At 45.2% G+C, this 71,664-nt stretch overlaps 1 protein-coding gene across 4 annotated transcripts; it reads left to right on the forward strand.

The window, feature by feature from the left end:
* The first annotated feature begins 7,109 nt into the window (after positions 1-7,109).
* On the forward strand, positions 7,110-46,494 carry GPAT3 (glycerol-3-phosphate acyltransferase 3). Of its 4 annotated transcripts, none has more exons than XM_006110882.4 (13): positions 7,110-7,245; positions 8,402-8,609; positions 25,631-25,703; positions 29,285-29,555; positions 31,117-31,191; positions 33,249-33,338; positions 35,581-35,674; positions 37,356-37,471; positions 38,173-38,228; positions 39,065-39,150; positions 40,241-40,369; positions 40,960-41,039; positions 45,395-46,494. In XM_006110882.4, the coding sequence occupies exons 2-13, from the start codon at positions 8,466-8,468 to the stop codon at positions 45,519-45,521; spliced, it is 1,341 nt and encodes a 446-aa protein (XP_006110944.2). In that variant the 5' UTR covers positions 7,110-7,245; positions 8,402-8,465; the 3' UTR covers positions 45,522-46,494. The 4 variants fall into 4 exon arrangements, with proteins under 4 accessions (XP_006110944.2, XP_006110946.2, XP_025037761.2 ...); XM_006110884.4 differs by lacking the exon at positions 7,110-7,245 and adding an exon at positions 8,085-8,231; XM_025181976.2 differs by lacking the exon at positions 7,110-7,245 and adding an exon at positions 8,110-8,330.
* The last annotated feature ends 25,170 nt before the right edge of the window (positions 46,495-71,664 follow it).

Below are 71,664 nucleotides of genomic sequence, written 5' to 3' on the forward strand. Positions count from 1 at the left end.
TTCGCCTCCTGCTTTATGAAAATTGGCTTATGAATATATATATGCATAATTTGGAGATGCCTTGGACAAAATACCTCATGTAACCTATCAATGTTACTGTTACAATCTGCTGGATTTGCATATGCTATTTTGGTGCAGGTATCATTCTTGTATGTAAAGTTAGAAATATGAAGTATTAGAGTGTTTATAGTTTTAAATGTGCTAATGAGTGTCATTACTGGTGCTCTGGAAGCTTTAACGACTTGTAAACAGCCTTGTTTGTCCTGTAAGTCCAAAGATGATTGAACAAGTAAGAAACGTGACCATACCATCAGGTACTAAGATTCCAGGTAGTTTTCCATAGAAGGGGAAATGTAGAACAAAAGATTCCCAACACAGGGGAGAAGACTACTTAATCAAGGGAAAACTATCATTTGTTTTCAGCTGGCATGACACACTTCAAAAAGGACTGGAGACCCTGGTCAAGATAAAGGAGGTTGATAATTATTGTTTCTTATCTAACAAATTATGCCTGCAATTTGGGCCACCTTCTAGAGAGCCGGGATCTGATCCAACCAGGTGCTGAACACCTACTGCAAACTCAATGCAAGCTGGCAGCACTCAGCATGGCATAGGAACAAGCCCTCTGTAATTATCAAGAAAAAAATGCATTTGTCTCAGAAAGAGCTAGGGAGCTATGAGAAGACCATGGTAAATGGTAACCTTTGGAGATAACCAAACTCTGGGAAGAAGCTTAGTCTGATGTTTCAACCGTGTTGTTGTTTATGAGTTAGCAATGAAGGCAAATCTTATTTGGGGATGAGTTTGGACAACAAGGACCTGATGCTAGACCCAATCATGGCATTGGCAAGACTCCCCTTGACTTCAAAGAGTGTAGGCCATAACTGAGTTTTTATCTACACCAGGAGTTATTCCAGAATAGCTAGTCTTGAGTAACAACATGTCTGGACGCTGTTATTGCAGAAGAAGAGTGTCTTATTCTGAGGCTATATCTACATGATAGCCAGGATCAATGCTCAACAGCGTGGTGAGAAGCGCCTCACCATGGCCACTGCAGGTCCAGCAGGCACAGCTGGGGGAAGGGTGCATGCCCCCCAGGTGAGGCAGATACAGGTTTGTCTACCTCCTGTACTCCCCAGCCAGTGTGAGTAATTCAGCAAGCTGTGCACTTGTCCCTTGCTCTACAATGAAGGGGAACAGCCAGCCATGTCCCCGTATGAATCGAGGGATGGTGGTGGAGAGTCAGCCCCCCCCTCGCCCTGCCCTAATGGTCACCTGGGAGATGGGGGCTCAGGGTTGGGGCTGTCCCAGAACGGGGAGGGAAATATGTCCCCAGCAAGCCCCTTTCACCTGCCTGGTGATTCTGTCTCCTTTCTGTGTGGTTTTATGAGAAGCAGTCCCATTCCAGGCACATCTCATTATCCTGGCTCAACTAAACCCTTAACTTGCTTTAAGTTGTGATAAGGGGAAGCTGCATACCAAATTTGGTGGTCCTAGCTCTTACCATTTAGGAGGAGTTCTTGAACAAAGAGACAGACAGATTGACAGACTTTCAAATATAGTAGATTAGTTCTGAAATGCAGGGGTGTGAGAGAGGGAGAGAGAGAGAGAGAGAGAGGGAGGGAGGGAGAGAAGGAGAATGGAAGATTGCTGTAATGCGAAAGTCTTACTATAGAAAGTGTCAAATAATAACACTTTTAAAAAGAAAATGCTACTTTGACTCTTTTAATACCTTTACAAACGTTTTATCCTTATTTTTGAAGAGGGGCAAGTAAATAGATAAATCAGGTGGGTGTTTTCTTGCAATTCTGAATCAAACAATAATGGGAAAATATTGAAACACTTGGTTTTTTTTTCATTTTGAAATGTTTTGTTCATTAATTTTTGTGAGAATCAGATACTCTGGTGATAGGGGCCACACACATACATCATGGGTAGCTTAGAAAAGGAACATGGTTCTCTGTATAAGACACTAGACTAGGAAACAGGGGCTGACAGACTTGCCCGGCATCTGAGCAAGGTGAGTGTGTGTGTATGGGGGGGCGAGTAGAGAGGGGGCATTGGGCAGAAGAGGAGAGACTGGGGTAGTTAGTCTTCAGTGCAGTAATGGTGGCAGTGGCCAGAAACCCTGGGCTCTTTTGAATTACTGGGCCCTGGAGCAACTGCCCCCTTTGTCCGGCCCCCAGTGGCAGGCCTGCTAGGAACCAAGGCATCTGGGTCCTATTCCTGTCTCTGCCATTGTGTGACCATGGGCAAGTAATTTTGTCTCTCTGCCCCTCCCACCTTTTATCTGTTGGGACAGTAAGTTTTTGGGGGCAGGAACTAACTCACTATGTGTTTGTACAGTGCCTAGCACAATAGGGTCCTGATCTTGGTTGGGTCCTGCAGGCATTATTGTAACACAAAGTAAATAATAGCAGCTAAAAAGGAATTTTAAAACTAAGGCTAACATTAATACTAATGAATGTTCATATTGTTTAGAGGTTAGAAATGGCAGAGCAGTAGAATGTAAAATTCCATTTACAGCTCAAAGATACAAAGTGAAGCTGAAAACAGATGACTCTCTCTATAAAGCATATCTATTTTTACAATGAATTATAGTCAATAGAATGGCAGAGGAAAAGTGTGGCCCACAGGTAATCAAAAGATGAATGAATGGAGAATTTCACTGAGTGGTTTAATGGCTACTTGCCATTTTTGAATGACAGCAGATAAAAAAAATACTGTGATAAATATGATAGACCAGACCTTATTTATTTGCAATAAAAAGATATTTACATGCAATTAAACTGATTAATATTCTGAGCCTGTGTGGCCTAACTGACAGGGGACAAATGACATGGTACTTTTTATTAGATCTGACCTACTGGAACCTGATAACATAAAAAACTTACCATAAAATACAAACATGGGGCTGTTGCATGAAATCTTTTTTGTGAGTCAGTTGAAGAAGATTTCCTTTAATTCTGGAAACAAAGATTGCATTTTCTTTCCCCCAGTTCATCATCTCTAGAACTATTTTGATACTTTAAAAAACAAGAGTCTAAATAATCTGAAGAAGTGGGTTGTGCCCATGAAAGCTCATAATATCATCTACATATTTTGTTAGTCTTCAAGGTGCTAGTAGACTATTTGTTTTTTTTTAAATATATAGATTTATCAGAATCAAAACATGAGAGGTAGAGTTTTATAGGAGTTGTACATCCTGGCTACGTCTAGACTACATCCCTTTTTCGTAAAAGGGATGTAAATTAGACGTATCACAATTGCTAATGAAGCGGGGATTTAAATCTCCCCCGCTTCATTAGCATAAAAATGGCTGCTGCTTTTTTTACGCACGGAGCTTTGTCAGAAAAAAGCACCAGTCTAGATGCGGATCTTGCGGAAAATAAAGCCTTTTCCGAAAGATCCCTTATCCCTCTATGAAATAAGATGTTTAAGTTGTTTAAACAAATGTGTTGCAATGGTGGAAAAAAAATGTTGCGTCTGAAAGCTGTAGGTAATTTTTTTTAAAGGGGTACTTTATAAAAAAAAGGTTGAGAAACACTGTGCTAAGCTTGTCCACATTTGAGATTGAGTCAGCAAACATTAATAAACGTAAGCCTTACAAAATCCATGTAAGATGGGTAAGGGTTGTTATCCCCAGTTTACGTGTGGAGAAATTGAGGCATAGAGACTTTCTTGGGATTTACTCAAGATCATACAACAGATCAAAGACAGAGCTAAAACAGAAGGCAGGAGTCCTCTCCACCAATTATTTTGCTTAAACTACTGTACTACAGCAGATGCAGTTCTGGGGGCAGCAGAAGGGGACAATGTCTTGCTATCCAAGGGCAAAGGCTAAGAGCATATGAGACAGTTTGGCAGCTGGGAAGGAACATGTGCACTAGGGATCTCTTGCTTATGCTTAGTAAACCTTCCCCTCTGCAAGTCTCAGCAGTGTAGAGATCCATTTCCTTCTTCAGAGGGGTTTTTATTGCCCTTTTCTTTTGTTGTCTGAGCAGCAAACTCAGTTAGCAAGGGGAATCGATTTGCATCATTCATCTTCACCGAGGAGGGTAAAACAACCAGTGTCTTTTGTCCTATTTAATGTCTGCAATAGTTTGGAGTCAATAGTCAGGACATGACACCTTCTGTGGGAGATTAGCACTTCACAGCCGTTAATGTTTCTCTTCAGTCTGGTGATTTATACAGTCCCAGAGGTTCACAATGCAACCACTTAGATATGACCTTATGTTATGGGATACAGATTAATGCATCTAGCTACTCACAAGCATTCCATAAAATCTAAACATTAAATATTATTCCAACCCTAATATCTGTTGTAACAATACTGACACATAAGTATGCCAGACTGATTCCCTACATATCTGTTAATGTTCAGTTTAGACATGAGGTCCTTGGCATGAGGTGGTACCTAGTCTCTTAGGTTATGTCTACACTACAGAGTTTTTGCGGAAAAACAGCCATTTTTCTGCAAAAACTCACAGAGCATCTACACTGCAAGCATGTTCTTTTGACAGTAAATTGACAGTACATCGAAAGAACAGAGAAGTTTTTGTGCAATTGGTATTCCTCTTTCTACGAGGAAGAAGCCTTTTTGCTTTTTCGATGCGCTTTTGCAGTGTGGATGTGCTCTTGCGCAATAAATTTTTGTGGAAGATATCTTCTGACAAAAGGTTCTTGTGCAAAAAGCTTGCAGTCTAGACATAGCCTTAGTGTCACAGGTTTTATGGAGAATTCCAGCTTCATTTAATTTAGGGGCCAGATCTCCATCTTGCAAAAATTAGTATAGTCCCATTAACTACAATAGAGCAATGCAGATTTACTCAAGATAAGGTTCTAGTCACAGGGTTTCAGACAGAAAGTCCTTGTTTGCAAAATAGTTTTGCTAATTCAAGCTAGGCTAGGCTTAGCCTAAATGACAATTAGTTCAGAACAGTGTGACATAAATATGCCTTATTCCCACACAGACTACAGATAAAATGTAAGGTTGGAACAAGTTTGAAAATGATTTATCACCGCAAGTGCAGGTTTATAACCGCTAGCGTTTTTTTTTTTTTAGAGAAAGGCCATAGTGCAAGGAGAGCAGTTTCTTTACAAGTCAGCAATTTTTTGTAGTTAACAACCAGTTATTCTTTGATCAGAATGCAAGCTATTCACTGAGAGTGAACTTTAACATCATTTATTACAGGGCTTTGCCAGCACCTCTGTAATTATCAGGACACTCTCAAATGACTGGGCATATTTTTCTGTACTGTACCTAGAGAAAAAGAAGAATCCAAGAACAAATCAAAAGCAGAATTGATTTTTTTCTGCTTCAGTATTGATGCTCTGCTCATTTAAAAGAAATATCCAAGGTGTGTGTGTGGTGAGGGGCAGGGAGACCCCTCCAAATTATAAAATAGCAGCTTGAGTTTGCATTTTCACCACCTTACTTAGGGCAGGTCTACAGCACAAGATAAGGGAGAAGATCTTACCATCCGATTTTGTGAAGTCAGAGGTCTGTGTCCTCACTGTGGGGAAGAATCAAATGTTGTCTGAAACATTACTGTCGATGCAGAGAGCTGAGGACCATGGGCAGCTTTGCATTCTGGGCCATATGCACAGTGCCCACTGGGTACAAAACTCGGTAGCAGGTAGCTAGGGGTTCATGTTGGCAACGTCCCAGAATGCATTCCTTTACACCCTCCCCTCTTGTGAGAGATAGCGGGGAGGCAGTGTGCTTGCACCTTTTAGTGCCCTGGTTGCCTGTGCAGATGCTATAGCAACGCGACCATGAAGCCTGTTGTGCAGGAAAGCATTGACATGCTCATGTGTCAAGTTCCTGGTGTGTGTTTAGAGACCATTGTGAAGTCCTCGGTGTCCATGGATAGAGCCTTGCAAATCTGTGGAGATGTGCTTAATATCTGCAAGTATCCGCATCAGCAGATGTGGATATACATGGCTCATTTTTGTGGATACGGATCAGGAAGTAAATTTTGTACCTAGAACCCTGCAAATGTGCAGATATCCACTTTATATCCACAGGTATCCATCCGCATGTAGATATGTATGAGTGTATGAGATATCTGAGGATCATTTTTGCAGATGCAGATGTGGATACAAATGTTGCATTCACACAGAGCTCTATCCCTGATTAGTCAATTATTGATATGTCCTTTAAATTTTTACTTTTAAAAATGATACAGCACAAATTATTAGCACAATTTTATATATATAAATACATACATTGCTAACTACAGTTTGTGTACATATCTCATAACAATAATCAGGTTCAGAATAGTACTAGCTTTCATAAGGAATTTAACTTCACAGTAATATTATATAAATACAACCAGTTGATTGAATTGTGTATTTTTTTGGGTTTCTCTTTAGGAGTTTCTGGATCCTGATTGTCAGAGAAATATAGTAATAGAAAAAAAAATTCCCAGACGCCGGCAGCTTCTCTTTTCTTTGCTGCAGTCTAGTTAGCCATCTATTCAAGTAGATTAGGCTCTTTTCATGTCTGTATAAACCATTGCCTTGAGAAATTGTATTTTTCCAATTGCAAAATCCAGATTTGGTAAAAAATCACAGCAACTCCCATTCCACCAGGATTACCAGGGTGTGGATACAAATCAACAAGGAAAACAAATGGTCTTATCATGCCCCTCCTTAATTACAGGGTCTGAGTCAGAACATCTGTCACCGACTCAGACATAAATTCACTATGTGTCATTGAGCATGTCACTTAATATTTTTTCTGGTCTCAGTTTCTCCAGTTTACTGCAAACTGGAAAAATGTTACTTTCCTCCATAATGGAGTGGTTTGATGTGTACAGATAAAAAGCTATCCCTATAAACTCATTGTGTTGATGATTCATTCATTCATTTAGTATGATTAATAATTACTTGTATTATTATCCCAAGAACTGTAATTATCCTTAAGCTATTCCTTCTCTGTTCTCTCTCCGATTGATTTTCTCTTTCCTACAAGGCAGAATGCTTTTTTTTTTTTAAACAAAAACCAAACGAAAGTCCAAGCAAGCAAGCAAGCAAGCAAGCAAACAAAAAAACCCAGACTAGGCTGGGGTTGGAGTAATACAAAGTTTATGGTAAAACTGTCTCTCTGCTAAGTGAATTACGGTACACAAAGGCTGATAACTTTTCCTGTCTGTTGATTGCAGCAGAAGATATACATGAGCCAGCCCTCGCCTGGTATATTTTTCCTTAATACTCTTTGTGTAGAAAATCCTGAGACAGGTAAGAATTATGTAGTTATTGTATTATAATTCAGGGTAATGACCATTCAAATTATTTACAGCTGATTTCTTAAAAGGTTGATTTCTTAGGAGTTAAATGCATAGCTAAAGTGTTTTGCTTAGTGCTGTATGTTTTCATTTATCTTTTAAAAAATGGTAAAATAGCCTAAGGCCATTTTTTAAAAATTAAAGTTGCTGTTCGAGCTAAAGGCTGAATTGTTGGCAGTTATTTTTTTCCAAGAAGGAGAAGCCCCTTCTAGACATTTAGCAAGGAATGTATCACTCATGTTCTCTTTATAAACCCGGTCTTGTGTTTGTGCTCGCTTCCTTTCCAGAAGTCTTAGCATGCTGTGGCTGTTGAAACTTTTCTGGCCCGCATACCTGTTTAGAGAAGGGATCTCAGAGGCGCTAATTTAGCTGCAAGGCAACCATATGCTGTCTGAATGATCCTATGAGATGAGGGGAATTATCTTGAAAAACGCGTATCTCGAGGCCTTATGTGGACCTGGGGGAGACGGAGGAAAAACCAGCGAAGAGAGGGGAATCTCATTAAAGTTACTAGGTTGGAAGTAGGTTGAGGACTTTGAAAGTGCTGGGGATTTCTTCGAAACGGGCTTGATAGATTTAACGCGATTTTTTGAAGTGTCCTCTTACTCTCCCCCTTTTCTGCTACTGAAGGTAAAAAACACCTCCCCCTGGAAAAAGGACAGGAAACTTTCTGGGGACAATCCACCAGGGTCTCTTCGCTGTGTCCCCAGCCCAGAGGTGCATACGTGTGTGCCCGAGCATTGTTGTGCTGCAGGATGCGATTGAAACTGCTGTTACCTCACCCACCTTAGCTCTGCACTCAAGCCTAGTCAGTTACACCTGGGAGAGGGCGTGAGCCACAGGCAATTTGGGTTCCCTCTTCAGTGCCCCCCGGTAGCCGCTCCAAGCGTATGGGACCCGAGGGGGGCACAGACCCCGACCCCACCTCCTCTCATCTGGGTAGACCCGCTGGATTTCCCCCACGTGCTGCAGTCGTGACCCGCTTTTGTTCCTTCCCTGCAGCTGTTGGCTGGCTCCGGAGCAGAATTAGTGAACGAGGTGGAGCAGGAGGGTGGCGGAGGCAAGGGCCGCTCTCGGGCTCTGACCATGTTTTTCCTCTTGCCCCTCAGCTGCCAGAGGGGATCCAGGAAGCCGCGGGAGAGACTCGCATCTGGAGCGGAGCTTCCAGCCACCATGGAGGGCCTTCTCCTGATTGCAGCCCAAGTCATGTCCGTCTGGTTCACTCTGGCGTTTACACTGATAGTGCTGCCTTCCGTGTTCGGACTGTCGCTGGGCATTTCTGAGTTCTACATGAGAATTTTAGTGAAGACCCTGGAGGTAAGTTGGTGGCCCTTAAAAGTGTTTACTTAATAAAAGGGGGCGAGAGGCTGGGGCGCTGCGTATTTCAGCGTCCTTAATATGTTTCCAGTAAAATCTTCTGGTTTGTGGCAGTAAATCTGCTGTGACTTTGGCATAAACACTTATTCCGTGTGAATCGGTTTCTCTAACCGTGTGAATCCGTGTGAATCGGTTTCTCTAACTCAGGAGGGTGTGTTCTCCCTCTGCAAAACGTGTCCCTCTGCCAAAGGCTGGCTAGTCAAGACTAGAACACTAGTTCCTGGGAATGCTTTGTGTTTTACAATCGTAAATCCGAGCTAATGTTGCGCCTGGGGTCTCATGAAATGTCTCCCTTGCCACTGCTCCAATAAAGGACCTGACAGGCCCGCTATGCATACAGGAGATATCCAGGTGAAGTACAGGGCATCCCCACTATAAGTCACCCCAGTATACATCCGTTCCACACTACAAGTCATTGCTTATAGGAATGGATGCATTTTAGGTCCTCCTATTTCCCCGCTCTTGAGTCATGCAACCCCCCCACCCCAAACCCAATCAGTACAAATAGAAGTCAGCTGTGGGGAAAAAATTCACCCCCTTTAAGTTGTTTTACTATCAGTCCAAGTTTTTTGGAATATACCTTGGACTTATAGCAAGAACGGCCTGCATAGTCAGTGAAGGAGGTCAGCTCCTGCTTAAAAAGAAACTATTGTGAAACTCCACAAATTCAGAGTCACTTCATGCCAGTTTGAACCAACAAAATCAGTTTCCTTGCTAAAATGTTCTGCTGTGTGTTCATCCACACTTGCAATAGCATAATAGTCAACGGTGACTGTAAAAGCTCCAACAGCCAGTGACTATTTTAAAATCGCATGTACTCACCCCTGGGAACCCTTGTCAGGCATCAACATTCTAGGCCAGGGCTACTCAACGCACTGCTCATGGGCTGCATGCGGCCCGCGGCCTGTTTGTTTGCAGCCTGCAGTGCAGTTTGGATTTACGGTGTGGTTTGGGTTGATAACTTTTAGTAGTTAAATTCAGAGTTGTTGACTCGAGTCTCATGACTTAAACTTGAGTCTGACTTAAGTCGCCTAGGTGACTCCACTTGAGCCTCAACTCGGGTTCATTGTTTGTGACTTGAGACTCGACTTGAGACTTGCTAATTTTGTTAAATCAACTTGGTGAAAAAATTGTCCTAAAATGCCGATATTGATGACTTGTACAAAAGCGACTTGACATTTTTTAAATTAAGACTTGAGACTCGACTTGGACTTGACAATGGCAACTTGAAGACAACACTGGTTAAATGCCTGGACCGTTGTGAAGCCAAAACAAAAAAGTAGTCCATATAATGGTCTTCTGTTGATATACATTTTAATAGTTAAATTCCTGGAACTACTCATTAATTAATTCCTGGAATTCCATTGCTCATTAAAAGTGCTGTCATATGGGTGGAAATTGGGTAAATATTGCATTTTATTAATATCAGAAGAACTGATTTAAATGTGGCCTGCATGTTGTGTAGTCTTGCCTTAATATTTGTATTCATGCCTGTCAGTGTGAAAGAAGCTATTTGCATGTATATGCAATCACACTTAATTTGTGGCCCATAGCATGTGTTGTGAGTATCGTTGTGGCCCCCTGTAGCTTTCAAAGTTGAGTAGCCCTGTTGTAGGCTGATATCCAGTCCCTGGATGGGGAAGGGTAAGAACATCATGTACCTTGCTTGCAGTATTCTGCCTTCCTCTTCTTTTTAACCTCTGACAACAGTCTTCTGTGCCAAGCTACTTATGAGTTATAATTAGGTGATCAGCTCTGAATCTCAGTCTTGCTGTCTATTGAATTCTTATATTTCCTAAATTTCTATGCTATCCAACAGGGGAAGGTTAACTTACTTTTAAATTAGTTTGATGAAAGAATGGGTGCATGTGTTTGCCACCTCCCAAGTAGGTTGTCCAACCAGTCCTGCACTATGATAGATACCCAAGCAGCTACTGAGAGAAAAATCTAGTTCTGATGTTCTATGGGGCACTTTCTTAAGGCTAAACTTTAAAAAATGCTCTTCTTGCCTCACTTTTCCCAGATGAAGCAAGAATCTCTGTTGGGATAGGAGCTTACTTTATATTGCCTTGACGTGTCCCTGGCACTTCAGTAGGATGTCCTGGATCAGACTCCTTGTGATGTAAATCACCACCCTGCCTCCTGTTGTGCTGTATTTCAGTCACTTGGCACCTAAATCCTCACAGTATTGGCACGGATGGTCACACACACAGCTTCTTGAAGTGATGAATTTGCACAGCAGTTCAGCTTCCTGTCTTCTAAATGGGGTATTTGTGAGGGCTGAACTCCTTCTTTTCCCCTGCCATTTTCCTCCTCTATGGAAATCGACCTCTCCAGGAGAGTGCTGGCTAGGGGTGGGCTGAAGGTGGAATGTGTGTGAAGTTCTAGAAGAGCAAAGGGGAAGGAGGAGCTAATGTTGTACCAGCCTCTTGAAAATGTAACTAGGGTGACCTGGGTAATCAGAAGCTGTGAAGCTCAACACTAGTCCAAGGCAAAATTGTGGAAGGACATCTTGGGAATCAATCCAGTAACTCATGCTGCCTCGCTTCATGCCACTCAACAAGGGTTTTATAGAAAATGGATCTAGTTACACTCGGCGCTGTTCTGTGAGGTTACCAGTTTTGCTGAGATAATGTGTTCTGATGCCTTACGGAAGCTGGCGTGGGACCACACAACATTCTGAATTTTGTGCTATGCCAAAAAGTAGCACCTATTAAATGGGTTTTTTAATACTGGCAGCTAGATCTCAGAATAACTTTAAATACATGATGAGTTATTTCTAGTGGGGGTCCCACAACCCAGCACTAGTTATTGAGGTGACTCAGAGGTATCTGTCACTTGCCACTTCACCAGTTGTAGAGAAGAATGAGGCCATCTTGGTAAACTGGCCTGACTTGAGTACTGCACATCTCTTAAGCTGGAAGGTGATACTTTCTAGGAGCAAAGAATGTGTTTCCTGCTGCTAGGATGAGGGACGGTTGCTTGGAAAGCAGTGATGCAAAAGTCATTGTGTGCTAAGAGGAGGGCATGAGGGAGAGTCAGCTGAACATGGGCTGGTGATGTGGTGCCAGGACTGACTCTCAAAGGCTGTCCTCATGTGTGTAAACAGGAGACCACTGAATAAAACCAGGGAGGCGTTACTCTGTATATGGAACTAGTGAATTGATTACTGCAGTACTGTGTCCAGTTCTGGTGTCGTCCTAAAAAGGCTGTTGACAACTTAGATGGATTCAGAAAAAGAGCTGTAAAAATGATCTAGCATTTGGAAAGCCTGACCTGGCGTGAGAGACTAATCAGCTCAAGCTATTTATGTATCCATTAGAAGATTTGCCCGGCATTGCTTGGGTCCTTAACTCAATTTAAAAATAAAATAAAATGAAAATGTACATGCTTTCAACCATTGCTCTTAGGTAGGGTTGGGGACGAGGGGCTCAGTGTGCAGGCTGGCCTGAGGAGAGAAGGACTATCCCTGCCCTCTCAGCAGCTTGGGGCCAGGTGAGTCGTGTCTCTCCATGGCCACTGCAGCTCCAGCAGGCACAGCCGGGGGAGGGGTGCATGTCCCCTGGCTGGGGCAGGTCCCGGTTCTTCTGCCCCCTGCACTCCTCAGCCAGAGTGAGGAATGCAGCAAATTGTGCACTTCCCCTCGCTTCCTGGTGAAGGGGAACAGCCAGCAATGTTTTTGTAATATGGGGGAAGCTTCAGCTCCCCACCACCCTTCCTAAAGTGCACCTGGGGGTGCACGGCTCAGGGCTGGAGTGGTCCTGAATATGGTAGAGGGATGCACCACTAGTCAGCCCCTTTCATTTGTTGTGTGATTGTCTCTTTTCTGTATGAGAAGCAAGCCCATTCCAGTCACATCCCATTTTCTGGCACAACCAAACCCCTGACCTTGCTAGGATAAGAGGATGCTGTATATCCAATTTGGTGGTCCTGGCTCTTACCAATTAGGAGTTCTTATACAGACGGACAAACTCTTTCAAATATATAGGAGAAGAGACTGTCTGGAGTGACGTGACTATGGACAGCTTAGAATGGTGTTTACTTGTCTAGCAGATGAAGGTATAATGTTATCCAGTGGCTAGAAGCTGAAGTTAGAGGAACTTTGACTAGCAATAACCTCAAACCTTTAACAGTGAGGCTACGTCTACACTGGCAGCTTCTTGTGGAAGAACAGCCGTTCTTCTGCAAAAACTTGCTGGCTGTCTACACTGCACGAGCATTCTTCCAGAAGTAAATTTACAGTATAGCATTGTAAAACAGGGCTTCTTCCAGCAGAGTTATTCCTCTCCCCACAAGGAATAAGCCCTGTTGTGCAAGAGTTCTTCCAGAAGAGGTCAGCGTAGACAAGCAACATGAATTTCTTGCGCAAGAAGCCCCTATGGTTAAAGTAGCCGTCAGAGCTTTCTTGCGGAAGAGAGCGTCTACACTGCCAGGGATGCTCTTCCGCAAAAGCACATCTCTTGTGCAAAAGCACATGGCAGTGTAGACACTCTCTCTTGTGGAAGAGTTTGTGCACAAGAACTCTTCCACAAAAGAGTTCTTGCACAAGAAGCTGCCAGTGTAGACATAGCCTGAGTGTAATAATCATTAGAACAACTTGTGATGGGTTGGATCACAGAAATTCCTTCGGGGTTGTCCCACTAATGAAGCCACTGATGTCTGCCATCCTACCCTCTGGGGCTCCTCCCCTGAGCTTAGTAGGTGGGAGGCTCAAATTTCTTCTAGCCCAGGCACAGATTTGGGGGTTACCACCTTCCTGCAGAGCAATGTAGACCCTGAACCAGCTCAGCTCAGCTCTAGGAGGCCTTGGCTATAAGGCCTGTTGATAGTACCCAGGAACCCAAACCCCCAGATAAATCATCTTTTCCTGTGTAAAAGTTTTACTCAGAGAAAGCTCCTAGAGATGCCTGACCACTTTAGCAATGAAAGAGAGATGCACAGTGGTTGCTCCCTCCAAGGTAGCAATTATTTGCACTGGGCTTGATAATAAACAAAAGTATTTTTGAGTATAAAAGGTAGGATTTAAGTAACTGCATGTGAAAACAGCCAGATCAAAGTAAGTTACTAATGCAAAATAAAAAAAGCCAGCTAATCCTAATGAAATAAAACTTATTATGCAAATTCTTAAATAAACAGTAGTTCTAAACATTTTTCACAAGCTAAGCAGTCTCCTATCTCGAGCGCAATTCTTCCCCCTGATCAGTCTTAGATGTTTCTAGCAGGCAACATGGCAGGAAAAAGGGGGGGGGGTGTCTCCTGATGTCTGACAACTCCCCTTATTATTTGCCCCTCCCCATCTCATTTTTGACAAGTTGGGAATTCATTGTGCTCAGTTCAAACTTGTCTCACCTTGAGTGGAAAAGTATCAGATCCAAAATGGGGGTTCAACATCTTGTGGCCTGTCCACATGTCTTTGTAAGATCAAACTCAGTTTGGATTTACAAGAAAAACAAAACTATTCACAGGTCATTGACTTGATTTAGGCATTAAGTTCCTAAAGTACCACTACTGGCCCTCATTAGCACGTTTAGGATTAAAAATAGATTTACACTTAATTTTTAACTTCATTATACAAGAATGATACACAGAGCCGTCCTTAGGAGGCATGGGGCCTGTGGCACCTCCCCCCTTTCTTCATGCTTCTTTTCCTCCCCCCCACCCGCCCCGGTGCTGCAGGCTCCACCCCATTCCCCAAAGCTCATCCCTGCTCCACCCCAAATATCATGAAAGATAACATACAGAAACCAGTGGGAGAACACTTTAACCTCCCTGAACACTCAGTAATGGATTTAAAAGTAGCCATCCTTCTACACACACTCCCAAACCAGACTACAAAGAGAAACAGCAAAGCTGCAATTCATTTGCAAGTTTAATATGCTCAAATTGGGACTGAATAAGGACTTAGAATGGTTTTTCTCACTACAGAGGCAGTTTTCCCTCTTGGTATTCACACTCCCCATCAACTACTGGGAGTGAACCACATCCACCCTACTGGTCCTACACTTAATAAGCAACTCTTCTTTTGATATGCTGGTATATACGTCCCTACCTCTGATTTCCACTCCATGCATCTGACAAAGTGGCTTTTATCCATGAAAGCTTCTGCCCAAAAAATCTATTAATCTTTAGGGTTCCACAGGACTGTTTTTGGTTTTAACATGTCAATTGTCATATGGCTAATGAAACTGGTGAATGTTACTTGCTTTCCTAATTATAGTTTTAGTGAATAATACCACTGTGTGAATTTGTTGGCTAAAATATCCGTTTTAAAAAATAAAACAACTGCTGTTTCTTCAGTACTAAAACATTTTGTGCGTGCCTGTCAGTTTTGCCAAGTGACTTCAGTAGAAACAATTCCTGCTCAGCAAAATATTCCATTTTGGTTTTTTATTTTCAAAATGCCACACTTTGAATGTTTGTTTAAAACCATTTATTAGTTTAAAATTTCATTTAGTGTTGAAAATGTTTAAAGAGTAAAAATCTAAAAGTTCCATTTTGCCAAAACCAAAAATGTATCATTTGACCAGAAGCGTATGAGCATTTCCAGCAAACCAAAAATCCATTATTCAGGCAGCTCTACTGGACAGTATCAGCAAATACCCTTTAACATTTTGGTTTTTGACATGCCTAGCTCTCTAGAGCTACGTAGGGTTATTTGTTAAACAATTTGTTTGAAGTATCTTTTATTTGGATTTTCTTTGAAATTTCAAAACCTTTAAACTTCTTAAATGTAGAAAATACTCTTTAAGTTCTCCTACAACTCCCACGTATGAGGGTTTCTAACATAGTTGTTTTAATTCCTAAAGTGCCTGTGCTTCAGGTACAAGTAAAAGGACATGGGCTAATGGTGGCTTTTCTGCCCCTCCACAAGACTATTGAAAAATTGCTTCACTTTCAGATTAAGTGCCATTTCTATTGGTACTGAAGTCTTCCTCTCCTACTTCCTCCTCCCTCCCCCAAAAAGCTTACAAAACGAGCATCCAAACTTCTGATCCAAATAAAACCTGCTTGCATCCATCTAAGATGGCACCTCTGAACAAATAGCTGAAACAAGGCCCGATGTTTCTAATGCTGTACTTCTGATAACCTGACTGATCTTTGCTTCTAATTGCTGTAGTTGTCCCTTAACTGCAGATTTTTCTTTGCTCCATTTTAACAATGCAACAAGACCCAATTTTCTTATGTTTGTTCTAATAGATGTTTAAATAGCACTGTGTGGAAAGCCCCTACTATGTTTCTAATTTGTGGTCTAGCTTTGCAGCATCTCTCAATGCATAAGGAAAGCCAAAATCAAATTGAGCTCAAACTAGAATTATTTTATTTATTTTTTGAGCAAGGATCAGTGCTAAACTAGGAGGGAAAGGGGTTTCTCTTTTGAGTTCTGAAGTCAGGTTTTTAGAGATGCTTCCCAGCAATTATGAGAACTCGTGTTCAGTATTGTGCTAATTCATAAGGATGCAGAAGTGAAATTGGTTCACTCTAAGAAATGTAAAACAGGAGTGTCTAAGGCATTTATTACAAAGGTCATGAAGGAAACTTTGTTTACGAAAGACTTGATAATGCCTTTCTCAACTAGGACTGACTTTGTCTTGTGACATTCATCAGAGAAGGTCCTATTTTAGGTATCTGTGACTTTGTTTAGCATGAAAGATAGTTTGATATGCACTAAAGGAAGAATAGCTTTCTGAAACAGACTGCTCTGGTTTGGCTAAAGCTTTAGGCACAGCTCAAAGTATATAGCTGCTTAGCTATGGAAAGGCAGGAATAGATGGATGGTCAAAGGCTCTTTAGGCTGGGACCAGTGTGCTCAGCACTCAGGTGGCAGTTTGCACTTGATACAAAATTACTCTGAGCCATTAAGTCAAAATAAAATAAAAACCCTGCAGGGAGTTACAAATGGGGTTACCAGATAGTTTAACCAAAAATACCCAAGTCCCCTCCCTCCCCCCCCCCCCAAAAAAAAAACACTGGGGCAAAAAATCTTAGAGGAGGGGGAGACCAAAGTTGTTGAGCAAAAAAACCAAAAAACAAAAGACCCCAACAGCATTTATTAAGCACCAAAAAAAAAAAAGAAAGAAAAGAAAAGGTTTTTGGCCAGTGGGCTATCTTGTTTTTCTCCTCTAGCCACAGACAGTTTCCCTGTGGAACCAGGTAAGCGGGGGGGAGGGAGGGGGGGGGAGTCTGGCAGGATGTCTGGGGGGACCCGGTGGGGGGTCCAGGGTCTGGGTCCGGTTGTTGAGTGTGTCATAGGGTTTCCAGGTGTCTGGTATTTTCACCTCCTGGCAGGGGAAAAAAATCAGAAAATACCTGCCATTTTAGGTGTCTGGTATTTTCTGAATTTTTTTTACTAGACAGGAGGCGAAAATACCGGACTGTCTGGGTCAATACTGGACACCTAGTAACCCTAGTGATGAAGGAATCTCATAAAACTGCATGACTGGTCAGTAAAATGGCACATAAAATTCAAACTTGATAAATGCCAACTATTACATATTGGGGAAAATATCTATATCTGTGGTACACCCTTACATTGAATACTGTGTGCAATTCTGGTTTAGCCCACCTCAAAAACTATATTAGCATCAGAAAAAAATATAGAAAAGGACAACATAAATATTAGGGATATGGGAAAACTTCCATATAAGGAACAATTAAAAAGACTTGGACTGTAAGCTTGGGAAAGAGACAACTAAGGGAGGTGGGTGTGAGAGGTCTATAGAAATCATGAATGGTATGGAGAAGGTGAACAAGAGGGAGTTATTTATCCCTTCCCAAACCACAAGAGCCCTGGACGTCCAATGAAATTAATAGGCAGGATATTTAAAACAAAAATAAGGAAGTAGACTTTCACACTAAGCACAGTCAACCTGTGGAACTCATTGCCATGGGATCTTGTGAAGGCCAAAAATATAATTGAGTACAAAACAGAATTAGAGAAGTTCATGGAGGAGCTCTCCCATCAATGCCTATGAAGCCAAAATTATCAAGGATACAAACTCATCTTCCTGGTGTCCTAAACCTCTGACTTCCAGCAACTGGGACTAGATGTCTGGGGGTAAAAAATTGCCCTGTTCACACCCTCTGTAGTATTCAGCACCAACTACTGTTGGAAGACAGTGAAGGTGCTGAAATAATTTTATACTGGGAGAACTGAAGGCAGAAACCACGTGTTTGGGTTGTTACTACTGTAACCCCCTTTTTCCTCCCCGGGTTACTCAGGAGCAGGTCACACTCACAGGTGTGCCTGGGCATCTGATGGTTTCAACATAAAAGGAGATTCTGAGTGCCACAGTGGTGATGTTGTTTAGTGGGGAAAACCTATCCACCCCCTTGCTGCAGTCCCTTGCTCATAAAGAATATACAATGGCGGTGCCTCCACCTGGCTGGCCCTGTACACACTTAATGGTGTGCCTTGGGAACCTCCAGGTTCCCACCCCAGAATGTGCACTCCTCTGGACCCAGAGTCCCAGACGCTTGCGTGGGCGCACTCGAAGAGCTGCAGCTGTAGTGGAGATTCTCTGTAGGGAGTGTGTATGTGGGTCCAAGCTATGCAGCAGCTCTGGTTCACTGGGCTGGCCTCTCTGCCTCTTTGGACCCAGAGTTAGTCTGTATCTCTGAGGTCTGTCCCAGGCAGCACTTTCCCAAAGATGCCCAATTACTCAGTCTCCTCCTGTGTGCTGATTGTAGTGGTCCTGAGCCACAGGCCCAGACAAAGTCTCTCCTTCCTAGGGCAATCAGAAGCAGCCTGCTAGATCCCAGTTCCAAAGGCTCTGTCCCAGTCTGTAGCTGCAACCTAACAGCTCCTGGACTGGATAAAACTCCTCTACAGCAGCCTGGCTCATTTTCGTTCCCAAAACAATGGAAAAGTCCCCAGACTGCTGAGCCTCTTTCCACACACGGAGAGACTCAGACCCCAAACACAAAAACTTCCTTCTGGTTTCCTCAAGGGCTCATGGGAATTGTAGTCACTGGGGCTAGATTGCAGCACACAGGATCTTCCCAGAAAATAAACAGAGGCACCTTTAGTAAGGGGACTACACTACTTTAAGGCAGGGGGGCATGGCAGGATCCCTAGTTTCCGTATCTATAAGGGACAGGATACTGGGTTATGGGCACCTATGGACATATTTGTTTTAAAAGTTGAAATTATTTGAAATAAAGTGTAGCATTTGCCAGGGATTACATTTCTCAAGCCTCCCCCTTAGAGAGAGTCTGCATCACTGTGGGATTGTATGTAAATGCTTCAATTTTTTTTAATGCAAAGAAATCCTACATTGGTTTAACTTGATTCAGTAAAGTATATCCAGGCTAGTGCAGGAAATGGCTAAATCTGTCACACTTCCTTTCTTAGGTTTCACAACTGATTTAAAAAATATGAGCTACAAAAATGAGGCTCATACTCATTTCAGGGGCTGGGAAGTGCTGCTTTATTGGAGGTAGGAATGTGAACTGTTTGGCCCAATACAAACAAGGGGCGGCTCCAGTTGTCTGGGCCTATGGTGTGGTGCGGCCGATCTGGTCTGAGCAGAGCAAACTGCTGTGCTTTGGGAAGAGGGTGCTCTAGCCTGGCTATATAATGTCTAAACAGAAATAACATTTAACCAGTTAACTGATTACATAGGTTTTTATATCCCTAAGAGTGTCAGTACTTGTGTGGATAGCTCAGAGAGCAGATCTGATTCCAGAAACGTACTTAGATGCTTTTTGTCGTTAGCTTCTTGAAACAAGCACAAAAAGGGGGAGAGGGACACCAGAGAATCATATCAAACTTGCCAAAATCTTGCCTTATTACTTGTCAATAAATATCTTTGCATATCTTCTGAGTAATTGGGCATGGTTTCTTGGAAACGAGTGACCGGATGGAATATGTCCCTTTGGCGATGTCTACACTGCGCATTGTTGCGCAAGATGTGCAAATTTGCATACCTAATGAGCCGCCATTTTTGCGGAAGGGGCTTTTTCGCAAGAAGGAGCTGCCCCTTTTGCGCAGGAGCCGTTCTGCTGCTTATTTTCAGGCAAAAGCCCCTTCTGCAAAATGGCAGCTCATTAGGTATGCAAATGAGGCGCAGCGATATTCATTGCTGTGCCTCATTTGCATATCCTCTTATTCAACAATGCGCAGTGTAGACGTCGTCTCAGAGCCTCAGGCCAAGCTACCACATAGTAGCTTTTTGTTGTAAAGAACCTGTACTCAGTTGTTGTTGTTGTGCTGTAAATGGCTTGGTCCAGTCTACACTGAAAAACTGTAATGAGTGTTTTAACGGTGGTTCTGGTCTGGTGCCATGTTTGACTAGATGATACAAGTGGAAGCACTTTCTCCCGCATAGTAAATACTCTTCCTACCAAAACATGAATTCAAGAAAATGATGCAATTCACTTCCTTCTGTGTGCCCTAAGCACATTTCAATTAGGGGTGTTAACGGGTAACCAGTTAAATGGCTACCTGGTAAGCATCACCCTTAATAGATGCTTATTGGCTAATGGTTAATCATTACCTGGGAGCAGCCCCATGCAGGGGAGGGGGATGGGGATGGGACTGGCAGGGACAGCCCCCATGTGGGGAGGGGGCAGGAGCCACAGTGGCAGTGTCTGTCTGCAGTGGGGACTGCTCTAGCCTGAACTAAGCAGGTAGGGGGACAGCTCCAGCCCTATTGGAGCCGCTCCCCCTGCCCACCATCCCTTCAATTGGTTAAATGTAGTGTTAGCGCTATGTTTATCCATTTCACCAATCAGATGGGATTTTACATCCCTAATTTCAATCTGACTTAATCCAGACTCTGGAGGGGTATAGCAGATCCTGTGTAGGAAGTGACTATGAACCTCCCAGATCAGACTATTTTAGAGCAATTTTTATGGAATGAAATGTATCCTTAGGAGATGTACTTGTCTGTCCTGCTCAATGTAGCTGTTAACTTGTTTGCGTCACACTACGCTTCTGTTTTTATTTGCCTGAAAGATCCACTGCCTCTTCTGCAAAGCATTGTTGTACAGAGTGGTGTTGCCACTTTGTGAACACTACAGATGCATGTCTCAATATCCTGTGTTTTTTTTTCAGGATGGTTACTCAGGTCTGAACACAGCAGAAGTATTTGCTGCTGCCTTTAAAATAGTCCAGCAATAATATTAAACCTTACCAGGAATGTTTCCAAGTGAGACACTAGCTGCTCCTTCTAAACTCTAAATTGGTGTGTCTATAGATTCCCATCTTTTCTCCATGCAAAACAGGTAGAGATTCATACTTGTGTCTGATCAATACTTGAGTCCAAGGCAACTAGCTAGGAAAAATTATACTTCTCAAAATGTCTAGCCTAGACCAGTAATGAAAGATAGAACTTTACATTGTGATGCAAATTATTGTAATTCATAGTTTGCCATTTATTTGAAAAAGGTTATAGCTGATGTCGGAAAGCAGATCAGCCTGCCATAGTGCTTTGCACTGTGCTGATATAATAGACCTTTCTTGTCCAAAAAGTTTTGTCAAAGTCTTGGCAGAGGATGGAAGGGGTGAAGGAAGGGAAGCTGCACGTGATGGCATGAGCATCTTTGATACCTTTCGGTTGTTTCCTGGGAGAGGGAACCCAGGCACAGGTACGAATGCTGCCTACTTGAAGTGAAGTTTAAAACTTGAGAGAGGGAGCATATCAATGTGACAGCAAAATATACTTGCTTGGCGATTTGAGTTGTCCTGAATTCTTGCTTCCTCCCTCTACCTCAGCCAGTACCTTCCTAAGCTTTCAGGAGCTTCAGAGGGGTAGCAGAGTTAGTCTAACTGGAAAAATGTAAACAATAGTCTAGCAGCACCTTAAAGACTAACAAACATGTAGATGGTATCATGAGCTTGTGTGGGCACAGCCCACTTCTTCAGATGAATGGACTTATTAAAGGACAAGTTTCAAAATAGAGGTGGAGTGCGGGGGAGAAGAGAAATAGTCAATGAGAGCCTCTATGCTATATGAAGTTGGTAGAAAAGCTGCAAATTGTTCTTAGTACCCATTGTTTTGATTTTTTTTTTTTAAATGTCATTAGGATGTGGAGTGTAGAAGGCCACCCAGCCAATGTCTTTATTCAGACCTTTTGTGATGGGAATCAAACCTGTAAATGGAGTTAAGTTCCAAGGCTTCCCTATGTATATGGCTTGTGGAATTGGCTGAGGGCCTGAAATCGTACAATGACTTTGAGATCCATTTTTATTTTAAAACTGGACCTTTAATAACTCCATTCATCTGAAGAAGTGGGTTGTGCCCACAAAAGCTCATGATACTATCCACATGTTTTGTTAAGCTTTCAGGGTTAGCAACAAACACTCAATGGAAGATCACTCAAAGGTTTAATCCGTGTACATACACAACATTGGTTCTTGAACTAGCAGGTCTTTGTATTGGAAATGAAGGCTGAAGAAGCAAGATAACGGAATTTGTGTTATTACGTGTCTCTGGTCTTGGTGATCCAAGATGGAAACAAGCACTATATCCCACTGAGAATCGAGTGCTTTGAGTGCTACATAGCATAACACAAACACCAGTATAATAGACAATTGAAATGTGCTAGTCCCTCAGACCAAGAAAGGGAAGAGCATCTTCAGACACAGACTTGCCAGCCTAGTGAGGATTGTTTCACCCTAAGTTCAAAGGGAGCAGGTGGTGACAAAGACCCATAAGTAGATATAAAAAAGTGATCTTAACAGAAGGCTAGAAGTTGGGGGAGGAAACAGTAAACTCCAATAAGGTTATAGGAGCAACGAGAGAGAACTGGGGAAATCTGCTCAACATATTAGATGTCTTCTCCACACGTGCAAGGAAAATGGGTTATAAGCAGGGAGTCTGAATGCACGAACGAAATGATGACAAATGTAGCATCACAGACTTGGTGGGATAAATTGCATGATAGGAGTAGAAGGACAGACAGGAATAACAGAGAGGAGGTCCTGCATTTTTGCATCAAGAATATAGATACTTGTTCTGAGGTCGGGAAGAAGATAAACAGGCCCACTGACAAGAGCCGGGAGGCAACTGCCCCAGGGCTGACAATTTAAAATGGCCTGGGGCTCTTGCTGCTGCTGGTACATTTGCAGCAGTGGTAGCCAGAGCCCTGGGCTCGTTAACTCGCTGCTGGAGCAAGGGTTGGCTGGTGGGAGGAGGGGACAGGGGAAGGGGCAGAGGAGTGCAACATGATCTTGGCAGTGCTGAAGGCTAGTGCTCCAGCCCCACACCGTCTGCCCGAGGTCCCTCCCTGTCCAGGAGTATGCATCCAACACGCCCCACACCAAGAGCCTGGCAATTCTGTCGGCCACCTGGAGGTGAGAGGCAGACCAGCTGACGGTCTCAAGATGAACATAAATGGGGAAGGGGAAATGGGTGACAACATGGTGGAGTCTAGGATAGACAACCGCAGCAGGAGTGTTGAACGACTCTGGACAGCTTAAGACCGCGAGTACCAACCTCAGGGCAAACTGTTAGGAGGGGCACAAACACCCAGTTGGTTGAGACTTTTCTCTATGTACGTTTCACCAACCAAATATGAAATGTAAACTCCTCAAGCCCTGTGATATAGACACAGTCTCGTGGATACTCTGTTTATCTTGACAAGTTTGCATTTGTCATCAACGGTCACAACAAAAAATAACACCAGTACGAAGGTTACTCAGTCCCAAAGAACCAGGTAAATTGTACAGGTTGGACCTCCCTTGTCTGGCACCCTCGGGACCTGACTGGACCCAGACAAGGGGATTGGCTGAACGAGGGGAGGCTCCTCCCAACATGGCCCTTGCTGCCCCTGGCTAGGACTCCAGCCAAGCCCCACTGCTGCCTGCCCAGCCATGGCTCCCAGCTTGGGGCTCTGCGGCTGCCGGGGCCTGTGGCTGTTGCCGGCCCCCCTCTATCGCTTGGCAACAGGGGGCCAGAACTCCTTGCTGCACCCCCTCCCTTAACACGGGACTCCTGGCTGAGTCGTGCCCTTCTTCCCCCACTCCTGCCCTGTGGCCCGACCTCCTTCTACTGGGACTCCATGGTCCAGGAACATCAGATGTTGCTAGACCAGAGTCCCGGTTAAGGGAGGTACAACCTGTACTTCTGTCTTTAGTAGAAGATTTGTGCTTGTAGTTGATATGTAGCTCCATTATGCCATGAAGAAAGTGCAAGCCCTCTACTTACTAGGAAAAAGAGCTAATAACTGATGACATCAAGAAGGCTGAGATGTTCTCTCTGTGTTTGTGTGTTTGTGTGTTTTTTTTCGTCAGACTTCTTTAAAAAGGCTGATTGGGACTAGATCAGTTAATATTAACAACTGGGGGGAAGGAACGCATTGCAGAATGGAGAGAGAATGGGTTAAAGAAGATTTAAATAAGTTAGATATATTCAAGTTGGCCAGTCCTTCACACTGGGATACTTGCAGAACTAGCTGAAGCAATCTCAGAACCACTAGCAATCCTCTTTGGAGGACCGGTGAGTTCACGGAGGATTGGAGAAGGGCAAATGTAGTATTTTTTTTTAAACATGTAATCGAGAGGACTTATGGAATTAGATGAGTTAGCCTAACTTTGGTACTTGAAGAGATACCAAAACAAAGGATTAAACAGTCACTTTTTAAAAAGATCCATGAGGCTAATAAGATTATAAGGAATAGTCCTCGTGGATTTATCAAGAACAAATCATGCTAAACCTACCTAACCTCCTTCTTTGACAAGTGCACTTGCCTAGTGGATGGGGGTAAGTTGTAGATGACAGATCCTGATTTTTAGTAAAGCTTTTGTCACCCCTAAACACCTAGGGAAATGTGGTCCAGATTAAATTCCTATAAACTAGATGCACAGCAGGTTGAAAGATCATGGAGCAGCTATCTGCTGTCAAGCTGGAAGTACGTATCGTAGAAGGGACCCACATGGTCTGTCTTGAGATTGGTACTAGCCAACACTTTCAATAATGACTGAGTGTAGAGCATGCCTATAAAATTTGAAGATGGCAACAAATCGGGGGCAGGGTTGCAAGCACACAGAACATATTAGAACTCAAAATGATCTTGACCAATAAAATAACTTGTCTAGAATCAACAAGCTGAAATTCAGTAAAGTGCAAAGTATTACACTTAATGGAAAAAATGTCTGACTAGCTTTGCTAGTTTGTATTCTCTTGCCTCAGGATGTCTGGGAGAGGTTGTTGGTAGGTTTCTCCATCTGTGAAACTGCAAGTGTGGCACCTAAGTTTGCTTCTCTTTACTGTTCAAAACAAGTGCCAAAGGCTGTTCAGTGGCATCATGCTAGACCTCCTTTGTGAGCCATTGGCCTAGGCTAGAGATTAGTCACTAATACCATGTTCACCCTTTAAGCAATAACTTAGCACTATGTGCTCAGAAATCATAATTGGCTTAAAAAGCCTGTGTCGTTGTCTTTTTTTTTAAGGGGGTGCGGGGGAAGAGCCATGGGTTTTCTTTCTTGATCTCTGATATTTGAGTATTTTGTGTGCACTGAGAACACTTTCTAGCTTATTTGTAGCCATGAGGGATAAACATATTCCCTTCTCATCTACTCTAAACTGAGGTTCTACTGAAAAAAAGGAGACTGGCAGCCTGGGACATGGCTTACAACTGGTTTGTCTCCACTCTACTTGGATGCTGAAGACCAGTAATGAGGCCTTTTAAAAAAAAAAAAAAAAAAATCTTGTGATTGTGTCCTTAACTTCTCATTCTGTTCTATTAAAGTTGGCAGAGTGAGTCTAGAACTACTGGCTTTTTTTCCCCCCACTGACTCTTGCTGGCAGGATTTTTCATCTGTATCAAGACACTTAAGAACAGGAACCAAATCAGAGAGAGGGGGGGGGGGGGGGGGGGAGTGTGCGTGTGCGCGCGTGCGCGCGCAAGAGACAAACTTAATGCAGATGGCTGTCCAAGGAAATACATTCTATGGTGAGCAAATGTCACAACATCAAACACTGTCTCTTAAACACACACTCTTTTTCCCTCTTGAACAGTGGGCCACAATACGAATCCAGAAAGGAGTAAAAAAGAAGCAGGCAATGGCGCTTAAGAACTCTGCTTCCAGTGGTAAGAACTTTGAATGAAGAATGTCTCAGTAATATTAACTTGAGAAAATGAAGACCTGATCATTTTAAAATAGGGGGAGGGGGAAAGAGCTGCTAACCTTGTTCCTAAATGACTATTGTAAGCACACTCAGGCCTAGCTAAGATTGGGGACCCATTATGGTCAGCACTGTTCAGCAGCACTGTCATAGGGTTGCCAGGTGTCTGGTATTGACCCAGACAGTGCAGTATTTTTGCCTCCTGTCCCGTTTAAAAAAAAAAAACAAAAAAAATTAAAGTACCGGACACCTAAAATGTCTGGTATTTTCGGACTTTTTTTTTCGCCTGCCAGGAGGCGAAAATACCAGACACCTGATAATCCTACGACACTCAGCAACTGACCCAGCCCCCGGAAACGAGTTGAGAACAGCCCTCCCCATGACGTCACCCCTGTGTGCCCTTCCCCCTTTTTCCTGCATCCAGGGCTGGCTCTAGGTTTTTTGCCGCCCCCCTCCCCTGCAAAATTTTTTGGCCCCTCCCCCCCCTTTTTTTTTGTCCAGGGAGGGTGCACACAAAATGCGGCTTGCTGGGGGTGAATGCCCTGTATTGATACAGGTCTCTGACTTCTCTTTCATTCCTTTGCATGCCACTCCAACTTACCCGCCTTTGGCTAGGCTGCTGGAGAGCCACCCGGGGAAGTGGGGGTCGGGATTGCGTGCGTGCCTGGCCGCTATTCGTTGTCACCCTGCTCCCTAGACACTTTGCAGTGGCAGGAACGGCTGTTGTGACCGTTCTGCTCGCTGGGGCTTCCCTCCGAATTATCGCGTTCACACTGTCCCTGCGCAGTGGCGAGAGGCGAACAGGTCCTATTATAGCGCGTTCTTTCGCCGCCGGCTCCCCTGGGCCCTGGGGTGTCACTATGGAAAAATGACGAGCCTGCCTCCAGAAAGGAGATCCCCGCAACTTTGAGTGGGCTGGGCGGAGTGGAGGAACTGTGGCTCCTGGCTGCAGCCGGCCGGCTTGGGGGCGTGTGTGTGGGGGAAGGGGCTCGTGCGGGAGAGAGTGAGCCAGACCCAGAGCCAGAGCCAGAGCAGGATTAGCCGGCTGCCTCGTCCTCCCTCCAGCCAGAGCGGAGAGTTTGTGGAGGGCGACGCGCATTGCAATCAGGGAACCCCAGTGGGGAGCAGAGGCGGCTGCCGCTGTATGGGGACCCATTAGAAACTAGCAATTCCTCCCCCGCAAAAAATAGCACCGGCCCTCTCTTCTCCCCCCCCCCCCCCCCCCCCCCCCCCCCCCCCCAATTTTTCTCTGCTGCTTCATTCCCGGCTGGAGGGAACCGCAGTGGAGGGTGGCACGGCGGAGCGGCTGCGATCGCAGCTCTCCCGCCGGAGCAGGCAATGGCTGTCTCCAGATGCTGATTGCTCGAGCACTTGGCGGCACCAGGCAGGAGGCAGCTGTAGTGGCAGCCGCAGCAGCAATGGGAGCCAGCTGCTGAGGGACGGCCAGGGGAAGGTGCCTGCCGCTTGCCCCAACCTGGAGCTGCCGGGGCCCGGGCAGGCGGCACCTGTGGCAGGGGGCCCATGCAGTGACAGCGCTGGGCCATGGGTGCCCTCTGGGTGCATCTGCGGCTGGAGGGACCGGAGGAGGGTCTTGCTTGTCCCTGGTGCTCGGGGGGGATGTGGCCCTGCCACGGTGGAGCCCCAGTGCCCACCGAGCCTCTGAACTCTGATCCAGTGAGCTGGGAGCTGGCTGCTGGGAGCAGCCACGATGGCTGCGGCCTGCCCCACTGGGCTCAGCATCAGCAGGAGCAGCCACTGCTGCCCCGCGCTGGGGCCAGGTGCCCTCCCAGCGCCTTGGGGCCAGGCACAGGCTCCAAGCAGCCGGGCGCAGGGCTCCCAGCTTGGAGTGGCCTCCGCGTGGCTCACCGTCTGCTCCTACTGCGGGCCAGAATGCCGCCTCTCCCTCTAGAAATGTTCTGGCCCTGCCCCCAGGAGCGGCAGCCCTTCTGACAACGGCCCACCAAGGAATTCCCGGTATCCTGCCGGGCCAGTCCGCCCCGGCTCTCTTGCTAGCGTAATTAAACCAACCTCAAGGAAGGAAGCTAGCTATATTGGCAAGAGAGTATCTCCTGCCCACGTGGTCCTGTCCACACCAACACTTTTGTGTGCTGGTGACACTTAGGTGGTCAGGGAGATGTGAGTTTGGTCTTGTCACAACCCTGACCAACTAAAGTGGCAATATCGAGAGATCCTGAAGCACAGGAGTCCAGTGACTTGCCCCAGGCCATGTAGTCTGTGGCCAGACTGGGAACTGATCTCTGATTTTGAATCCCAGTTCAGTGTCCCAACTACAAGGTCATTCTGCCTCTGAGTGAAATAGGAGACCACACCACCTGTGTGGCTAGGCCTCTACTGATTTCTTCAAGCCATCTTAGTAAGTAGGATTTTCAGCTCTAGACAGCACTAGGTTTTTTTTGTCCCTGATCTCCAGGTACTTGGTGGTGGTACAATCTTTTTAATTATTCTACCATAGTAAAAACATTGGGCAACGACTAGTGCCATTTCTAATGCAGCTCTGAACAAATTCTTAGGTTTTCCTTGGCTCCCTTTGCGTTACGTGGACAAAGGTCAATTGTTGCAGTTCAGTTGTTAAGGTCTTGTGAAATAAAGCAGGGGGCAGGGCTCTGCGTTCTTACAGGAACTGTTGGCACAGCTGCCTGCAGAATTTTTCTCTAATGAGCAAATACAGTTGTGGCTGGTGAGCCACTTCTGACCAGGGTGCTGCTGAACTAGTGCCAAATGTAGGCTAGCTGCAAGTCTGGCCAAAGATGAGCAATTTTCAGCACCTCTTCAGGTTTGAGCCACAGTTGGTGCTCCAAGACCTGGTAACTTGGGTGGCGCGGAACAAAGATGTCCAACACAAACAGGTGGTAGGTGTAGGAAAGATCTTGGAGAGAGGAGAATGTACACCTTAAATAAGGGTTTGCTGCAGTGGGGGTGGAAGGGAGGAGAAGCTGTGCCTAAGTCACCTTTCTCGGGAAGTGCCAAAGAGCCTTGGAGTGAATGTAATCTACATTGGCAGGCTCTGTTGCACTGCCAGAGTGGTGTAAAGGGACCTTAATGTAAATGATGTCGGGTATCTATTTTATACTTCATGTGGAACACATCTTGGTCTAGTCCTAAAATGCTATTGTTGAAGTGGCAAAGCATATGTTTCTTTCAGAATAATTTCAGCAAGCATAAGAGCACATTACCTAGATCATCCCTGTGGGTAGATACATGTAGCTGTGTGAGGATGCATGGTTTAGCTTCTAATGGTCATCCTATATCAGACTTTAGAAACATGCATGGATTAGTGAACAAGAAGATCTGCATTTTAGGGAGGCGGGGCGGGGGGAAGATTGGGGGGGGGGGAGGAGAGGTATGATGACTGGCCTGTCTTATAATATAATTATTCTATATTCCATGACATGCCATTCTGGCAGTGTAATTTGCATGGCTTTGATATTTAGCTCAATATCTGAGCAGCAAGTAATTCCTTGTGACAACAGAACTGCTTATATCCATTCTTCAGTTATCTAGTCATTTCCTCACACTTCTGTTAAGGTATCATACAGAGAGATGAGACCACTATGGAGAAGGAGATTGCGGGCCTGCGCCGAGTTGACTTTGAACTTTCTGATGTCTTCTATTTCTCCAAGAAGGGAATTGAGGCTATTGTGGAAGATGAAGTCACTCAGAGGTTTTCTTCAGAGGAACTGGTATCCTGGAACCTCCTCACAAGGACTAATGTCAACTTCCAGTACATCAGCCTCCGGCTGACCGTAGTGTGGGTCCTTGGGGTAGTTGTGCGCTACTGTCTCCTGCTGCCTCTTCGGTGAGCCAAACATGGGGAGACTAGGTTTTCGTGTGTATGTGCATGGTGAAGCACTGGAATTCACCCAGGCCAGTAAGGGGTTCAGCCAACACTTCTTGCAGCTCTGAGTACTGTACCTCACAACCCTGACACCAATAGACAACTTACAAGAATGGCAGTCTCGCCCTGGCTCCCACCACCCGCTTCCTCTTTGTAGGGAGACCTCACTGACCTTTTAGCCCCAAATTCTCCCCCTAAAATGTCTTTCTGCAGCCCCTCTTATGGTAGTATCCACAAAACCTTCTCTAGTTTGCTGCTTCTTTAAAGAAGCAGCAGAGAGAAGCTTGTTAACTTAGCTGGGGCTGACAATTCTTCCATTTCAGTCAGAGCACTGAGCGGCTTTATGGTAAAAGACAAGTTTCTTAACAAAAGGCCATATCAAGTGTAAGAAATACAGTTAGAAACACACAAGGAAAAATACTCTCCCAAAAATTACCATTTTATGTCAGAAGGCCGCTGCCTTGGTCTAGGCAGGTTTCTCACCCAGAGTCAGTTTCCAGATGCTATTGGCCATCTTGGAGAATAATGGATAAGTTTTGGGTTCTCTTCCCTGCTCTTTGACACAACCTATGAGCGAAGACTGAGAAGGGGACATGGTAGCAGTTTTCAAGTATCTAAAAGAGTGTTACAAGGAGGAGTGAGGAAAAATTGTTCTCCTTGGCCTCTGATGCTAGGACAAGAAGCAATAAGCTTAAACTGCAGCAAGGGAGGTTTAGGTTGGACATTAGGACCTAACTGTCAGGGTGGTTAAACACTGGAATCAATTGCCTAGGGAGGCTGTGGAATCTCCATTACTGGAGATATTCAAGAGCAGGTTAGATAGACATCTGTCAGGGATTGTCTAGATAGCACTTGGTCCTGCTGTGAGGGCAGGAGACTGAACTCGATGACCTGTTGAGATCCCTTCCAGTTCTAGTATTCTGTGATTCTATATAATCTTCCAAGGGATGTCCCCAGATAGTTTCTTTCCCCTGTAGGGCATTGACTCCATAGCAGCCGTGCTGGCTTTTCCCCCCTCTGACTTCTACAATGCAAATGCTCTTCCTGCAATCTCAGATACAAATGAATAGCCCACTGTCCTTGGCCAGGCCTGCCTTGAGGAGTTGGCCCCTTTCCTTTGGCTAGAAGACATTGTTGATCAACTTTCCCTAAGATGACTGGTTTGAACATGTTAGTCACATGGCATCTATATAATTTCATGTAATTAACTGCACATGCATATAGAATGCAAGAACATTTATTATCAGGAAAAACTTAATAAATGGTCTAGTAGCACTTTAAAGACTAACAAAACATGTAGATGGTATCATGAGCTTTTGTGGGCACAACCCACTTCAGACGACCATAATTATCAATGAGTCATGTTTTTCAATGATATTACATGACACTTTTTAGACAGTTTGACACATATATATTTGGCTAGTATATTTCACTTTCATAACATCAGTTGCCCTAATTCACCTCCAACAGGGATCTTCTTGCTGCAGGCTAACCATCTTGTCGCTTTCTTTTTCATTTTTAGCGCTGCATTGGCTGCCATTGGGATTGTTTCAATGATTGTGGGAACCACACTTGTAGGGAAGTTGCCAAATAGCAGGTAAGTGTGTGGTGGTTTCCCTGGATTAACAGAAGACTTTTGGAGAACTTGGGATATACCCTGCCCATACCACACCTGTCACATCCATGATCAGGCATCTGTGCCAAGAATGAGAAGTTAATATTGTGGGTTTTTTCAACTCTTCCTCTAAAACTGCCAATTTACAAGGTGTCTGCAGGGATGCTCTGAAGAACTTGTAATAGAATAAAAGTTTGAGCCGGGGGCGGGAGGGCAATGTGACAGAAGTTGCAAAGCTGAGAATGTGGAAGACCTAGTTTAGGAGGGGACTTGAAGCTGCCTGAAAAAGGGGAATCTTGAATTGTTCCCATATTAAGGGTGGTTAAGATTACCTAGTCTGAGTTCCTGCATAAGGCAGGCAGTGGATTTTCACCTGATCCCTGAATTAAGCCCAGTGACTTCTAGTTGAACTACAGCAAGTCGAGTTACAGCAATCATGGCCTGCTCTGTCAACTTGCACTGAATTTGTCATTTTGGTTCCCAACCAGCCTTGGAATTGGAAAAGGTGGTTTTCTGCCTCCCTCAGCTGTGCTGAGCAAGAGTCCTAGAACCAGTAAGCTGAAAGACTGGGAGGAGTATAGAGAAGAAAGGAGGTCAGATGTGTAGGCTGGTGAAGATTACGTGGTTATGGACATGAAGCTCTAAACTGAGGCCTCAAGAGAGGAGATAGGATAGCCTCTAAGAACAGAAGAGACCTAGAGGCTGGACTTGTGTGATGTTATATGAGGGGGGAAGACAGGAGGCTGTGTGGAAGGTGATGAAATCTAACCAGGGAGGCAGTTTGGATCCCATTGAGTCATTTGGTGGGGAAACGGGGTTGGTGAAAAGTGCCAGAGATTGGAATAAGGTTGATTGGAACAGATTCCAAGAGGGCAGCATGATGGGCAAGGGAAAAGGTGAGAATAAATATAGAGCATTGATGTATGAAGAGAATGTCCGCAGTGGTGAGACTGGGCAAATGCGTGGCACTGAGCTGGTGACTGGAGAGGCTGACAGAATGCCTGGGAGCAGAAGCTGAAGGGGAAAACAAAAGACACGTGAGACACAAAATGGGGGAAAGCCAGCGGGGGCGGGGGATAGGTGTGAGGCAACAAACAAGGAAAAGGTGGGTTAGCACAGGTGCCACAGCTGAGAATGAGTGAACAGGTCCGACAATGCTGCAAAGGACTAGAATCCAGCTCGTGGCCCAGAGCTGGCCTGGCTTTGCAGGTCCAAGAGAAATTAGGCCACTTTTAAAAGACAGCCATGATCGCTGAAGAGAGAACTGGGAGAACACACAAGTTTCCTTTCCCAGTCACTTTTGGACTGGATTCATGCTTCATTTCTCCACTGCAGTAAGTATTGTGTTAAGGTAATGGAGAGTCTGTCTTGGCCTAAAGGGCCTTTCATTACTGGTGGCTGTCAGGAGAGTCATTTGATTTGTTTGGGTGCAGGCTGAGTTGGCAGGGATGGCAAACCATAAACTCTGCTTCTTGCTTATGCAGTGAACTTGCTCATCATGGAAATAACCAATTAAACCTGAAACCCCGAAGTCACGCTAGCCGCTGTTCAGAGCAGCAGTGAAGTATAAACACTTCCTCTTCCACCTGGTCTCGGTCTGCATGTGGTTCCTCCCCAGGCTCGCCAGAGGAGCCTGGGAGGTCTCTGCTATACAGGTTGGCTCTTTGCCAGTGGCATCGTCACTCTCTTTATAGATGAAAGCTCCTCTGGGGACTCAGTCTTGGTTGGGCTGCCTTTCTGCTGGGGTGTGTATATAAAATAACCACAGGGAGGTGCTAGGCTCGCTGGAGTAGAACTATCTAAACAGACAAGACTGAGTTGGAGGTGAAGTGACTTGGCCAAGGTGTTGCAGGAGGTTGGTGGCAGAGCTGGGAATAGGCCCCTAGAATCCCAACCCACTGCTTGGAACATGTTACTATTGCAATAAAGGCTTTGGCCTAGTCCTTGTAATTGGAACACTTTGCAAACTCTGCGGAAAACCACTTCAATATCGCTGCCTTCCAAGAGTGCTTAGAAGGATAAATGTGCATGTCTTTCAGATTTAAAGATTGGCTAAGTGAACTGGTCCACCTGACATGCTCCCGTATCCTCGTCCGAGCTCTGTCGGGTACTATCACCTACCATAACAAGTAAGTTTGTGTTGTGCTCTACTACTGTAAAGGGGGTACACAACTCTAGATTGGGGCAGGCACCATATCTCCTGTGGGCTGGATCTAGCTCACCAAGTCTTTTGATCAAACATGCAGCCCACCCTGCCAAGACCCCGAGACAGACTCTCCGCCTGCTGCAGCCCCAAGCTGCTCAAAACAGCTGATGGCTCCTTCTTGGTGTGGTGTGCCTCAGGGGGAGAGGGTAGACTTCATGCGCTGCCCCAGCCCAATTATTGCAGCTCTCATTGGCCGGTTGGGTCCCCACCCTCCCTGTGCACACAGTGCAGAGAGACACGTGAAGGGAGCAGACAGCCATTTTGAGCAGACTAGGGCTATGGGTGCTGTCTGGGTGCCGCCTACGTGTCCCTGCCTCTGGCACTCCAACTCTCTGCCCCAGGTCACCAGCCAAACCCTTTGTACCCCCCTTCCCAGATCACAATTCCCTCCTACACTTCCTGCACTCCTCCATTTTCTCATGTACCCATACACCTCCTGGACCCTGCACCCCAATCCACTGCCCCAGGTCAGAACCCCCTCCTTCACCCAACCTCCATCTGAGACCCTACATCTCCTCCATGGAAGTCTGCTTTTCTGAAGTTCAAGGTGTGTATTTTACTACTCTCTTTTCTTCCTTTGGTCAGGATCCTGAAATCTATCATCTCATGATCACTGCTTCCCAGGTTGTCACCCACCTCTACTTCTCTTATTAGCTCCTCCCTGTTTGTGAGAAGCAGGTCAAGCTGCGCCCAGCCTCTGGTCGGATCCTGCAGCACTTGTACCAAGAAGTTATCCCCAACATTCTCCAAAAATCTTCCTGGATTGCCTGTGTACTGCTGTATTGGTCTGCCAACAGATGTCAGAGTGATTGAAGTCCCCCAGGAGAACCAGGGCCTGCGATCTGGAAACTTCTCTCAGTTGTCCGGAGAAAGCCTCATCCACCTGATTTGGCAGCCTGTAGCAGACACCAGCCGCATCACTGCTGTTGTTTACACCGCTAAACTTGACCTATAGACTCTCAACAGGCTTTTCTCCCTCTATATACCGGAGTTCTGAGCAATCATAGTGCTCTTACATACAGTGCAACTCCTCCTTTTCTCCCCTGCCTGTTCTTCCTGAACAGTTTATACCCTTCCATGACATTGCTCCAGTCATGCGAGTCATCCCACCAAGTCTCTGTTATCCCAATCAAATCGTCAGGACCCCCAATTCTTCCTGTTTTTTACCCAGGTTTCTTGCATTGGTGTGCAAATATCTTAGATAACCAGTTGATCGCCCTACCCTCTGCATTCGAATAAAGGGTCCTCTTTGTTGCTCGTTCCTCTTTGCATTTCTTCCCGGTATCCGACTTCCCCACTCACCTCAGGGTTTTGGTCACCGTCCCCCAACCTCACCAGGCTTGCAAGCCTGCCCGTGAAGATGCTCCTTCCTCTCTTGGTTAGGTGGATCCCATCTCTTCCTAACAATCCTTGTGCCCAGAACAAAGTCCCATGGTCAAAGAAACCAAAGCCCTCTCTGCGACACCACTTGCACAACCATGCATTTACTTCCTCAATTCAATGATCCCAGTCCTTTCCCTTCAACAGGGAGGATGGACAAGAACATCCCTTGCACTCCAAAATCTTTGATCCTTCTTCCCAACTCTACGTAATCTGCAGTAACCTGCTCAAGGTCCTTCTTGGCTGTATCATTAGTTCCCACTTAGAGAAGCAGGAAGGGGTAGCGATCTGAAGGTTTGATCAGTTTTGTAAGCCTCTCAGTCACATCCTGAATTCAAGCTCCCGGTAAGCAGCACACCTCTTGAGAATCCAGGTCCGGACGGCAGATGGCTCAGTCCCTCTTAGGAGGGAGTCCCCGACCACCACCACCCTCCTTCTTTTGGGGGTGGTAGTCGTGGAACCGCTCATCAGTAAGTCAAGTCTGTAAATTGACAATGTGTTCACCAACAATTTTCTGTAGGTTAGAAAATAATCAAAACCGTATTGTAGCTTGCAGGTGTCAACAAAATTATTCTAAACTGCTGCTGTTACTATTCCACTGAAGTTCAGTGTCCCATGAATGAGTGTGAAACACTGAATATAATCAGCAGAATATTTATTAACCTTTTGAATGCAGTTTAATGTGTTTTGACATGGCTTGTCCAGCAGTCCAGGAAAATATTGTTAAGTAGGCATCATAGTTACGTTTTATACAGTTAAGTGACTCTTACTTCCTGTCACTGCAGGGAAAACCGACCGCAGAAAGGAGGTATATGTGTTGCCAACCACACGTCTCCAATAGATGTTTTAATTCTGACAAATGATGGATGCTATGCAATGGTATGATAAGTGAAAACTTGTGATGTTGATGTACGTTAGTAGAGCTCAGGAGGGGACCACAGAAGTTTGTGACCTAAACTAGGGCCTGCCTCCAGATGCCTAGAATAAATCCGTGTCAGCAGCCTCCCACTCAGAAGTCGGAGATCCTTCCCTCAGATATTTCTAGAATGAACATGCATCCTGAGCTCTCTGATAACCTGGCAGAAGCCACTGAGTGTGTTTATAGTAACTTGGCCACTTGAGACAAGTGTAAATGAGAATCTGAACCACTGCGAAGTCAGAGAAATGGAACCTGTTGGATCACTTATTAAAAATGCATTTCTCTACCCAGCGTTGTTATGCCTCAGGTATGTCTACATGGCAAATGAAGGTGCCATTGTGGCATGGGTAGATGTATCTACGCAAGCTTTAGCCTTGCTAGTATTGGTAACAATAGTAGTGAAGATATGGCAGTATCCCCGGCAGCCCCAGTACAAGTCCACTAAGGACTCTGACACACACAGGTTGCTAGTCTGTGCTAGAGCCTATGCTACTGCATCTGTGTTAGTCATGTCAGCTAGATTAAAGCCTATCCATCCTGCGATTATACCTACATTGGTGGTAGGGACGTGCCCTAAGTTAATACACACTGGTCTAGAACTGAAGCTCTGCTTCCACTCCTTTTTCCAGGGTAAGTAAATAAGGAGGCGTTTGGTCTGTGAGCAAGGTTTTGTGTGGCGTCAAGGTTGGCAGTTGGTGGCCAGTAGCGTTGTTGTGAATGCCCTGTTTGTAAAGTGCACCTGGGAATAGCTGGGCCGGCATAGACTGGCAATGGCTTGTGCAAACGCTGCATTGTAATAGAACAGAAGTTGCATATAGTAATAAAATGGAGATGGTCGTGATTAGGAACTAAGATTACTGCCGACTTTCATGAAGGGGGCTAGCAGAAGCAGGGGCGGCCTGTGCCTATAGGCAAACTTGGCAGCTGCCTAGGGCGCCAAGTTAAATGGGGTGCCAAATTCCCTACCCTTTCCCCTTCTTCTTCCCCTTCCCCTTCTTGTAATGCCTGGTGTCAGCCCCGGAGGAGGAGCACGGTGGCTTCTCTGCGCCGCAGGAGGGGTGAGTTGGCGCCGCAGGAGGAGCGCAGGGAGTTGGCCCCGGGGGAGGCACACACCAGCTTCCCCTGCACCGCTGGAGGGGGGGGTTGGCCCTGGGAGAGGCCCGTGCATGGGGGTTCACTGCGCCCCAGGTGTGTGTGGGAGGGGGGGGGGGCCAGCCCCGGGGGAGGAGGCTTATGGGGGTTTCCCTGCCCTGTATATATAATGGGGAGGGAGAGCTCAGTGGTTTGAGCATTGGCCTGCTTAAACCCACGGTTGCGAGTTCAATCCTTGTGCAGGCCATTTAGGGATTTGGGGCAAAAATTTGTCAGGGATGGTACTTGGTCCTGCTGTGAAGGCAGGGGACTGGACTCGATGACCTTTCAAGGTCCCTTCCAGTTCTAGCAGATAGGCAATCTCCATTAATTTAAATTTAGAAGTATCTAGGAAGTGAATGCTTTTACTGGATTTTTTTTTTCCACATTGGAAAGCTCTAGCTTGGGAGAAACACAGCTCTATTTTTAAATAGACCTGACCCAGATGGACTTGCATTTTGCTAGGAGTGGTTTTATTTTTATTTATTTTTTTTTTATTTGGGCTTGCAGGTTGGCCAGGCTCATGGGGGCCTAATGGGACTGATTCAGAGATCCACAGTCAAAGCTTGTCCCCATGTGTGGTTTGACCGCTCAGAAATGAAAGACCGCCACCTAGTGTTGAAAAGGTAAGGACTGGGCAGTCACTTGGCTGAGAGCTGCGACTCCTTTATCTTAACTTGGGAGGGGGGGAGAGTCTGAGGGGTCTATATCAGTCTATCCCAGTGGTCACCAACCAGTAGATCTTGGAGCCTCTGACAGGTGATCCTGACTGGTTTGGCCAGGAAGCTATTGAACACTGGCCCTTCAGGTGCCTCTCCATCCATTGTCGAGCTGCTCCTGCCCTCTGCCTTGGAGCTGCCCCTTGGAAGTCTCCTGCTTGCTGTGCAGAGAGTGGGAGGGAGAAAGGGGGACACACTAGTGTGTGAGGGTGGTCCCCACCCCACACACACACAATCGCCACCAAGCGAAGGGACTGGAGGGAGCTTGGCAATGCAAATCACGCATGCACGCTGTCTCTTGCAAACAAATTTTGACCTGTTCTACTTATTGCACTTAAAAAAAAAAAAAAAATCAGAACTGTTAGAGGTTAAACTCAAACACTGTCTCATATAGGCGCAAGCAAGAGACAGCAGAGAAATCCCTTGGAGAGAAGAGTAATCCACGAAATACTGTGTAGGACTAGAGGAATATTAAAGGGTCTAGAGAGAAAGATCTAAGCTCAAATGGACTCCTCTTATGAATTAGGCACAGATCTGTTACATTAAATATTTGTCTTTTGGTTTCTGTTGACTGTATTGCTTAAACATCCTTCTTTCTGCTTCTGCAGACTGAAAGAACACGTAGCCGATCAGAACAAACTGCCAATCTTAATTTTCCCAGAAGGTAAGAAACTCTCTCTCATTCCACTGGACTTAGTTCTCTTTTCTGTATTTGTTGCTCTCTGGCGCCTATTGCTAAAACCGATTTTTGTCCCACATTTGTAATGAGATCTCTAATGCCCCAGGTCCTCCAAAAATAGTGGGATAAAGGGGAAGAAGGGTGAAAGTTTTCCCCACAAATGATTTAATTCAGGGGTCGAGAACCTCTTTTGGGTCAGGGGCTGCTGACCCACAGAAAATTGAGTCGGGGGCTGCACACAAGTGAGAAGCAAAACACCTGAACAGACACTGACATGGCCCCTGACTGAGGAGGAGAAAGACCTTCCCCACATTCCTCTTGCATACCAGAGCCTAGGGGGGCCCAGGCTGTTGGTCTTGTGTGCTCCAGCCTTGCAGGGGGGCAGCGGTGGGGCTGGAATACTAATGCAGGCTCCCTAATACTGGGGGAACGGGAACCCTGAGCTTCAGGGGCTGGATCCAGGCAGACCCCTGCTCTGACCTTCTCCCCGCTCCACCCTCCCGGTTTAATCCTTACTCTGGTGCAGAGACAGCCTCTTGTGTCCCATGCATGGTCTCCCTGCTCTACCCTACCTCTTCATTCTCTCCCCTAAACCTCAACCCGACTTTTCTAGCACTGCAGGAAGGGGATCACTGCCCCACTATTTTCTGACCTCTAATCCTGAGACTTGGACAAAGCACAGGGGTTGGAAAGACCGAGGTGTTTTTCCTGTTCGCCAGTGGCTGCTTGCTTTGCAAACAGGTATAATCCAGCTGGCTGACTCCATTAAAATCATAACCGAGGCTTCCTGACTGGAAACACTCTGATTTTCTTTTGTCCAGGCACTTGCATAAACAACACCTCAGTGATGATGTTTAAGAAAGGAAGCTTTGAAATAGGAGGGACCATCTACCCAGTTGCAATCAAGGTAAATAGAATAGCAATATGTCCAGACACTGCTGTTTACCTGCAGAAAAATCTGGCTCCTAAGTGGGAAACGGATAAGAGTTGCTCAGTATGGGTACGTCTACACTACAGATAATGTTGAAGCAGCGGCAGTTGATCTTCCAGGGTTTGAATTAGCAGGTCTTGTGAAGATATGCTAATTTGAACTGAGGCACACTCCTGTTGATGCTGGTAATCCTGCTTCATGAAGGAGTGTTCTCCCTTCGACTTCCTGCAGTGTGGACAGCACCAAAAGTTGAGTTAAGCTACTTCAGCTTGAGCTATGCAATTAATGTTGCTGAAGTTGCGTAACTTAATTTGACCTTATCCCATAGTGTAGACATATTCTGATTGCCAGTAGCCCTGACGACAATGTCCTCTCTAATCACTTCCTTCCTTGTGTAGAATAATTTTGTGCACCAAGGTATATGTGACTGCACTACCAGTAGAAACAGAAAACCTAGTGATTCAGTTTCTTTGGAGTTGTTCTAAGTGGAAACCTATTGGGTGGGGTGTTGGTGTTTGGCATTACAATGTGTAAAAATGGAGAAAAAGTAGGCGGGGGCGCTCTGACCAGCCCATCAATTAACAAGCCAATAAACAAATAAGGACATGGGTCTTGTAATCAAGGCTATATCTGATACCACTGAAAATATACTGTATCTCGCTACGTGGAGATGCCAATGTGTAATGTTTGCTAATATCCTCCTATACAGCCCTGTTTATGCAATTTGCATAGAGTGCTTTATAGCTTATTTCAAGTGTATTTTGAAATAGCTTATTTTGTAATTTGGCACCATCTATGCAGCACCAAATGTTGAAATAAGGGGCATTTCAGAATAGTGAGTTAACTCTCATGGAGCGAGGGTTACTGGGACATTGGAATAAGTCGCCTGTTATTTCAAAATCCATTTGAAATAACGGGTTGCTTCAATAGACGTGGACTCGCTATTTTGGGATACTTTTGGTATCCTGAAATAGCTCCACAGAAAGAGCTATTTTCCCCACTGGGGAAATTACTTTCATGTTCATTTATGCAGATGTACTGACTTTACTATTTTGCCCCTCTGTAGTATGACCCTCAGTTTGGAGATGCCTTCTGGAATAGCAGCAAATACGACATAGTGAGCTACCTACTGCGAATAATGACAAGTTGGGCCATTGTGTGCAACGTCTGGTACATGCCCCCGATGATCAGAGAGGTATCTTGGCATGTAGTTGGTTTGTATTTTAGGATGTAAAACAAGCTTGGTTCAGAGAATCCATCTTGAATTGAGCCTCCATCAAAGCCCTTAGTCCAATTGTTCTATTTATTAAATGTTGCATTTCCCAGTGTATTTAGTGGTTGAAAAGGGAGGCTGTTCCAGTGTCAGTCTGGGACTAAATTGCCTTTGTGCCATCAGTATGTAGACTACATAGTTGTACTTGCTGTTTGAGGATTTAATAAAAAAACTAATTTTCCAATCTGTCTGAGGGAAACTTTCTCCTTCTTGCCATCATTGCAAAGACAGCCAAATGTGGCACACAGTTTAGGTCTAAGATTAAATTTGAATGAAGTGTGATTTTTCCATTGAGGAATGGAAGGCTAAAACTAGACTGAGAACAAGCTTAATGTGTCAAAGATGCTTCACTTCCCACTTTGAACCCCACTCCGCCCAAACCTCCAAAGTAAACGGGATGAATCCTAATGTTCTGAAATGAAACTAAAGAATCTGAAGGACTTGTAGCATAGCTGCATGTGTTTAAAAAAAAAATCCCTAGGTGAACTGACTCTAATTTGTATCCCTTGCAGGAAGGAGAAGATGCTGTCCAGTTTGCCAACAGAGTGAAGTCAGCCATCGCTCACCGAGGAGGACTGACTGAGCTCCCTTGGTACGAAATGGGATTCTTCTTGGGCATAATGTGACATTCTTTCATACATGTCTTTGAGTCTTAAATGCTCTAGAACAGGGTTACTCAACACGTGGCCTGTTTGTTTGCAGCCTGCGGTGCAGTTTGGGTTTTTGTGGGGCTCAACAGATGGCCTGTGGGTGGGATTCTTTGAACACGGCCTCCACTGGGAACATGCTGCACAACGGCGAGGCGTCTCCCAGGCGAGGTGAGCACTGAAAGACGCAAATGGACAGGCTGGCTGGAACAGATGGGTATATGGTGTCAGCATTTCTCTCCCCCAAGGAGGAGGTGCCTGGAGTGCCGGAGCATGGTGGGAAATGTTGGCTGCTTACCCTTGTGGGCAGAACCTGAAAGGTTCTGACTGGCTCACCCTGGCCACGTTTGGGTCTGGCGGCACGGCTAGGCAGCCCCGCCTCTGTTCTGCATAGAGTGACTGACTCCTTGCTGGGAATCCAGGATGTGGCTATGGGGCACCTGTCCTTTTTTTGCCTCTTGTGTCCAGCCTGACTCACCCAGCTCCCTGCCCACTGCAGGTTGGAGCGTTCTGGCTTGGCAACTTCTCTTTTTACAGTAAAATCACTCCAAGAAACGCACAACCTGAAGCTTCAAACTAAACAACCCAAACACGGGTCTACAATTTTCGTTTTAATAAACATTAAAATGGCAACCAAGGAGAGATGCTTGTTGGATGAACACAAGGTTTTCAACCCTGTTTGGGAGATGGAATTCACTTTTGCAGAGAGAAATGGAAAACCAATGTGTCTTTGTCGAGACTGCCACTGCGTTCAAGAAAACAAACCTGCAATGGCACCATGAATCTTGGCACTCTGAGTTCAAAGACTTGTATCCACCTGACAGCAATTTAAGAAAAACAAAGATACCTTCCTTACTGGAAGGTTACCATACTCAACAAGATGTGTTCCGTTTGCAAGTTAAAGACAGTGATGCCATTACAGAAGCCTCCTTCAAAATGCTTGGCACATTGCAAAATGAAAGAGACCTTTCATTGAAGGTGAATTGATGAGCAGTGCTGCTTGGACTGCAGCGAATCACTTTTTGCAGAATTTAAAAAACAGAGGATCTAGTTAGACAAATATCAAAACTGCAAGTATCTGATTCAACTGCAGTAAGACAAACTGAAAGCATTTCAGGTGGTCTGTTTTCTAAAGTGCTAAAAGACATCAAGAGCACTGAGTATTTCAGTCTGGCAATGGACAGGTCTGAACGATCAGTAGATTCATCGCAGCTCATAATCTGGGTGCGTTTCTTCAATGGCAGAAAGCATGTTGAAGAAATGCTTATTCTGCTACCTTTGATGGGTCAAACTGGGGAGAGGACATTGACTCTGCGCTGATGGCATTTTTTGAAGGACCAGGAAAATGCATTGATTTGAAGAAGCTTACTTTGGTAACAACTGATGGCACTCCCTCTGTGGTTGGGAAAGGGGCTAATGTCTTTGCTGAAGAAAAATCCCGTTTCTAGATTTCTTTTCATCCCACTGCATTCTAAACCAAGAACAGCTATGCAACAAACTGAAGAGAGGATTTCTCAAGAGCGCAGTGGATAGTGTCACAAAAATCATCAACTTCATTGTTGCAAATGTCTTGAAACAGACAATTTCGAGCTTTAGTTGAGGAGTATGAAACAGTCTGGTGACTTGGCAATGCTTGCAGAAGTTAGATGGCTGAGTCGAGGCAAAGTGTTAGATTGGTTTATGGATTTACTGCCTGCTGTACCAGTGTCTTTGGAGGCAAGGGATTGCCAGGATTTACAGTTGTTTTATAGACAGACATTCCTGCTAAACGTGGCTTTTCTTACTGATGTGACATACCACTTAAATGCTCTCAATCTTAAACTTCTAGGCAAAGAAAAAACCCTGCCTTCTCTGTGTGATGGTTCTTCATTTGAAACACAAACTGGCCCTTTTTGCAGAGCTGCTTCATGAGAGACTTAACTCACTTTCCCATCCTCAACTCACAAGTGACACAGCAGAGTGAGCATGCATCTTTTTTTTGCCTGATTTTTTTTTAAGAGTACATCTCAGAGCTGAGAACCAAATTTTCTTCTCGTTTTCTAGATATCCGATCCCTGAAGACGGTTCTTGAATTTACTGAAAATCCATTTTCAGTTGAGGTAAAGGCAGTCTCACCTTCAGCAGTGTTGAGAGGGCCACATCTGAAGAGATGATAGAACTGCAAAACCATAGTTTTCTAAAAGCTAGGCAGAAGGAAGAGGAGGACATTGAAACATTTTGGATGGCTTGTGTACAGGAAGACATGTACTCTGCATTACTGAAACGTACCAAAAAAAGTGTTAACTTGCTCTGGGTCTACATATGTCTGTGAAAGTTCATTCTCCTCCATGGGAATCGAGTGAAAACTGCGCACATGTCTTACTGACAGACATGTGACCGACTGTCTCCGTGCTGCTACAACAGGATACAAGCCTGATGTGAAACAGCCGGTGAAAAGTTTGCAGACACAATCTTCACACTGATTGTACGTCTGCTCCAGTAAATTCCAGTACTGTATTGGCAGTTTTTGTTTGATTTGTTAAAATTGTGAAGCCAAAACAAAAAAGTAGTCAATATCATGGTCTTCTGTTGACATGCGTTTTAGTAGTTAAACTCCTGGACTGTTGTTGTTCATTAAAAGTGCAGTGTTATGGGTGGAAATCAGGTAAGTATTGCATTTTATTAGCAGCAGAACTGACTTAAATGTGGCCTGCATGTTGTGTAATCTTCCCTTAATCTTTGTATTCAAGCCTGTCAGTGTGAAAAGCTATTTGCATATAGATTTGCATGTATATGCAACTGTTGTATCATGCAAGCAAGGTAGTAACAAACTTCAACAGGCCTTTATTTATCAAAGGTGAAACCTCTTTACAAAGCTGCTGCTGCTCCCCTCTGTAGCGCTCGCTCAGGCCTGGCCCATCTCCTCCCCCCTCCCTGTTTCCTGTGCTTCCAGATTCCCAACAGGCAGTGCTCCCAGTTCTAATAATTACAAGCAGCATCTAAAACACCACAGCAACCACACTTAAGTTGTGGCCCTCGGCATGTGCTGTGAGTTTCATTGTGGCCCCTGGGGCTTCCAAAGTTGAGTAACCCTGATCTAGAATGTGGTTGACTCTCTAAACCAGGGTTTCCCAACCTATGGGTCGGGACCCAAATATGGGTCAGCATTACATTTCAAAAGGGTCGCCAAGTGTCTTCCCCAGGTGGCTCTGCCCCTCCTTTTCCCCCCGTTTTTGAACTGCCTTGGGTCACTAAGTCTTCCTGAATTGTCAAAATGGGTCCCCATCTGGAAAAGGTTGGGAACTGCTGCTCTAAACTGTCTAGGAGACTTAAGCACTTCCTGGACTCTGACTGTCTCATCCTATGGGATATTTAACTTAAATGATCTTAGTCAGGAGAAGGTAGATTAAGAGGGACTTGGCTATTCGGGCACCTCCATATAAAAGGGTTTTTTATGTAGTCCTAGGATGACAGTACAGAGCCTTTGAACAATGAGTTTTGGGTAAAAGTTTCTCCAAAGCCCAGAACAGTCTTCGCCATTCAACAACTAGAAACATGTAGAGGTGATGTGAGCAAAGCTGAGCCTAGGACCCAATTCTGCAGGGCTCCTACCCATTGAGCACTCTGCCTCAGTATGGGTGTGTCTAGACTACAGGGTTTTGTCTTTTGGACTTTTGTTGACAAAACTATACCTGCGTCTACACTGCCGCTGAGTTCGGTCGACATAATGTCGACAGAATTCAGCAGTTTTGTCGATGGCTGTAAACCTCATTCTACAAGGAATAACGCCTTTTGTCAATGGAGTTCTGTCGACAGAAGGCGTTATTGCATCTGCACTGTCCTTTGCGTCTACACTCATGTCGACAAAGCAGCTTGCTTTGTTGACAGAACTGGATGTAGTCTAGACGCTCTTTGTTGACAGTATCTGTCAACAAAACTTCTGTCAACAAAAGTCTGCAGTCCAGATGTACCCTTAGTCTGTAGTACTCCAAGAGCGTGTAGTGCTATACAGTGGCCCATGTTTAGAAAATTCCAGAGCAAGGCCCTGAGAGCAATCAAAATGCACAAGTGAATTCAGGGCCCTACAGAGCCAAGGAGGATGGGAAGTGAAATTCAAGTAACGAGGGACAAATGAGATCTCCATGCAAGCACTACCGTCACACTGAAGTCTAGATGAATCTCACCAGGTTAAAGGGGTGCATATCTTTAGGGGCTTTGGCCCAGATCATCAAAAGCATTTAGGGGCTCAACTCTGATTTCACTTTTTTCTGGGGGTTGAAATAAACCTTTAAGTGCATCCTTTTTGTCTTCTGTGCTCCAGGGATGGAGGTCTGAAAAGGGCCAAAGTCAAAGACACTTTCAAGGAGGAGCAGCAGAAAAACTACAGCAAGATGATAGTAGGAAATGGACCAACAGGAAATCTATCGATGGGAGCGGAATCCGACTGAATCCCGACTTTTCCAGTCAAGCGTCTCAGGACTAGCCCTTATAGGAATACCATGGGTTTTGCACTTAGAAAAACCAAACCTATTCTAATGTGTGTGCATATCCTTTATGTGGGATGGGGCAGAACATCCACATGGGGCAAAATTTTGTTATGTATTTTTCTTGCAAGCATGATGTTCTACTGAATTGCAGCTATAGATATCATGGGATAGAACTTTAGCCCTACTTAAAACTAGGGGAAGAAAGTGCAATTTTTTAAAATCAGTATTCTCCCTTGAATCTCCAAAAGGGATGCACATACCGGGAGTCTGGTCTGTCAGTTTACTGTGTATGAAAATAATGCTTTTTGCTACAGTCACCTGGGAACTGTAAAGAAACTTACTTGCTGAACAGCTACTTTCTCTCCTGCTCAGAGAGGCTGGCTGTCTTGTTAGACAGTTCTTAGCTAATCTTGGGCAGTCTTGGTTCTGTCCTGATGCAGATTTGTTTGTATTTCTATGTATGCGAGGTAAGAAGGTGAATGACCGAGAGAGGAGGGCAATCGTAACAGCATCCCCTTCAAACCCAGCCAGGACCTCAGATGGCCTCTAAACATAGAACTGCCTCTTTGAAACTGATACCTGAAGATATTTAGGAGGTTGTACACGGGATCCAATCCCTTAGCTACCGTGCGTCTCCAGATTGGAAACAGGAAAGGGGAGAGATGATTGGGGCCTTAACTGAAAAAACGGATTCCTCTGTACTGTAGCAGATGTAATTTTATGATGAGTGCAGTCACTTTTTTTTTAGAATGCTGATAGCTTAAAAATTCTGTGGGGATCAGCTACCACAGCAAGCTTGCTCATGGCTGGGCTAGCAATATCCACTACAAACAGGACTTGTAAGTCACTGTCAGTAAAAGAAATGGCCTGTTGGGAATGTCCATGCACTGCAGCATTATTGTAAAAGAGGAAATAAATTCTATATTTCTAATGAGTCTCTTGTGATGGTATTTTTCCTCTAACGTACTCTTTTTGGCTTCTATTTCCCCTTTTGTTGGGTATTAGCTTGTCCACAACGGGACATGGACACTGCAACAGCCAGTTTCTAGGCACCTAGCCATCCAGTGGGATCCATAAACACTGAATTAGTCATCCAGGCTTCCTAGACAATGCCCAAGGAGGAAAAAGGCCTAAGAATAAGGGATCCACAAAAGCCAGCCTGCTAGGTGGGCAGTCACTGAAGCTAGCCAATGGCTGATGCTAAAGAGATGTGTGGCCTAAACCCAGCACCTCTCAGAACATTTGGCAGTATCTCTACTCCTAATTCACAGATGGGCGTCAGAAGCCTAAGTGGTTTTCTTGCATAAGAACATAAGAACGGCCGTACTGGGTCAGACCAAAGGTCCTTCTAGCCCAGTAGCCTGTCTGCCAACAGTGGCCAGCACCAGGTGCCCCAGAGGGTGGACCGAAGACACTGATCAAGCGATTTGTCTCCTGCCATCTCTCTCCAGCCTCTGAAAAACAGAGGCCAAGGATACCATTTTATCCCCTGGCTAATAGCCTTTTATGGACTAACCTCCATGAAATTATCTAACTTCTCTTTAAACTCTGTTATAGTTCTAGCCTTCACAGCCTCCTCTGGCAAGGAGTTCAACAGATTGACTACACGCTGTGTGAAGAACTTTCTTTTATTTGTTTTGAACCTGCTACCCATTAATTTCATTTGGTGTCCTCTAGTTCTTCTATTTAGGGAACTAATAAATAACTTTTCTTTATCTGCCCTCTCCACACCACTCATGATTTTATATACCTCTATCATATTCCCCCTCAGTCTCCTCTTTTCTAAACTGAAAAGTCCCAGTCGCTTTAACCTCTCCTCATATGGGACCCGTTCCAAACCCCTAATCATTTTAGTTGCCCTTTTCTGAACCCTTTCCAAGGCCAAAATATCTTTTTTGAGGTGAGGAGACCACATCTGTACACAGTATTCAAGATGTGGGCGTACCATAGTTTTATACAGGGGCAGTAAGATATTCTGTCTTATTTTCTATCCCTTTCCTAATAATTCCTAGCAACCTATTTGCCTTTTTGACCACCGCTGCACTCTGCGTGGAAGTTTTCAGAGAACTGTCCACTATAACTCCCAAGATCCCTTTCCTGATTTGTCGTAGCCAAATTAGCCCCCATCATACTGTACGTATAGTTGGGGTTATTTTTCCCAATGTGCATTACTTTACACTTATCCACATTACATTTCATTTGCCATTTTGCTGCCCAATCACTGAGTTTAGTGAGATCTTCTGCTACCATGGGCCTGCTTTTTGCCTTTGTCATGAACAAACAAAATGACTGAATGGCCCTTTTATCCAGGGAAAATACATCACTTCCACACAAGTACACTGAACTTGAAACAGGAGAGAGCCCCAGACACTAGGCCAGCTGTTCTCAACCAGTGGGTTGGTATCCCACAGTCGCAACCCCCTTTTATGGGGATCACCAGGGCTGGTATTAGACTTGCTGGGGCCCAGGGCTGCACCTGAAACCTGAGCCCCACTGACCCATGTTTCAGGCCCCCTGCCCAGATATGAAGCCCTTGGGCTTGGGCTTTGACCTCCTTGCCCAGGTCAGCAAAGCTGCTCCTCTCCCCGCCCTGCCCCATTCTCTGTTTCCATCCAGCACTGGATGAGCTAAGGGTTTAAATTTAGTATTGACATAGTCCTTGCAAAGGAGGGCTACATTTAAGAATCCTGCTGAGAAATGGACTGAGATTTGTGTTGTGCTTATGAACACAGTTACATCCTGCCCCTTTCCATAGGTGTAGTCCCGCTGATGTCAATGGCTGTAGTCTTATGTGTAAACGAGAGGGGCTGTCATTCTGGCTATGTATAGACTGCAGGCTTCTTGCACAAGAAGTTTTTATCAGAAGAGATCTTCCAAAAAAACTTCTTGTGCAAGAGTGCATCCACACACACAAGTGCATTGAAAAAGCGATGCACTTTTGCGAAAGCATCTAGACTGATTAGACGCTCTCTCGTGTAAAAGGTCACCCGGAACCAGTTCATGCTGGGCTTTAGGTCACCAGTTGCTTCCCAGTGCTGTTGCCGGAGCCCTGCAGAGACATGTGCTTAAAGGAATCCCTCTGGACAGCCGTTTCTGTTTCTGCTGCGTGCTTGCCTATCTCTTCAAGGGACAGCAAAGCTTTAGCAGTACGTGCTGTGGTTGCCCTGCTCTTTTTTTGGATGCTACAGCTTTTTCCTTTGTGTGTCATGGAGCCAGAGCTGCCTCTGGGCATGTGATGGCCCCCACATGGCCATGCTGCAGTTTCTGCAGTAGTTTGTCTACCTTCCTGGTCCTGCAGGACTTAGACCCTAAGCTCATTCTGGAGTCCTTCTCCGTGGCTGCGGCTGCTCCACTCTGGCAACCGCACCCCACAGTGGAGAGGCATTTTTGGAGGCTCGCCACCAGTTTGGACTGGTGGGACCGGCTGGTGATGGAGCGGTGGGACAACCAGCAGTGGCTCCAAAACTTCCGCACGTGGAGGGCCACGTTCCTGGAGCTGTGTAGCTCACCCCCACCCTCTGAAGATGCGACACCCACCTGCGGTCCCTCCATCCCCCTGGAGAAGCAGGTCGCCATCGCCCCATAGAACCTTGCCACTCCTGACAGCTACGGTTGGTGGGCAACCAGTTCAGCGTGGGGAAGTCCACCGTCGGGGCCCTCCTCGCGGAGGTAAGGCACTCTCGGGCTACAGTCCCTGCACCGGAGGGAGAGTGTTGCCCAAGGCGGACGCTCCGGAAAAGGGGCTTGGGAGGTGGGGGTGGGGGGAAGCCCTGTCCCTGGGGGCTTGTGCTGACCTGCCCTCACACAGCCCTGCTGCTGGGGTGGGGAGCAATCTCATAGGGGGTGTCTCCTGGGGTTGTTGGGAGGGGATGGTGCAGGAGTAGGGCAGGCACCTCCCAAGGGCCCAGGCATCCCCTCTCTCATTCTCTGTTTAGTGTGTTTCTTTGTCTCCTTGTGCAGGTGGTGAGGGCCATCAACTCCATCCTGCTGAGGAGGCTCGTCCGTCTCAGACCTGGAAGCAACCATGGCCGAATTTGCCGCCCTGTGGTTCCCAAATCGCTGATAGATGGGACCGATATCCCCAGCCGAGCACTGGACCATCGAGCAGCCCAATATCTTAACCAAAAGGGATACTTTTCTGTTGTCCTGCAGCCTTGGTTGATCACCGGGGACAATTTACTGACATTTTTGTTGGGCAGGGCACACAATGCCTGAGTCTTTTGCAACTCAAGCCTCTACAGGACGTTGGAGGCAGGCACATTCTTTCCCCACTGGGATTTTGTGGTCGGTGATGTTCATGTGCCATTGTGCATAGTGGGGGATACGGCATACCCCCTCATGCCATGGCTCATGGAGTCATACTTCGGCCACTTGGATCCCAGCAGGGACCTGTTTAATGCCCACCTGAACTGAGCCAGGATCCAGGTGGAGTGCACCTTTGGCCACCTCAAGATACATTTCTGGTGCCTCCTCACCTGCTTGGACGTAGGGCAGCACAACATTACCAAGGTGGCTGCTGGCATGTTGCGTCCTCCACAATGTTGTGGAGTGGAAGGGCCGTTTTTCCAACAAAACTCTGTAGTCTAGACATAGCCTTTGCCAACAGATTGACTGTGACAAGAATCGTGGTTATTCATATTTGAAATCAAGCTACTGAAGACCCTGTAGATTGATGTAGGCCTTTTTTTGGTGGAGATTAACTTTTTTTCTAAGGAAAAATACCTTGTTCATTAATGTCTAATTCAACTAATTGTACAGAAGGAATGTGGGATAAACAAAGGATTCTTGGTCATTCTCCTTTTTCTGCTATATATGTGAAATGAAAAGCCTCTGTAGGACAAACTGATTGCTCTTTGAATCATTTTCTCTCTCGCTCCATGGAATGTACTTGGTCACGGACAGCTTGCCAAGAGTAGCACACTTATTAAAAATAGAAATTAAGATTCCCCCCAAAAAAGACTAAAAACGTGTAAGTGTATCTGTATTGCCACCAAGTAGCAATCAGCTCTTTATTGCTACCCATTAACCAAAAGTTGCAAGACATCAGTAGGAAGCAGAGCTGGAACCACTCACAAGAGCCCCATTTTCCAATTAAATGTCTGTCTTTGTCTGCCTTTCATTGCAGTGAATGCTTGCCACTACATCCATCAGCTCCTTTTCTTTCTCTTACAAGAATGAAGTGTTGCTGAGTGTGTGCATATGGAGACTCCCTTATTATGGGCCCATAATCTACCATTGGCACAGGGATAAGAGCTTTGAGTGGTCAGGGCCAGGTGTACCACCTACCAGACAGGTCTGTGCAGAATTATAAACAGTTGGGGTTTTGGTAGAAAGGAATCTGCACTAGCTGGAGGGTGTTATTTTAGTAAATGTGAAATGCCTCTCAACTCAGTATTTTTAATAAACCACTCATTCTTCTGAAGCAACTTTCCATTCAATAGTATCACTCAAACTAATCCTGACAGCTCTCAGACTGCACAATCTTTTAATTTAAAACCTTAGTTCCTTATGACCTCTTAAAACAGATATGGAGAGAAAAAACCCCCTCAAAATGGGAACCTAATGGGCTCAAACTCCAGAGGGCAAATAAGTGCTACAACTGTATCTGGTTAAAATCCCATTATTTTAAGTCAATCATATGATTTTTAAGAACTTGACTCATGATTTTGAACAGTAGGGATAGCACTGCTGAATACTGTGGGAAGCATCTTTCCTGTAGTACAGCCAATTCAAAACATAAATAAGACATCTTCTCCACTTACAGTGGAAAGATTTGCACAGAAAAAGGTCTAATTACTCCTTTTCCCCCTCCCAGCTCAATATCCTTCCCCCTCTTTTCCATGTGTAGGGGTAAACTGAGGCAGTCCATGGTATTCTGCTAAGAATCCCTATTAAAATCCCAAATTTGAGGCAAGGCCTGGAAACACACAGAACAAGCAGCTAACATAACCCTGGTCACCCTGGCAACTATATTCCAAGAGGGCCTCACTCCAGTAAGACCCTGGCTGGTACCAAAAGAACTTTACGGAAGTCGTTCTCACAGTCTCCTTTAATCCTAGATAAACCTGAGACCCAAGGACTATGCCAACAAGAGGTGATACCATCTCGCAGTAGATGCATCATAATTTCAACAAAGTTGCCATTAAAATGCTTGTCTTGTTTATGTTGGCTTATTGAGCTTGTTAGGAATAACTACCTGTATTATTGATAAGATGTTTAATTGGCAATGGGTGGAGATACTATGTAACCTTTGTAGTTTATTGGCTTATGTGCTCGTTATGTTTTGCTGCCAGACCCTATCAAATTGCTTCCATTCTGCCCATCTGCTGCCTATATAATCTACTGTAATGTTTTGATTAACTAGTGTTCACCAGGTTAACCCTTGAGGGACACTCCACCAGCTGTGTGCAATAAACCCTCTGCTTGTTTTCATCTGCATCTAGAGTGTCCAGAATTATTCCCTACACATGCAATTTGGGGACTAGCTTGAGAAGGGGCTGTAGAAACGAGCATAAAACATTAATTTTTGTACAGGTACAGTCTGTGGCACCATCATGCCTGTTTTCTGAAGGTGGGTGCTTCCCTACTGGCCTGGTATTTCATACTTCTGTTTCTGGGCCTGGCTGGAATCTAGATGTCTAAAGGAACATACATTGAGATATTTTCTTCCTCTCATTGTTTCAGTTTTTTCATTCTAACTGTGTCTACAACCCCTCTCGCCCCTTGAAACATTTCACAAGTGCTAGTGATGATATCCTCGCAACACCCCTTTTATTATCCCCACTTTACAGATAGGAAGCTGAGTCAGACAAAATGATGATCTAGAAGAGGTCACACAAGACTGTCAGCCAGGAAATTAACTGACATTTTCTGAATCCCCATCCAGTAGTATTACCATAGGGTCACTCCCACTCTATCCTAATAGAGAAATGTTTTGAGTTTGGTTTGGACAAAGAGCCTTTATACTCCTACTTTAGTGACAGTCAAATTGGGGTTTGTAATTATTTTCAAGTCACATGAAAGCTTCTCATTCAGCTACTCAGTTCACTGTAAATATTGCTGAAAATATTGGTCTTTAGGTGGTTCCAGATTTAAAGGACTTTGATCCTTAATGTGTTTTGTCCTAGGCAATGTGAAATGCAGACAACTGCTAGATAAACTTGGACCATTGCCATCTAGTCATCTTACTCAGCATAACGAGAATTGAGGAAATCCTTGAAACAGTAGAGTCTCCTTGAAAATTTGCTTTGAATAATCCACTAGTGCTCCAGAAGCCTCTAGAATATGGTGTGTGTCACTGTGTTGTTAGACTTTTGAATGAGACAGTTTCTCTTGCCCTCAGAACTCAACAGATCCACAGAGGTTTTGGATCAGGGCCATCACGTGGTGTTAACCTCTTCTGCAGGTAGACAGAGAGACAGACTTTGTTTTGTTTGCTTAGTCCTTCGCAGGACTAGCTATAAATTCAGTCACAATCTCTAATACTGCAGCAAGCTCCCAGTTCCTGGGCGTGGAAAGGGTATGCACAATTTTCAAGAGATTAAGGGTGTGTCTACACAGCAGGGCTTAACTCGAAATAAATTATGCAAATTGAGCTACATCAACTGCGTAGCTTATTTTGAAATTGGGAGCATCTACACAGCACTTATTTCAACTTATTTCGAAATAGATCACTCTTCCTCTGACTTCCCTTAGTCCTTGTACAATGAGGATTGCAGGAGTCGGAGTAAGAAATCCTTCAGTTTGACAGTATTTTGACATTACAGGCAGTCCCCGGGTTACGTACAAGATAGGGACTGTAGGTTTGTTCTTAAGTTGAATCTGTATGTAAGTCGGAACTGGCATCCAGATTCAGCCGCTGCTGAAACTGATCAGTTTCAACAGCGGCTGAATCTGGACGCCAGTTCTGACTTACATACAGATTCAACTTAAGAACCCCAGGCATCCCCAAGTCAGCTGCTGCTGAAACTGATCAGCTGCTGATTCCAGGAAGCCCGGGGCAGGGGCTTCCTGTAGTCAGCCACTGGTCAGTTTCAGCAGCGGCTGACTTGGGGACGCCTGGGGCAGAGCAGTTGGGGTGCTGCTGGGTTGGTCCAGTAGTACCGCCGCTCCTCAGCGATACTGGACCAACCCAGCAGCACCCAAGCTGCTCTGCCCCAGGTGTCCTGATTCAGCCGCTGCTGAAACTGACCAGCAGTGGCTAAATCAGGACGCCTGGGGCAGAGCAGCTGGGGTGCTGCCGGGTTGGTCCAGTAGCGCCCAGAGCGGTGCTACGGGACCAACCGGTAGCGCCCCAGCTGCTGTACCACAGGCGTTCGGAGCAAAGCCGCGGAGCACGGGGGCAGCGGCACAGCCCAGATGTGCTGTGGCTGTCCTGCTGCCCTCGGGCTCCGCGGCTTTGCTCTGCTTTGCTCCCCCTCTCCCTGGTCTGCAGACCAGGGGGACGGGGAGCAAAGTGGCGGAACATGCGGGCAGTGGACGCGTCTGGGCTGTCCGCTGCCCGCATGTTCCGCGGCTTTGCTCCCCGTCCCCCTGGTCTGCAGACCAGGGAGACAGGGAGCAAAGCAGAGCAAATCGGTGGAGCACGCGGGCAGCGGACAGCCCAGCTCCGCCGCTATGCTTCCTCTCCCTGGTCTGCTGGAGACCAGGGAGACGGGCCCTGTTCGTAACTGTGGATCCGACATAAGTCGGATCCGCGTAACTCGGGGACTGCCTGTATTTCAAAATAACTGCCTACTGTGTAGATGTGGACTAAGTTATTTAGAAATAGCGCTAGTTATTTCAAAATAATGTTGCTGAGCAGATTAGAGCCTTTGCTAGGCTAAATAGTCAAAGATCTGGCTGCTGATTTTTGAACTGTTCTCCATCCCTCTCCCAGTTCTTGTCCTCTCACTCCTCTCATCCCAATCCTCCCATCCCCCACCAGAGCAGGGTTGCCACTTTGTGTGACTTTAGCATCTCTGCAAGTGTCTACCTGGCGCTGGCTATATTCAATCTTCTCAGTTTGCAGCTCTACATTATAATTCCTGCTTTCATTTCAGGATTCACATTTTTTTCTGTTTAAAAGTACTTATTGCATGCTGTGCTTGCTGGAGCTCCAAACTTTAGCTTGTCTTCAGATTGATTCTATAAGTAGTAACCTCACTTTTCTCTCAGGCTGCTTTCGAAAAGAACTCACCCTACAGTAGAGTTTGGATAAGATCAAGTGCTACAATTCTAGCATTGGGGTAAGTTTTTCTTCCTCAGAAACCTCTGCTTTAGTGAAGAGCAGCCTTACCGACAAAGAAATGACCAGAGCTTGGCTTGACTACCTAAAATAGACACTTTTTTCAGATTTCTATTTCATTGCAAAATTTTTGTCAGATCATAAGAACAGCCATAGTGGGTCAGACCAAAGGCCCATTTAGCCCAGTGTCCTGTCTGCCAGCAATGGCCAATGCCAGATGCCCCAGAGGGAGTGAACACAACAGATAATCATCACATGATCCCTCTCCTGTCATCCATTTCCAGACACACACAGGCTAAGGACACTATTCCTACTCATCTTGGCTAATAGCCATTGAGGGACCTAACCTCCATGAATCTATCTAGCTTTTTTTTGAAGCCTGTTAAAGTCCTAGGCTACGTCTACATTGACACCCCTTTCTGGAAAAGGGATGCTAATGTAGACTTTGGAATTGCAAATTCCGCGGGGGATTTAAATATCCCCCGCGGCATTTGCATTTACATGGCTGCCGCTTTTTTCCGGCTTGGGGATAAGCCGGAGAAAAGCGCCAGTCTAGATGCGATTCTCCTACTTGAATAGGAATAAGAAATCCTCCGGAAAAGGGCTTATTTTCCGGAGAATCGCATCTAGACTGGTGCTTTTCTCCGGCTTATCCCCAAGCCAGAAAAAAGCGGCAGCCATGTAAATGCAAATGCCGCAGGGGATATTTAAATCCCCTGCAGAATTTGCAATTCCGAAGTCTACATTAGCATCCCTTTTCTGGAAAGGGGTGCCAATGTAGACGTAGCCCTAGTCTTCACAACATCCTCTGGCAAGGAGTTCCACAGGTTGACTGTGTGCTGCGTGAAGAAAAATTTCCTTTTGTTTATTTTAAACCTGCTACCTATTAATTTTATTTGGTGACCCCTAGTTCTTATATTATGGAAGCAAGTAAATAACCCTTATTCACTTTTTCTACCTCAGTCATGATTTTATAGACCTCAATCTCATCCCCCCTTAGTCTCCTCTTTTCTAAGAGGAAAAGACCAAGTCTTTTTAATCTCTCTTCATTTGGGACCCATTCCAATCCCATATTATTTTTTGTTGACTTTTTCTGAACCTTTTCCAATGTCCATATAACTTTTTTGAGATGAGGCGATCACATCTGTATGCAGTATTCAAGATGTGGGTGTCCCATGGTTATAATAATATTTAGAGGCAGTGTCACTGATCAGTGTCTGAGCGGACCTAATGATACCACTGAGCTTTTCTAATGCCAGCGCTTCAAGACTCTGATCCAGCCATGAGTTCTGGGTAGTTCCTTTGCTTGCAAGAAGTCCCAGTGACTTCAATGTGTGTCAGCAGAGGGATCCATTACAGGATCCTGGCCTACTGTTCCATGTTGCTGCTCTCTGGAGCAGAAGAAATTCAGGCTTGTGACCTAACAGAAAGGTTAAACCTTTGGTATAGGGCACCGCACACAGCCCCTGTGGTGCTTCTACACCCAAATTTATGAATGACTCAAATGGCAAAGTGTCCCCAGACAGGAAAACTCCCATGCTGGTTTTGTCACAGTTGTGCTGCTTGGCCCTCCACCCTTATCAGATCAAATCCACCCTTATAAGGTCCTCCACCCAATGCCATCCTGACTTTTTTTTTCTTCCCCTTAAATGAATATACCGTATATTCCGGCGTACAAGACGACCTCTGATGTTAAAAAACATCCCCCAAAAATCGGGGGTCGTCTTGTACGCCGGGTATACATCCCAGGCGCGCCTGGGATGCCCCGCCGCCGGAGTTCCTCCACGGCTTTGAAAGCCTCGGGCGAAGCCGGCGGCGGGGCATCCCAGGCGCACCTGGGCTGCCCCCCCGCCAGACTGCCCCTCCGCCGGCTTCCCCCGAGGCTTTCAAAGCTGCGGAGGGGCCCCGCAGCCGGCTTCCCCCGAGGCTTTCAAAGCTGCTGCGGCTTTGCTCCCGGTGCCTCTGGTCTGCTGGGGACCATCTCCAGCAGACCAGGGACACCGGGAGCAAAGGAGGCGGAGGGGCGCTGGGGTATAAGATGAAACCCTATCTTTTAATTAAAAAAATAGGGGGTCGTCTTATACGCCCAGTCGCCCTATACGCCGGAAAATACGGTAATAAAAAAGCCAGAAATGTGACCTCAAGAGGCAGGATACAGACTCCAATGATTGTTCACTGTCTCCATCTTTTTATTAAATTTTCTGTGTGTTTCTTTTTTCTCTTTGCTGGGTAAAATCCATACAAATGAAATACAAGCTCACTCAGTAAATAATAATGAAAAGGTAAATTCATTTTACAGAGAAGCCAGTGCATGTTAGACATCATCTTGAATGACGATGATTTTCTTGAACTGCTCACCAAGCTATTACAGTCTCTCAAAAATAATATCTGGCTTTTAGGCTCTATGATTGTGCACATGACCTCTACTTACCCTTTGGCTCTTAAGAAAAATTGATTTTTTTAAAAAACCATGCACAATACTTTGCTAAAATTACACAGATACAGTTTAATTTACATTCTATTACTGTTCCACGGGATGACTGCACATGCTGAGGGTCTTACTTGTTTTTCACTTTAACTGTGGCCCAATCCCTCCCATGTTCTACATTCAAAGGGTTATAACACGTCTTGCAATGAAAGGCTGTGATTCAAATGAAATAGTCTTTGGAGATCTTTTAACAGATCAGGAATTCTCACGTTGGGGTTGCAAACAAGTGTCCAGGATCACTTTCCATACAGCTACATGGAAAGGGAGGTCTTGCCTATGCCTGTTACAGACTGAGAATCACTGTAACACTCATTTATTGTAACATTCAAGTTCAAGGGATAAATATGGTTTCATTATGCTTTTTATACTTGTGTAGAGTTTTCAGAAAGGCACAATTACCTTTACAGTTCTACCAACACACTGACATATACAGCCTGACATTTTAAAAATAATATCCAACCCTTCTTGATAAATAATGATGCCTGTTTGGTTTATTTAATACTGCCCAGCTTTCTCCTATAGACCAGACAGGCACTGTCTGCTATAGTTTGCCTCATTGTATGGCAGCAAAACAATAGGAAGGTTAACACTGTGTCATCCTCACTTCATCCCAAGATAATGCATTAGACTATGCTTGACAGCACCATGGCATAAAGTGAACATGATGGCATATAAACCAATATTGGGATCACTTTAACACAGAACTGCTCTTGTACAAATGTACCGTGATTTGTTTTTCTTGTGCTCCACTGCATGCAATGGTTATTTTTAATTTCTGCACATAGTGGATTCAGCAGCCTGGGCAGGGTTTAACCCTCTCCAAATGATCAAGCCATCAGCAAACTTGCACTTGTACACATACCTCTTGATGCTATGTTTGTGCTCAAGAGAGAGGGATAGAATTCAGAAACGTGGACGCCTAGAGCATGTCTAAACTACATCCCTCTTTCGAAAGAGGGATGTAAATTAGATCGAAATTGCAAATGAAGCCGGGATTTGACTGTCCTGTGCTTCATTTGCATAATGGCGGCCGCACGTTCTTTCGAAAACGGGTATTTTGAAAATGAAACTGCTGTCTAGACGCGGTTCTTTCAAAAGAAAAAACCTTTTTTGAAAGATCCTGTAAACCTAGATGGCGGTTTCATTTTTGAAATACCCGTTTTTGAAAGAATGCGCAGCCGCCATTATGAAAATGAAGCACGGGAAATTCAAATCCCGGCTTCATTCGCAATTTCGCTCGGTCTGTTTTACATCCCTCTTTCGAAAGAGGGATATAGTCTAGACATAGCCCTATCGGCAACAGAAATCACCTCCCTGCCACACACAGCCATAAGAATGATACCATGTCAGTGAGAGAAAGAAATAATTCTAAAGCCTGCAGCAACAGGTATTAGCCCTCAGATTAGCAACTTGCAAATAAGCCAGCAGCAACATCAGCAGACCCAGGCCAAGCTATTCTGTCTGTCTTGGCTGAGTTACTGTCAAAGTTAAGGTTGGAGTTAGGGTCAGAATTTCAAAAGTATTTGGATACTTTAACGTGTAGCTAGGTGCTCAACGACGTTTTCAAAAGCACCAAGGCACATAACTAAGATGCAGATAGGAGCCTCCTCGGAGTTACATGCTATGACATTTTTTAAAATCCCACAAGGTGGCACCTGTCTGCATTTTTAGGCATCTTTGGACTGATACCGGCTGTAGAGATTGAATCTCACCGGGTTCTTGATCACTGCAGAATGAAACTAAACATGTAAAACTGCCCCAAACACACACCTGTGTCAAAAATAATTAATGATCTGTAGGGCAGAGAATTGTTCTGATATCTGAGCACCATCCAGAAGAGCATGGAGCAATGTCACTTCTTCTACCTCCTTCCCTCATCTGCATAAGTACAGAAAAAAACCTAGTGCTTTGTTATGAGGCTTACTTTGTGCTTGCCTTCCTTCTCCTTGATGTCTTTCAGACATGCCCCAATCCTAGTCCCATTGATATCAATGCAAGATTTGCCAAGGGTTTCAACAGAAGCAGAATCAAATTTTTCATCCAGGCTCACGATCTGGCTGTTGTACCACCCTTCAATAAAACCAAATTTAGGAGGAGTTTGTGAAGCAATGAGCTCTTTGTAAAATGCTTTGAGATCTACAGATGAAAAGTGCTATATATGAACTAGGACGGGGCGGGCAATAATTTTTGCAGTGGGTCTGCTCCATCTATTTTTGGAAGTCATCATTGGTCAGCTCTGGGCAGAAGGGGCGGGGCCTCAGATAGAAGCGGCAGAGTTGGAGGCGTGAGAGATTCTGTGTGTGTGTATGTGACAGACTGACTGTGAAACAGACTGTGCCTGTATGACTCTATGGCACGGAGATTGAGAGCGTGGATGTGGGACTGTGTGTACAGGGCTGGCTCTAAGTTTTTTGCCACCCCAAGCAAAAAAATGTTTGGCCTCCCCCTGCCACTTTTTTTTTGTTGGCTTTTACATGTTTGCACTTTGCAATAGTTTTTTTGTTTGTTTTTGTTTTTGTTTTTGACCCAGCATTTTAACCCTATAAAGAGCAAATATAATTTTAATTTTTTTTCCATAAAGGCAAAGGCGCTGCAGGTAAACTCCCCCTTTCCTTTCACTCACTGCTGGGTCACAGTAGCCTTTTCCCTGCCCTGTCTAGCCCCTCCCTATGGACAAGGACCCCTCATTCCTGACCCACAGGGGGAGAAGGGTGCAGGGACAGTGCAGAGCCAGAGGGGCGTGGGGAGCAGGGTTCACTGTGGGGAGTGGGAGGCGCAGAGCCAGAGGGGCACAGGGACCGGGGGAATCAGAGGGACTGGGGTGCATAGAGCCAGAGGGCTGCGGGGAACAGTGTGGAGGGTACAGGGGTGGCACGGGGAATGAGAGGCACAGAGCCAGAGGGATGCAGGGATTGGGGGAGCAGGGTGCGGAGTGCAGGGGAGGCACGGGGAATGGGACATAGGGAATGGGAGGGGCAGAGGGATCAGGGTCCAGGGGCAGTGCAGGGAATGGGGGGCACAGACCCAGGGGGGCGCAGGGTAATGGGGCTGCAGGGTGCAGAGGGGGCGCAGAGCCAGAGGGTAGCAGGGACCGGGGGGAGCAGGGTGCAGGGTGCAAGGGCGGTGCAGGGAACAGGGAGAGCAGGGGGACCAGGGTGCAGGGGAGCAGGGTGCGTGGTGCAAGGGCAGTGCAGAGCCAGAGAGTTGCAGGGAACAGGGAAAGCAGAGGGACTGAGGTGCAAGGGACCAGGGTGTGGGGTGCAGGGGCGGCGTGGAGACAGAGGGGTACGGGGCGGGTGCTGCGAGCCGGGCAGCTGGCAGGGAGCGGTCTCTCACCAGCGAAGGGCACTGGGGCTGTGGCAGGACTGGAGCAGGCGGGGCAGGGTGGAGCCTGGCTGCACCGTGCTTTGCAGCCAGCTCCTGGGAAAATGCAGCCAGAGCAGAGCTCCCGCGGGCCTTTAAAATCGGTGGGGCGGGTCAGGGGCGGGCATTGCCAGGGTGGCTGCTTACCTGGAAATGCCACCCCTGGAAATGTGCCACCCTAAGCACGTGCTTGATTTGCTGGTGTCTAGAGCCAGCCCTGTGTGTGTGTCTGTACAGCGATTGCATGTGAGATGGAGATAGTGTATGGCACGGGGACACTGGATGTGTGTGTGTGTGGCACAGAGACTGTGTGTCTGTGTCTGTATGTAAGCGAGTGAGTGAGAGCTGGCTGCTGGAGAAATCTTAGAAACAGTGCACTGCCTCTTTAAGAAGGTCACCATTCATACCTCAGGGCATGTCTACACTAGGAAATTATTTCAATATAACTTATTTTGAATAATAACTCCCAAAATAATAATTTTGAAATAGTGTGTCCACAGTACAGAGAAGCCTCAAAATTAGCCCAAGGCAGGCTCCGTTATTGTGAATGCACTACCTTGACTTAGAGCCTTAGGAAGCACTAAGTAATTAGTTTGAATTACTCTGGGGAGTAGTTATTCTGAAATAGCGGCACCGGAGTGTCCATAGTACTGCTATTTTGAAATAAATTAATGTTATTCCTCATGGAAAGTAGGAATTGTTATTTCAAAATAACCAGCCTGTCGTTTTGAAATAATGGGCTTGGTAGTGTGGATGCTCTGCTTGTTGTTTTGAAATAAGTCCCTAGTGTAGACCAGAGCTCAGACTGGATCAGCTCTCCTGTCCTGGGAGAAGGCCGAAGCAAGATGCGGGGAGGAACAGCTGAACACACACTGCTGCTGGTGCTGCCGATGGCAAGTATGGACACACTACTCATCAGCTAGGTGATTCGGATAGAAATATTGGATGGGCTGAATCTGGCCCATGGGCCATATTTTGCCCACCCCTGAACTAGGATTTATTATGAATGTTTCAGCAGGTGTATCAATTCCCCATCCTGACGTGATATGAACACCATAGGGGCTAGTGTTTTGTGGCTTGCACCAATGGGACTGAAAAATGGCTTGGCAAAAGATACACATCAGTTGAACTCAATCTGAAAATCAGATCCAAGTCAGACAGACTCAAGGAACAGGTCCTCAAGGGATCCATTTTGAATCATTTAGAGGAGATTTCACCAAGAGCAAGTCATGTTTGATCAACCTGATTGCCTTCTATGACGAGATAACTGGCTCTGTGGCTATGGGGAAAGCAATGGACATAATATACCTTGACTTTAGCAAAGCTTTTGATACTAACTCCCACAGCAATCTTACCAGCAAGTTAAAGCAGTATGGCTTGGATGAATGGACTATAAAGTGGCCAGAAAGTTGGCTAAATTGTCAGACTTAATGGGTAGTGTTCAGCGGCTCGACGCCTGGTTGACAGTCGATATCAAGTGGTGCACCTTGAAGGTCGGTAGTGGGGACGGTTTTGTTCAACGTCTTTATTAATGACCAGGATGAGGGGATGGATTGCGCCCCCAGCAAGTTCACAGACATTACTAAGATGGAGGGAGCAGTGGATATGCTGGCGGGTAGAGGCAAAGAGTCTAGATGTGACCTAGACATACTGGAGGATTGAGCCAAAAGAAATCTGATAAGGTTCAACAAGGACAAAGGGATTGTACTAGATGACCTCCTGGGGTTTCTTTCAACCCTAATTTTTTATTATTCTATGATTGTAATCATAGTGGGACACTAAAGCCTTGTTTAGAGTAGGATTAAAGGTGTAAGGTTAGTATGTGTTAGTTAACATGCAACCTAACATGATTTTTAAAAGTCTTGTGTAGACAAAGGACACTGCCTCTAACACCCACTGAACTAGATGAGCTCAAGCTTGCTGTTACTCCCTTTTATTAGTGTAAATTACTGTTTTTATGCCAAAGGCTGAATCTTGGACTATAAAAATTATTTCTGTTAAATTAATTCCACATCATTTTAAACTTCATATATCCCTCATTTTAAGACTTTATCAGACATTGCATCTCCCAGCTAGACCTTGGCAAGTTGAGAGCTCCCTACATCCTTTTTTTCAAAGTTGCAAATGCTATTTATTGATTTTTACATTAGTGCAATGTTATAACCCATGTCATATGCAGAAGCATCACAATGCAGCCTAGAGTGCATACGAACCAACCCCACCCCCAACTCCTCCCCAAACCCCTGCTATAACAAGTCAAATCGATTGACACAGATTGAGACCAGGAAGTAAATGGCAGAATTTGTATTGCTTTAAATCCTCCCTAATTCATGATAGAAAGAAACATGCCAACATATAGAAAAGTCCTGTATAGCCGGGTAAAATTACTGAGCCAAATTCTTGAGTCTGCTCTGTCTGCTTTGCACTGCTCTGCCACACCGCAACTGGAAAACTGAGAATTCCTATTGTTTAATGAAACTCCCTGAATGGCACCCAGGCTCTATGCGACAGCCTCTCCTGGCTCTTGGTGCAGAAGGCAATTCTGGGAGAAAGGGTCAATTATAATAAAAGGGAATGTGGGCCCAGTGATTGGGATGCTAGAGTTGGCCATAGGGTCAGCCAGGTCTCTTGTAGGTCTCTGACTTGGAGGATGTGGTGTAGTGACTGCAGATTTTCTGGTTTTAATGGACCATCCTCTTCTAACCTCCTTTCATCCCTTTGGTTATTAATGTTACTGTGATGTGATACCACTTGGTCTGGACAAGGAAACCAGGAAGTCTTCAGATCAGTTTTCTCTGGATTTCATCAAGGTGATTATAATGCATCACTTACGTTGGTAAAGGACAATCATGTTCATTTTTCCTCCTCTTGAAATATTACAAATGTGACTTTAACCTTTATAACTCCTACTGATAAGATGATGGATTATTTGAATGAAATTCTTCTACTCCAGAGCACAACAAAAAACAGTATAGAGATGGTGCCCAGTGAATAACACAAATCATGACAATAATTGTATGCTTTATGGACTCTGTGGATATAATTTCTGTTTTGTTCTGGCATTGGCTTGAATACAGCGGAAAGCCTAAGAGTTTAATGTATAATCATGTTGGATACTCATACAACACTTTCTTATTCCTACCTTTTCTCAAACACAGAACAAAAAATGACAAAACAAAAGGTTTTCAGTTAAAATCTAAAATTTCACAGCAGGCATTGCTGTTAAACTCAACCTGAGGCAGAACCTGCCACCAATCGGCAGTTAAATGCTCTCCTCTGAATCACAGAATCCTAGGGCCGGAAGAGACCTCAGAAGGTCATCAAGTCCAACTCCCTGCCCAAAGCAGGACCAACCCCAACTCAATCATCCCAGCCAGGGCTTTGTCAAGACAGGACTTAAACACCTCTAGGGATGGAGATTCCACCACCTCCCTAGGTAACCCATTCCAGTGCATCTCCACCCTCCTAGTGAAATAGTTTTTCCTAATATCCAACCTAGACCTCCCCCACTGCAACTTGAAACCATTGCCAGGGCTGGAGCTGTGGCCAGGCCGAGCCCAGGAGCAGCTGAGCAGCCACGGTGCCGCTCTGCTGAGGAGATGAACGGGATTTGAATTCTTGATGCTTGTCCACGCAGGCATGCACCTTAGAGGGAACTATGCTCAGGGCAGAGGGGGTGCAGGAGTCAGGTTTAAGATGTATGAGGGGCTCAGGACTGGTGGTTGAGGTGTGGGGGTGCAGGAGTCAGGGATGGGGTGTATGAGGGACTCAGGGCAGGAGGTTAGGGTGTATGATGGGTTCATGGCAGGGGCTGAGGTATGTGGGAAGAGCAGGGGTTTCGGGGTGGAGGGTAAAGTGTGTGTGGGGGGCCTCTAGGGCTGGGTTACCTTACCTGGCTGGGGCTGGGCTCGAATTGGGACCGCTGTGGCTGAATGGGGCCGAGCCAGGATCACTATGGCCAGACTGTGGCTGATTCTGCCTCCCCCCCCACACCTGCTACAGCAGAAGTGGGGACACTGCCAGCCCCTCCTGGAGCCAGATGGGGTCCAGCATCAGCCCCTCCCATGGTCAGATGGTGGCCAAACCCTGGAGCCTGCCCCAGGATCAGGATCAGGGCCAGGGACAGGCTGCTGTGGCCAGATGGGGCCTGGGCCCCAACTGGGCTCTTGTTGGCTGGATGAGGGCTGGGGCTGGGCTGCTGCAACTAGGCAGCTGAGTCTGGAGCTGGGCCATCAGGGCCTGGCCGCCGCTGCAGGAGTCAGGCCACCAGATCCAAAGACCAGCTGGGAAAGTCATTCCCCTGGGAGAGGAAGGGCAAGGATCCATCTCGTTTTGTCTGGTCTTGAGAGGTGTGCCAGCAGATGGGAAAGCCCCAAGATCAGGTCAAAGCCCCTCTTCAGCTCCTCCCCATAATAGAGGTTCCATTCCAGTATGTGGCCGTGGATATTCTGGGTCCTTTCCCTAAAATCACACTCAGGTATGTCTACACTGTAGAGCTGTTTCTGAAAAACTTCACTTACATCCACACTGCAATCACGTTCTTTCGCGAAAGAACAGAGGGGAAGAAAGATCAGAGGGGTTTTTCTGACACTGCTAAGCCTCTTTCTATGAGGAAGAAGCCTGTTTCCAAAAGAGCTCTTTCGGAAAAAGGCATGTGTGGACGGGGGAAGAGGGAGTTCTTCCGAAAGAAGAGGAAAGAGGAAAAAGCACAGGTGCCCTGGTGGCCACTCCATCCATAGTAATCACAGCTTACATGAAAGATAGTGTCCATTCAGATTGCGTTTTCGATGCACTTTTGCTGTGTGGACGCTCTCTTTCGGAAGAAGTTTTCTGTCCTGGACCTTAGCAAGTCTAACACCAGCCATGCTTGGCAGACTCCCTGAAACCTGTCCACAGCCCCCAGAATCTTCCGGACTCCTGATTGAGAACACTGCTTTAACCAACCTCATGGCTCTTTTTTAAATTCTCTCTCATTTATCAGCATCCTTCCCAAATTGTGGACACAAAAGTCAGGGGTGACACATTGGGGGCATGTGGGGTCATATGCCCCAACACTGTGGGCCAGTGTGGGGACTAGTGGGACCGGGGGGCCGGCTGTCTGCTATGTTCCCCCCACACTGAAAGTGGGGGGGAAAGTGCAGCAAGGCAGCCCCAGCTCATGCTATTCTCCAGCTGGGCTGCTCTGAGGGAGGAGACGGGACCACCCCCACACTCCCCAGCAGGAAGAGTGCCTGTGATAAATCTGTACCCTGAAACATTTTTGAGGGACCAAGCCACTGCATCCCCCCAAGATGAAATCCAAGAACAATTGTTCCTGAGAGCAGATATACTTCTTGGCTGCGTCTAGACTGGCAAGTTTTTCCGCAAAATCAGCTGCTTTTGTGGAAAAACTTGCCAGCTGTCTACACTGGCCACTTGAATTTCTGCAAGAACACTGACTTCCTACTGTCTGAAATCAATGCTTCTTGTGGAAATATTATGCTGCTCCCGTTTGGGCAAAAGTCCCTTTGCGCAAAAGGGCCAGTGTAGACAGCTCAGATTTGTTTTGCGCAAAAAAGCCTCGATTGCGAAAATGGCGATGGGGGCTTTTTTGCGGAAAAGTGCATCTAAATTGGCCACGGACGCTTTTCTGCAAAAAGTGTTTTTGCGGAAAAGCGTCCGTGCCAATCTAGACGCTCTTTTCCGCAAATACTTTTAACGGAAAACTTTTCCGTTAAAAGCATTTGCGGAAAATCCTGCCAGTCTAGACGCAGCCCTTGTGCATCCACTTTAAATGAATCCAAACTGAGCTGGCATTTTACAGCTCATGCAGCTAGAGGCCAGCACCAGCTCATGTTTGTATCTCTGACTGGCGACAGAGGCAGCGGCAGTCCCCCAGGTAATACTGCTCATTTGTATGGGGCATGATTTGCATACTCTAACGAGATGGGCTATAATTGGTCTTCATTGATTTTGTTTTCATTGAGCTAAAATAGAGTCAGAGCTTCTTAGGCTAGAAGAGCTGATTGATTTGCGGTAGGATTCAGGACTATTCAGTTGAAGAAATAATTAATTATGTCCTTATTTAGTAATCATCAGGGTCCAGGCTTGTTTCTTACTGGCCCAGGGTGCTCAGTTGAATTTTACTTTTAGACTGAGGCTCTGTTTTTAGAGCCGTGGATGCAATATACACTCCATTATTTTACAGGAGCTACAAGGGCCCACTCTCCTCTGTATCACCTCACAAATATATTTCCCTCACACACCTCCTCTTATCCACATACCCTATAGTCCTTCTCACCCTTCCCATGTAGAGGCTTATTATGCCTTGCTTTTTTGAGGTAAAATTTGTCCCTCAGATTAAAGACTATGGAAGATTTTTGCTGCCCACTACAGCTGAACCATTGGTATGGTTCTTTGGTATAATTCCAGGTGGAAAAGATATGCAGGGAAACTCTACATACCCTATGCACAATGGAACTGGGAGAGCTGGGTGTCAGGCTGGGTCATAGCCACTGAGTGAACATGCTGAAGCAGTGGCCACAAACTCTTATGGGGGATGCAAAGAAATAGCTGCCTGTTCTAATGGCCACAAAGGACCTGCGCACTTGTTGAGTAGGGATGGAAGCTGGCACCAGCCAACTACTGTGCAGTTCCTTGTGCAACACCTACGTGAACTGGCTTTGTGGGATGGGGAGGACAGGTCGCCAACTCTCACAAATATTCTCACAAGCTTTGCAATGTTTGGTGGGTTTTTTGTAAATCCCTAGTTCCTAGAGACATGTGATCAGATGTGCATCCCAGGCTTCATTTAAAAATAAGGCAAGTTTCCAGGTCTTGTCTTTCTAGGTCCTTCTCTTGTCTTAGGGTTGCAAGGCAAAAACTTGCAAGAGTGAGCCGTGAAGGGCTCAAGTACCAGCAGGCAAACTAACAATCAATCTCTTTGTTTTTGGGAGCTTCATTCATGGTTGGGTTTTTTTGAAAGCTAGAGGTTGGCAATATGAAGGAGTGTGAAGTCTCCCTTTTACACAGAAAATGACAGAACAAGGGGAGCATGCCCAGTGGTTAAAGCAAATAGGAACAGAAGAGGGAGCTCTCACTGCACAAGCCAAGGAGAGCCCTGCTTGCCCACACCAGAGAGAGGAGGGTAAACCTCTCTCCCTCTGTTCTCTTGTACTTTAATCCCTAAGCTGGCAGTTTAGTGAATCTGCTTGTTCTTATGCCTTTAACATCCATAACAACACACACATACACACACACACATACACTCCCTCTTTCTGTATGCACAATAGGGATGTTTTATGCATATATACGGAGTATTTACTGATAGCATGTGGGGTTGTGGGAGTGGATGTGCCAAAGAGCTCCTACAAGTCCAGGGGAGCTACCACAGACAGAGTCGAGGTCAGTTGGAGTCAACAGACGTTTGGCCTGTTGTACTGCCATCGTTACCATAGTGTCTGAGTAAAGAATGAGTAAAAACTGAGATCAGGTCTCAGGATTTGCCCACTGATGGCACTGATGTTCTATGTAAGGATACTGCAGAGTGTGATTTGGAGAGGAACGGCTACTCCATAATTTCTACACATGCAGTGTGTGGCATGGCATTTCAAACTTGTCTCCTACAGTGTAATTAGGAAGTTCAGCAAATTGCCAGACAGATATGGATGAGTTTATTTCTTGACTGAAAAACATTGCAGTTGAAAAATAATCTTTAAAAAATTGGGTTTGTGGTTTTGTTTTTTTGAAAACAATTTTGCATTTGATTTTTTTTAAAAAAAGGTTTGATGGAAATTTTAAGGAAAAATTGCTTTTTGGGTTTTTTGGGTCACAGTCTGTCCTTTCCCTTCTTTCTTTTACGTGGTCAGCTTTGATTGGACAGTTAAGTCACCTGCTAACAGGTTTTTTTCCTAAAAAGTTTAATTTTGCAAACAAACAGATTTAAAAGCTGAGTAATTATTCAGTTAAAAGAAAAAAGATTCCCAAGAAAAAAATGGTAACTCCAGAATGGGTCAGTTTTGAAAAACAGAATGAAAAATGCTTTAAAGAGTTCATGATTCTTGTGATTTTTCCATTTTTCACTGAGTCCAACCAACATCCCTTCCATGCTCCCTCTCTCTTTTGGCAAGAGCAGGAAATGAATAGATGTACCTACTTGGCTTAGAAATTGGAATACTCTGTGAGAAACTCTTTATAAAGCCGTAACAGATCCTGTAAGGGTATGCACTCATGTGGCACACTGCTGCTGTAACTGAAAGCTGATATCCCTCACTGTGGTTCTCTCAAGAGTGATCCATTTAATTAAATGCTAAGGCTGTCCTTGGTAGTAGATGAAGCCATAGGATGGAGGCACGTTTTATGAGCTGTTTTAGCAGAGTTGAAAGCAAGGTTATGATGGCCTTTTGAAGCAACGTTAGCTTTAGCAGAAGCATAATGGGGAACATGTACAATAAATTACCTTATTTTTTGCTTAAAGCACAATATAGTAAGGACACTTGTTAGTTTTGGTAATGTGGTGAATCTTATTACAACTATTGCATTATATACTAATGAATTGACTGCATGTACTTTCTTTGCTGTTGCCAGGAAAGCAGAGATCAATACATAAATTGAAATGAGCAAGTCAACAAACAAAACATCTGAGCAAGTGCCTCTCCTATGCAAGCAACCACTCTTTCTATAGTGAAATGATTCTCTGCTAGAAGATGGAAGTGCCTACCTACAACTTCCCTGAATGAGACCTTTTGATTTGATGATTTTACTGAGGAATGTGTTTACTATAACAACTCCTTGAACTGCCTCAAGTTCTTTGTGGTAATTGTCTCCATTATGGACCTGCCTCTGTGTTGTTGTAGCATTTCTGGAGTAAACCTACCTTCACTTAAGGCCTACTTTGGAACACTTAGGTGGTGCTGATCCCTGCACAAGAGTGAGTTTACGCCAGAGTCAGGGCAGGAGTAAAGTCCAAGTAATATCAGAATGCACCCAGAACCTGGTTTTGGGGATCCCATGGTAACATTGAAATCTCAGCTTTCATTTCAAAACATTGGTTCTAGCCCTCATGGTTGTAAAAAGGGTTGAAGAAGTGATCCAAGTGGAAACAATTCAGTGACAGAATCTGCAGAGAACCTAAAGCAATGGCTCAGCGATGTGAATTGCCTTTTTTATCTCATAGGGTTAATTATGAAACCTGCTGCTTTGGACTCAGAGAGGCAGAGTTTTAGGAGAGAATCCCAAGAGAAATGCTGAAAGCCCCACAACCTGAGGCTACATCTACAGTACAATTAGTACAGCTACATGGAAAGGATTTTCCATCACTGTAGTAAATCTACCTAGCTAAGCTAATGGAAGAATTCTTTCATTGAACTAGCAAAGTCTACACTAAGGCTTACTTTGGCAAAAGTACATCACTCACAATGTGAGATTTTTTCACAGCCCTGAGCGATGTAGTCAAGCTAATCTAACTTGGTTATATACACCAGCCCTGAGATTCAAATGGTTCATAGACCTTCTTGTTGGTGCCTCCTATGCTCAGGGGTGATTTTCTCTGCCTTTAAGATTGTCTGAAACCAGTTCTTTGGCTGTTTCAATGTAAAGAGGCAAGGGTTGAGATTTTTAGTGCTGTTTGGTTATGCACTAGAAATCTCAGAAACTTCCTTCCTATATCTGAAATGATGTAGTGTCTATTGTCTCATTTAAAGGTTCTTATGTTTTTTTCCTTTCTTCCTTAGTTTAGAGGTCATGTATCAGGCAGGGCACTTAACACATCAAATTGTCTGTTTCATCCCAATCCCTATGAAGTCTGTGATAGGATTGCCTTTGCATTCACTGAAAGCTGGATCTTCTTAAACATACATTTTCTGTGAATCCCAAATGCCATGATTTAGGATGGAACGGTGTATCAAAGAGTGGTCATTTCCACTAAACTGATATCTTCTAAAAACGAAGACTTTACACACAGATAATGAATGAAATCAGTAATCAGCTTTGGAGCAGATAAGCATCTTGGGAGTTGTAAGGATTATTGGACTGCCTACCCTGTAACTTCAATGATTGCACTGTAAAGATAATGAATGATTAATTGAGCTCATATTTTAGATTTACCTTAATGGAGAGCAATGCGTTGGCCACTCTAACTGCAGTTACAGCTAGGGACATTAGAGAAAGTACTCTGTTATGACCCAGAAACACAAGGAGAAACATAGGACAAGAAAGGAGCAGCTTGTCACTGGGAATACAAGAATGATCAGAAAAGTGGAACCAGTCAAGATGGAAACAGGAGGTGGTAGGCAGAATTAGAGCACTCACAGCTGAAATATGCTGGAGAATCTACTGCCTGGCATTTATTTTACGAAGAAAGTCAACCTCAGCATTGTGGAAGTGGCAGATGTTCTCTCCTCCCTCTTTCCCCACTACAAGTTTTTATTCCAGTTCTCCCGGGGCATATTCCACAACCGCTCCAAATACTGTAAGTCTATTCTGGAATATTGTACCAAGCTCTCTCTGTAAACTGATCTGCATGTAAGTTTGCTAGTTACTTGTTAATACATTTGTTACACCAAATCCCAGGTTGATGCCTAACTACAATGCAGGACAATGTAGCACTTTAAAGACTAACAAGATGGTTTATTAGATGATGAGCTTTCGTGGGCCAGACCCACTTCCTCAGATCAAATAGTCATTCATGTTAAAATTCGACACTCTCCGAGAAGGAATGAACAAATACTCAAACTATCTTACCCATTACCAAGATAGCTTCCCCAATTATCACCTCTAATACCATTAGCTCATAGACATCCCACTCTCCCCACCTCTAATATCATCAATTCACAGACACTTACCTTCCTTCCTCCCCCCCCCCCCGCATCCCCCTCCTGTTCTGAAATGTGATTTGTCCTTTTCATGTGTGTTCATTTTTTTTAATTGTATCCTTTGGTATATATGGTTGTGACTATTTTCTTCCACTATTTGATCTGAGGAAGTGGGTCTGGCCCACGAAAGCTCATCATCTAATAAACCATCTTGTTAGTCTTTAAAGTGCTACATTG

The sequence above is a fragment of the Pelodiscus sinensis genome, chromosome 5, assembly GCF_049634645.1.
Source record: "Pelodiscus sinensis isolate JC-2024 chromosome 5, ASM4963464v1, whole genome shotgun sequence".
NCBI lineage: Eukaryota > Metazoa > Chordata > Testudines > Trionychidae > Pelodiscus > Pelodiscus sinensis.

Excerpts from the sequence above, each read along its gene's own strand:
- GPAT3 (XM_014570769.3), top strand. The coding sequence starts at position 8,379 with ATGTTTTTCCTCTTGCCCCTCAGCTGCCAGAGGGGATCCAGGAAGCCG. Across the intron at positions 31,192-33,248 it reads GGGAAGTTGCCAAATAGCAG|ATTTAAAGATTGGCTAAGTG; the intron begins GTAAGTGTGTGG and ends CATGTCTTTCAG. Across the intron at positions 37,472-38,172 it reads CGCCACCTAGTGTTGAAAAG|ACTGAAAGAACACGTAGCCG; the intron begins GTAAGGACTGGG and ends CTGCTTCTGCAG.